Source organism: Rhinatrema bivittatum, unplaced genomic scaffold (assembly GCF_901001135.1).
Source record: "Rhinatrema bivittatum unplaced genomic scaffold, aRhiBiv1.1, whole genome shotgun sequence".
NCBI classification, from domain to species: Eukaryota; Metazoa; Chordata; class Amphibia; order Gymnophiona; family Rhinatrematidae; genus Rhinatrema; species Rhinatrema bivittatum.
In genome coordinates this window covers 11,509-83,597 of record NW_021821296.1, presented here as the reverse complement: position 1 = coordinate 83,597, position 72,089 = coordinate 11,509, and the positions used below count along the sequence as shown (strand labels likewise).

The window sequence follows — 72,089 nt, the reverse complement described above, 5'->3', positions numbered from 1 at the left end:
AGGTCTTAGAATTTGCTAACAGATTGAGTTAGCAAGGGTTACACTACCTAAGCTACTCTGCCTCCTAGGACTTACCAGGGGTACCCGCTTCTCGGGGGCCTCACTCTCTTCTTTATTTTTCAGGTGACAGTCTGGAACTGGTACTCGATCCTCCTCCAGGGATCGCTGTTCCAGTATCTGAGGGACTACAGCCCAGCCAGGCAATCCAGCTCACTACTGCCACCTCTGGTGGTTCAGTATATTGTCTAATAAAAGAACTAGTGTGTGTCTGTCTCCATACTCTGAGCCTGACCGGTGGTCCCTCTCGGGATCTGCCCCCGGGGGCGTGGTCATCTGCCACTGGTCCAAGGATCCACCCACAACTCTCCTAAATACCAACAGATTGCCAACTCCGCAACTCTGAACCTAACAGATTGCTAACTCCCAGCAGTCTGCCAACTCCGAATGTAACAGATTGCTAACTCCCAAGCAGTCTGACTGTAGGGTCCTGGGATATGCAGTGGCACAGTGTGCAGTGTGGGAGTGACTGTAGCATCCTCTCATTAGCACTGGCACAATATTCAGTGTGGGAGTGACCGAGGAATCCTGAGATATGCACTGGTACAATATTCAGTGTGGGAGTGACTGTAGGGTTCTGGGATATGTACTGACACAGTGTGCAGTGTGGGAGTGATTGTACAGTTCTGGGATATGTGCTGGCACAGTGGCAGTATGGGAGTGACTGTAGCATCCTCTCATTAGCACTGGCACAGTGTGCAGTGTGGTAGTGACCGTAGAATCCTGAGGTATGCACTGGTACAATGTTCAGTGTGGGTGTGACTGTAGGGTCCTGGGATATGCAGTGGCACAGTGGCAGTGTGGGAGTGACTATAGCATCCTCTCATTAGCACTGGCACAGTATGCAGTGTGGTAGTGACCGTAGAATCCTGAGATATGCACTGGTACAATATTCAGTGTGGGAGTAACTGTAGGGTTCTGGGATATGTACTGACACAGTGTGCAGTATGGGAGTGATTGTACAGTCCTGGGATATGTGCTGGCACAGTGGCAGTGTGGGAGTGACTGTAGCATCCTCTCATTAGCACTGGCACAGTGTGCAGTGTGGTAGTGACCGTAGAATCCTGAGATATGCACTGGTACAATATTCAGTGTGGGAGTGACTTTAGGGTTCTGGGATATGTACTGACACAGTGTGCAGTGTGGGAGTGATTGTACAGTCCTGGGATATGTGCTGACACAGTGGCAGTGTGGGAGTGACTGTAGCATCCTCTCATTAGCACTGGCACAGTGTGCAGTGTGGTAGTGACTAGAATCCTGAGGTATGCACTGGTACAATATTCAGTGTGGGTGTTACTCTAGGGTCCTGGGATATGCAGTGGAACAGTGTGCAGTGTGGGAGTGACTATCGCATCCTCTCATTAGCACTGGCACAGTATTCAGTGTGGTAGTGACCGAGGAATCCTGAGATATTCACTGGTACAATATTCAGTATGGGAGTGACTGTAGGGTTCTGGGATATATGCTGGCACAGTGGCAGTGTGGGAGTGACTGTAGCATCATCTCATTAGCACTGGCACAGTGTGCAGTGTGGTAGTGACTGTAGAATCCTGAGGTATGCACTGGTACAATGTTCAGTGTGGGTGTGACTGTAGAGTCCTGGGATATGCAGTGGCACAGTGTGCAGTGTGGGAGTGACTGTAGCATCCTCTCATTAGCACTGGTACAATTTTCAGTGTGGGAGTGATCGTATAATCCTGAGATATGCACTGGCATGGGTGTGACTGGAGGGTCCTGGGATATGTGCTGACACAGTGGCAGTGTGGGAGTGGCTATAGCATCCTCTCATTAGCACTGTCACAGTGTGCAGTGTGGCAGTGATCGTAGAATCCTGAGATATGCACTGGTACAATGTTCAGTGTGGGTGTGACTGGAGGGTCCTGGGATATGCACTGGCATTCTGGCACAGTATGCAGCATGGGAAAGACTAGTTTCCTGGGACTTGTGCTGGCACAGTGTGCAGTGTGGGTGTGACTGTAGGATCCAGGGATTTGTACAGGCATGTTGTGTAGTGGAGTTAGTGGGGTCCTCAGATATACTGTGTACGAGCAGTGTTTGTTTTCTGTGTTCTGGCTGCTGCTGAAATACTGTTCTAGCTTTTGGTTTACAGGCACTGGCCACTTTAGGGAGGGCAGCTCAGACTGTACTTGGTTTAAGGAGAGACTAACAGAACGCCCATTGGAGGATATAAATGTTCTATTGAATAAAATGAGTTCTGAATCCCTCATTACTCCGGAGGAGTGTCTAAGACTCGAGGAAGAGGTGGATCTACAGAGGAAAGTCAGGGACATGCTGGTCAGAATGCAGTGCAAAGGAGAAGATGCATGTGAGAGGTTTTTGGAGATTGTTCATATCCTCCTAGTCTCACCTCAGTTCTTCTATGACTTAGGAAGCGGTAAGTAACATTCTGGTGTAACGATGCCCTCTTCTCTGTCAGAGGGATCTCATCTTTTCACATGAGAAACACAGGTGTGACTTTCTAGAGGGACAGTGACATCAGTACAGGATGCCCTGAAACCCAGTCCATACAATTACTGTGAGGTCAGGGATACTCAGCAGCGTTTGCTTAAAGTTTAGAAGACGTTCTCTTATTGGTTTTCTTAGAAGGAGCAGTTCAGACACCAATAATATGATAATGATTGCTTTCAGAATTAAGAAATGTGGTGAAAGCATTCTAGGGATTATTGCCTTCCTCACATTTAAATCAATTTTATAGAACTACATTTTCCATTTGGCCTTAAATTTAGTAAATTTCAAAAACACAGTTATTGAGCAGTTTTGTATTAAAGCCTTTTTTTTCTCTTTGCTCTTTACACAGGTTTGGTGGAGCCTGGCAATGCCCACCTTCCCTCACCTGTTCAGCCAGTCATCCATTTACTCTCTACTGTGCCCTTACCAGCACAGGCTGATACTGACGGAGCAAGTCAGAACAGTGACCCACAGCAAGTGATTTCACTGCCTGTATGTGACACAGATATGCAAGACCCACAACACATCACTCCATAACCTGTGCCTGATATAGACACGTCAAACCAGGAGAGTGACCTGCAGCACATCACTCCACAACCTGTGCCTGATATAGACACGTCAATCCAGGAGAGTGACCCGCAGCACATCACTCCACAACCTGTGCCTGATATAGACACGTCAATCCAGGAGAGTGACCCGCAGCACATCACTCCACAACCTGTGCCTGATATAGACACGTCAATCCAGGAGAGTGACCCGCAGCACATCACTCCACAATCTGTGCATGATATAGACATGTCAATCCAGGAGAGTGACCCGCAGCACATCACTCCACAATCTGTGCATGATATAGACATGTCAATCCAGGAGAGTGACCCGCAGCACATCACTCCACAACCTGTGCATGATATAGACACGTCAAACCAGGAGAGTGACCCAAAGCACATCACTCCACAACCTGTGCATGATATAGACACGTCAAACCAGGAGAGTGACCCGCAACACATCACTCCACAACCTGTGCATGATATAGACACGTCAAACCAGGAGAGTGACCCAAAGCACATCACTCCACAACCTGTGCATGATATAGACACGTCAAACCAGGAGAGTGACCCACAACACATCACTCCACAACCTGTGCATGATATAGACACGTCAAACCAGGAGAGTGACCCAAAGCACATCACTCCACAACCTGTGCATGATATAGACACGTCAAACCAGGAGAGTGACCCACAACACATCACTCCACAACCTGTGCATGATATAGACACGTCAAACCAGGAGAGTGACCCAAAGCACATGACCCTACGGTCTGCTTATAAAGGAGTCAAGAGAAGTGAATATCTGCAGGGTAAGACGCATGCTATTCCTCTTAGGCCATGTGATGTGTCACAGCAGAGTCGAGTTGCATGGACTGCTGATGTGCCGGAGATAAAGTGAATTGGTCACACAATTAGCCATAGAGGGTAGGAACATAAGAACATGCCATACTGGGTCAGACCAAGGGCCCATCAAGCCCAGCATCCTGTTTCCAACAGTGGCCATTCCATGCCATAAAAACCTGGCAAGTTCCCAAAAACTAAGTCATCATATAAGTTACTGCTTCTTAATTTTATAGGACATCTATAAATTCTCACCAGGGCTGGTAATTCTTTTACACAAACTATGTAATCACCTAGGGCTCAACAATTTTGGGATAGGCTTTATTGTGCAAGAGAACACAAGATTGTGCTCCAATGCCTTTATATTCTATTGGGAAATGTGCAGCATCTCAGGCAACCATTAACAGCTCCCTGCTTCCTGCTCTAGCCCTTCCCACCCAAGCAATGTGCAGGGAGCAGAAGGGAATGGTTTGACGCTGGAGTGGACAGAGCAAGGCAAAGAAGAGCTGCTCTGCTCCCTAATCCAGCCCCTCTCTTACTGCTGTTTCCAAATCACCTTTTCTCCCCTCACCTGCCATCAACATGAAGAACGATGATACCTTCTGTTAAGGGTGAAAGCAAATGCCATTCCCTGCAGGCCACCACCATGCCTATATGTAAACAATATGTGTAGCAGAAAACTTTTCTCAATTTTTCATTTCCATTCTCAAACCAGCAGTGTTTGTCCCACACCCTTCTGAATTCCATTGAGAACATAAGAACATAAGAAATTTCCATGCTGGGTCAGACCAAGGGTCCATCAAGCCCAGCATCCTGTTTCCAACAGTGGCCAATCCAGGCCACAAGAACCTGGCAATTACCCAAACACTAAGAAGATCCCATGCTACTGATGCAATTAAATCCCTAAGTAAACTTGATTAATAGCCATTAATGGACTTCTCCTCCAAGAACTTATCCAAACCTTTTTTGAACCCAGCTACACTAACTGCACTAACCACATCCTCTGGCAACAAATTCCAGAGCTTTATTGTGCGTTGAGTGAAAAAGAATTTTCTCTGATTAGTCTTAAATGTGCTACTTGCTAACTTCATGGAATGCCCCCTAGTCCTTCTATTATTCAAAAGTGTAAATAACCGAGTCACATCTACTTGTTCAAGACCTCTCATGATCTTAAAGACCCCCTCAGCCGTCTCTTCTCCAAGCTGAACAGTCCTAACCTCTTCAGCCTTTCCTCATAGGGAGCTTTTCCATCCCCTTTATCATTTTGGTGCCATGGTGTTATGGCTATGGCTGCTGTGCAACTGCCTTACCACCAGGGGTCCCTCAAGAGCATGCTCTCCTGGCTGGTCCAATCCATCCTAGTCAGCTGCTCTATGTCCTGGACTGTCCTTATAATCCTGCCTACCCAAGACTCCTGTGCTTCGGCATCGATCTTGTTTGGGCTCCCTCCTCTAGCCTCCCTTGCCTTCGGGCTTCTGCCTTGCTACCTTGCCTTCAGGCCTCTGCCTTGCTGCCTAGTCTTCGGGCCTCTGCCCTGCTACCTTGCCTTCGGGCTTCTGCCTTGCTACCTTCCCTTCGGGCTTCTGCCATGCTGGATTGGTTTGGGACTGGGCAGCTAAGTTCACCACACTAACGCCAGGGTCAGGGTAGGCGGTAAATTTGCAGGTTAAAGACGCGGCAAAATAGCTGGTTAAAAAGGTGATAATCTGGGCGCACGTTACTGTATCGGACGGAATAGCTAATCCAATCATTAACATATCATATACATGCCGCGGGCAGAAAGGGATACACGTCGATTTCAAGAAGCGGTAAGGATGCGTAAAACCGGATACTGAATCGCGGGTTAGACATACGCGTCCAAATTGTGCGTACAAAGCGGGTTAGAAACGGGGTAACCGCGGCCGCGCTTTAATGTATCGGCCTGTATGTGATTGAATTCAAAACTTTGGCATCCGAACTCCATTGGGACTTGGGATGTTTGCGTGCTATTTTCTTGGAGGGTCTCAACTCTTGACTAAAGGACGAATTGGTGGTTTGTGATTTACCTGATACCCTGGAGTCTCTCATCGAACTGGCTGGAAGAATCGACCGCCGCATTCGAGACCGGTCTCAGGAGGCTAAGAGTGCCAAAAAGCACGTCTCATGAGGTACCCATCCTAAGTCCTTGCACACAGTTCCTATTCCACAGTCATCACCCAGTGAAGAGGATGAGCCCATGCAATTGGGCTGCAGCCATTTAACCTTGAAGGAGAGACGTTTCCGCAAACACATGGGTCTATGCATGTACTGCGGGCACTCCAGCCATGCTGCCCAGACTTGTCCTATATGTCCAGGAAACATGCGGACCTAGGATCCGCGGGAGGACTCTTCCTAAGTCTAACTGCACCTACTCCTCCATTATCACTTCCTGTCTCACTCATCTGCAGAGGCCTGGAGTTTCAGACACTTGCCCTCATAGATTCAGGAGCCAGTGGGAATTTTATTTTAAAATGCCTGGTGGAACATCTGCGAATTCCTACTACGCCCATGGCTACACCATTGCTACTATCGTCTATACATGGAGAACCACTTCTGGGAGAGGTCTCACTTACCATACAGCCCATATGCCTGCACATATGCCTACCACACAGCCCATATGCCTGCACATCAGACTTTACATTCAGAGACCATATCTTTCCTTGTTCTTGAGAAGGCCATTCACTCAGTGGTGCTCGGACTACCCTGGCTTCAGGACCACATGCCTCAGTTCAACTGAGCAACTCTGGAACTGTCACAATGGGGACCTCGCTGTCATGACAGATGTCTTTCAAAGGTTTCTCCTGTGCCCTGTATGCCCACCACACCATTGTTGCCTGGCGAACCACCTCAATATGCATCATTTCAGGATGTGTTCTCCAAACAAGCGGCAGACGTATTACCACCTTACAGGGTTTTCGATTGTGCAATCAATCTGAAGCCCAACTCAGAGCCTCCCAGGGGAAGGATGTACCCCCTCTCATCAGCAGAGACTAAGGTCATGTCAGCTTATATACAAGAGAACGTACAAAAGGGGTTCATTAGACCCTCTAAATCCACGGCTGGCATGGTATTTTTCTTCGTTGGGAATAAAGATGGCTCCCTTCGTCCTTGTATTGATTACAGAGGTCTCAATGAGATCACCATCAAGGATCGTTATCCTCTACCATTGATATCGGAACTATTCAACAGACTTCAGGGAACCAAGATCTTCTCCAAATTAGATCTCAAGGGGGCCTACAGCCTGGTTCGCATCTGTTCCGGAGACAAGTGGAAAACAGCCTTTAACACTCATGACGGACACTTCAAGTGTTGCGCTCGGAGGTGGACTCTTAACCTAGGGGCCCACAGGAGCCAGCTCAAGGGCAGAGCGTAAGAGAGACTAATGCAAGGTTCACCCTGCAAACCCGAGACTTCCCCAAGAGGAGCTCGTAGAGATCTGTGTCGCAGGGACTTAGGTGACTTCACCCTGGAAACCCGAGATCCCCCCCAAGAGGAGCTTGTAGGGATCCAGGACACTGGGTATTAGGTGAGGGATAGTCTCTGGTGATCGAAGATGAAACAGGAAGATCCGTAGACACACCGAGGTCAGGGCTGGTAGCAAGCAAGGGCAGGAGCCAGGAATGAACCGAGGTCAGGGCTGGTAGCAGACAAGAGCAGGAGCCAGGAACAAGCTGAGGTCAGGGCTGGTAGCAGACAGGAGCAGGAGCCAGGAATGAACCGAGGTCAGGGCTGGTAGCAGACAAGAGCAGGAGCCAGGAACAAGCTGAGGGCAGGGCTAGTAGCAGACAAGAGCAGAGTCAAGAACAAGCCAAGGTCAGTACTGGAAGCAGACGAGAGTAGAATCCAAGAACAAGCCGAGGGCAGGACTGGAACAAGCGAGTACTGCTGTCAAGCGAGGAAGGCAACAAACAATGCAGGGAGATTGCTGAAGCGAAGTGGAAGCCTCAGCAACTTCCTTTTATCTGTGCGCCGCTGGGGCGGGTCTTAGAGGGAGATTCCGGCCTGGAACCCATATCCAGAGTGTTTGTCCGTGCGCGCATGCACAGAGGCGTAATCAAAGATGGCGCTTGCCTGGGATTCCGGCGCGGAGCGGGAGGTCTGGTTTCCAGTGTAACCGTGCGCTGAGGGAGTCCAGAGCTAGCAGAAGCAGGTACACAAAGTGGCCGAGAAGGAACAGGTATTTGCGTAGGCCTACCATGGGGCATCCGGTTCCCCGTGAGTGTGGTAGTAGTCATAGCAGGAATCTGAGGTCTGGCAGAGCTTGCGGCATTTGCAGGGGAAGTCATGCTGGAGTCTGGAAGGTGAATGAAGCTGCACGCAGGAAACATAACATCAAGTATCTCGCCATGCCCTTCGGCTTAAGCAATGCACCAGCGGTGTTTCAAAATATGATGAATGACATCTTTCATGACTTTCTGTATCAGTGCGTAGTGGTGTACCTAGATGACATTCTGATTTTCTCTCAGGATTTGCAGACACACCAAGAAGATGTAAAAAAGGTACTAAGGAGGTTACGGGAAAACTGTCTGTATGCTAAACTTGAGAAGTGCGCATTTCACCAGGTATCCGTACCTTTCCTAGGTTATATCGTCTCCAAGGAGAGCTTTCAGATGGATCCCAAAAGATGAAAAGCACTCAAGATTGGCCTCACCCAGGGGCCTGAAGGTGTTACACTGCTTCTTGGGCTTCACCAACTACTACCGTTCATTTATTAAAAATGATTCCTCCTTGACGGTTCCCCTCACGACTATGACCAAGAAAGGAGCCAACCCTTCCAAATGGTTATCCAAGGCTGTGGCGACATTTCAGACCCTCAAGGAAGCCTTCCAAAAAAAGCCCTGTCTGCGCCAACCAGACCCACTTCACCCATTCATTGTCGAGGTCGACGCCTCCGACGTCAGCATGGGTGCAGTCTTAAGTCAGTACAGTGACTCCAAGGTTCTCCATCCATGTTCATGCTTCTCAAGACGTTTTTCTCCTGCTGAAAAAAATTATGGAATTGGAGACAAAGAAATGCTCGCTAATAAACTGGCTTTTGAAGAGTGACGCCCTTGGCTGGAAGGTGCTTAACATCAAATTCCAGTATACACTGATCACAAGAACTTGGAGCATCTTCGGCATGCACAATGGCTTAATCACCGACAGGCCAGATGGTCACTGTTCTTCAACAGATTTGATTTCATCCTCAAGTACCGTCCAGGAGACAAAAATGTCCAAGCGGATGCCCTGTCATGTTCATGCTCTCCGGAAGACGTGCCTGATGAACCTCGTCACATCATTAACCGCGAGAGGGTGGTCCTCGCGGCCACCCATACAGTTCCTCCTGGGAAGACTGTAGTGACTCAGAATCTGAGGAAGAAACTATTGAAATGGGCACACGACTCCCGCTTAGCCGGCTATCCTGGGCAGAGCCATACACTTGCCATGCTCCAACGTGACTACTGGTAGCCTACAATGAAGGAGGACGTTCAAGTCTATGTGTCTTCCTGTGCAACTGTTCTGAATCTGTTATGCTTTGCTCCTGGAGATGGAGGAAAAGCACTTTGTTCAGGTGTGCTACCCTGGTAGGAGGAGTTGTAGCTGGATCCCTGGACTGGTGACAGATGACCACACTCCTGGGGAGGGGCCCTGAGAGGGACCACTGGCTAGGCTGAGGATGTGGAGACAAACACACAATAGTTCTTTTATTAGACAGGATTGGAAGCCACCAGATGTTGCAGTAGTGAGTTGGAATGCCCGGCTGGGCTGTCGTCCCTCATACTGGAACAGCGATCCCTGGAGGCTGAACTGTAGAGAAACTGAAGGTACAGTGAGTAGACAGGGCATGCAGGGCACAAGTACCAAACCTGATGGTAACACTCACACAAGGGTCTCAGGAAGCCCAGGTTCTGGAGAGTATAAGCCCTCAAGGAGTGAGTTCCTGGTTCCAGGAAAAGCTCTGAGAGAGTGAGGGTGAAGACTCACAATGTGGCAGGTAATGAGGCCGAGGTATCCGTAGGTAGCCCAGGAACAGAAGCCCTTGATGAGCGAATACCGGTTCCGAGGGTAACCTGCAAAGGCAAGCAAAAGAGAGAGAGTGAGGCCCCCGAGGAGTGAGTACCTCAGGTAAGTCCGAGGAGGCAGAGTAGCTTAGGTCGGGAAACGTCCCGTAGGTAACCCCTTGCTAACTCACCGGTCTAGCAAATGCTGAGACCTTTTATGTTGGTCGCGGATGATGTCATCTTCAGGGGACGCCTCCGAGGTTCGCGCCTTAGCCGGTATGTCCATCGGGGTTGCACCGCGAGCGCGCCCCTAGGCCTGCAGGAGCCATGGAGGGTCGCAGCATGTAGTAGGTCCAGGGACGCCGGAGGACCTCGGTAAAGGAACACCGCGGCAGCCAGACCTCCCGTGGACGAAGAGGGAGGCGCCAACGAGGTAAGACATGTGGGAGGAGGGCATCGGGAACCAATGGACGCAACAGCAACCTGTGCAAGACAGAAGCCTCCTGTCGGATGTCTCTGGGGCCTCTTACAACTTCTGCTGGTTCCCGAAGAACCTTGGACGCATATAGCGACTAGAGATGTGAATCATGTGATCGATCGTCTTAACGATCGATTTCGGCTGGGAGGGGGAGGGAATCGGATCGTCGCAGTTTGGGTTTTTAAATATCGTGTAAATCGTGTAAATCGAAAACCGGCACACTAAAATATCCCTAAAACCCACCCCGACCCTTTAAAATAAATCCCCCACCCTCCCGAACCCCCCCCCCAAATGCCTTAAATTACCTGGGGTCCAGTGGGGGGGGAGGGGAAGGGGGAGGGCGGGAAAACCGGCACACTAAAACAACCCTACAACCCACCCGACCCTTTAAAATAAATCCCCCACCCTCCCGAACCCCCCCAAAATGCCTTAAATTACCTGGGGTCCAGAGGAAGGGTCCCGGTGTGATCTTTTACTCTCGGACCTCCGGTGCGTTGTAGAAATGGCGCCGGCGCTACCTTTGACCTGTCATATGACAGGGCAAAGGTAGCGCCGGCGCCATTTTGTTTTTTGTCCCCCGACGGCAGGAGCGTAGGAGATCGCTCCCGGACCCCCGCTGGACCCCCAGGGACTTTTGGCCAGCTTGGGGGGGCCTCCTGACCCCACAAGACTTGCCAAAAGTCCAGCGGGGGACCGGGAACGACTTCCTGCACGCAAATCGTTTTTCCGTACGGCGCCATTTTCCGTACGGAAAAACGATTCGCGTGCAGGAAGTCGTTCCCGGACCCCTGCTGGACTTTTGGCAAGTCTTGTGGGGGTCAGGAGGCCCCCCCAAGCTGGCCAAAAGTCCCTGGGGGTCCAGCGGGGGTCCGGGAGCGATCTCCTACGCTCCTGACGTTGGGGGACAAAAAACAAAATGGCGCCGGCGCTACCTTTGACCTGTCATATGACAAGGGAAAGGTAGCGCCAGCGCCATTTCTACAACGCACCGGAGGTCCGAGAGTAAAAGATCACACCGGGACCCTTCCTCTGGACCCCAGGTAATTTAAGGCATTTTGAGGGGGGTTCGGGAGGGTGGGGGATTTATTTTAACGGGTCGGGGTGGGTTTTAGGGTTGTTTTAGTGTGCCGGTTTTCCCGCCCTCCCCCTTCCCCTCCCCCTTCCCCCGATTTACGATTTTTTGACGATAAATCGGGGGAATTGTTATTGTATCGCGGCTCTAACGATTTTTGACGATTTAAAATATATCGGACGATATTTTAAATCGTCAAAAAATAATTCACATCCCTAATAGCGACAGACTTCGTAGTGGACTTGCCACTCTCCGGTGGAAACTATACTATTTGGATCACCATCAATCGCTTCTCTAAAGTGGCACACTTTGTGGCTCTGCCAGGTTTACCATCTGCCGCTGAACTAGCGAAGCTCTTCGTCAATCACATTTTTTCGCCTCCATGGTATGCCCAAACACATCCTGTCCGACAGAGGTGTTCAGTTCACTGCAAAATTCTGGAGAATACTTTGTCAGAAATTTGACATTTCACTGGATTTAACCTCTGCCTATCACCCACAATCCAATGGGCAAACTGAAAGAATGAACAGAATATCTAAACAATTCTTGTGATCTTATGTGAACACAAGACAAAGCGACTGGGCAGAATTGCTACTGTGGGCTGAGTTTGCCATAAATTCACATCCTGCCACGGCTACAGGGTCCTCGCCTTTCCAAGTCGTTTATGGTCGTCAACCTCTACCTCCTCTACTGCTACCCTTATCTGTGGCCTCACTAGCAGCTAAAGCCACAGCAACGGAGTTACAACAGCTCTGGAGACAAACTAAGGAACTACTCCCAAAGCAGGCCAAAGAGTCAAAAAGTGCTACGATGCCCATCATAGGAAGGCACCTCAATTTCAACCTGGAGACAAGGTCTGGTTGAGTACTAAATTTCTACGCCTCAAGCTACCTTTGGCATGCTTTGCACCTCACATTTGGGCCAATACAGTACAATATGCTCCGTCGGAGCGTACTGTTAACCCTCCATTGGACGCGTGTTTTCGACGTGCTAGCATTACCGCTTATTCAGTAAGGGGCCGAAAACACGCGTCCAACCCCCTGAACCTAATAGCGCCCGCAACATGCAAATGCATGTTGATGGCCCTATTAGGTATTCCTGTGCGATTCACAAAGTAAAATGTGCAGCCAAGCCGCACATTTTACTTTTAGAAATTAGCGCCTATAGAGAAACATATATAGAAATGACGGCAGAAGAAGACCAAACGGCCCATCCAGTCTGCCCAGCAAGCTTCACACTTTTTTTTTCTCATACTTATCTGTTTCTCTTGGCTCTTAGTAATCCTTTTTTAAACACAGCTATACTAACTGCACTAACCACATCTTCTGGCAACAAATTCCAGAGTTTAATTGTGCATTGAGTGAAAAAGAATTTTCTCCAATTACTTTTAAATGTGCCACATGCTAATTTCAGGGAGTCCTTCTATTATTCGAAAGTGTAAATAACCGATTCACATCTACTCGTTCAAGACCTCCTATGATCTTAAAGACCTCTATCATATCACCCCTCAGCCGTCTCTTTTCCAAGCTTAACAGCCCTAACCTCTTCAACCTTTCCGCATAGGGGAGCTGTTCCTTCCCCTTTATCATTTTGATTGCCCTTCTCTGTACCTTCTCCATCGAACTATATCTTTTTTGAGATGCAGCAACCAGAATTGTACACAGTATTCAAGGTGTGGTCTCACCATGGAGCAATATAGAGGCATTATGACATTTTCCATTTTATTAACCATTCCCTTCCTAATAATTCCTAACATTATGTTTGCTTTTTTGACTGCTGCAGCACACTGAGCCAACAATTTTAAAGTATAGAAACATAGAAACATAGAAATGACGGCAGAAGAAGACCAAACGGCCCATCCAGTCTGCCCAGCAAACCTCACACATTTTTTCTCTCATACTTATCTGTTTCTCTTAGCTCTTGGTTCTATTTCCCTTCCACCCCCACCATTAATGTAGAGAGCAGTGATGGAGCTGCATCCAAGTGAAATGTCTAGCTTGATTAGTTAGGGGTAGTAGGGGTAGTAACCGCCGCAATAAGCAAGCTACACCCATGCTTATTTGTTTACCCAGACTATGTTATACAGCCCTTATTGGTTGTTTTTCTTTTCCCCTGCCGTTGAAGCAGAGAACTATGCTGGAAATGCGTGATGTATCAGTCTTTCTCCCATGCCGTTGAAGCAGAGAGCCATGCTGGATATGCATCGAAAGTGAAGTATCAGGCACATTTGGTTTGGGGTAGTAACCGCCGTAACAAGCCAGCTACTCCCCGCTTGTGAGTGCGAACCCTTTTTTCTTCTCCCCTGCCGTTGAAGCAGAGAGCTCTGCTGGATGTGTGAAGTATCAGTTTTTCTTCTCCCCTGCCGTTGAAGCAGAGAACTATGCTGGATATGCATTGAAAGTGAAGTATCAGGCTTATTTAGTTTGGGGTAGTAAACCGCCGTAACAAGCCAGCTACTCCCCTCTTTGTGAGTGCAAATCCTTTTTTCCATATTTCCACATTGCTGTTGAAGCTTAGAGTGATGTTGGAGTCACAGTAACCATGTATATGTTTATTGAATAAGGGTATTGTTTCCAGGCAGTAGCCATTAGAGATGTGAATCGTGTCCTCGATCGTCTTAAAGATCGATTTCGGCTGGGAGGGGGAGGGGAATCGTATTGTTGCCGTTTGGGTGTGTAAAGTATCGTGATAATCGTTAAAATTGTGAGCCGGCACACTAAAAACCCCCTAAAAACCCACCCCCGAACCCTTTAAATTAAATCCCCCCCCTCCCGAACCCCCCCCAAATGCCATAAATTACCTGGTGGTCCAGCGGCACACTAACCCTCACTGAACGACCCTCCTGCAGTCGATCTCCTGCCAGCGCCATTTTCCGTACGGAAACGATTCGCGGCAGGAAATCGCTCCTTGACCCCTGCTGGACCCCCAGGAACTTTTGGCCAGCTTGGGGGGCCTCCTTACCCCACAAGACTTGCCAAAAGTCCAGCGGGGGTCCGGAACGACCTCTTGCGTTGAATTGTTTTTGTCTATGGCCGCCGCATTTTGCGGCGGCCATTTTGAAAAAATGGCACCGGCTGAAGACCTCACGATTTAGCGTGCCGGTTTTCCTGCTCTCCCCTTCCCCGATTTAGCCACGGACCGCCGCTACGGAGGACTCCCAGGTAATTTAAGGCATTTGGGGGGGGTTCGGGAGGGTGGGGGATTTAATTTAAAGGGTCGGGGTGGGTTTTAGGGGGTTTTAGTGTGCCGGTTTTCCTGCCCTCCCCCTTCCCCCGATTTACGATTTTTTCTTCATTGGCGGCCTCTTGAATTTATGGATCCACAGTGTTTATCCCACGCCCCTTTGAAGTCCTTCACAGTTCTGGTCTTCACCACTTCCTCCGGAAGGGCATTCCAGGCATCCACCACCCTCTCCGTGAAGAAATACTTCCTGACGTTGGTTCTGAATCTTCCTCCCTGGAGCTTCAAATCGTGACCCCTGGTTCTGCTGATTTTTTTCCTACGGAAAAGGTTTGTCGTCTTTGGATCATTAAAACCTTTCAAGCATCTGAAAGTCTGTATCATATCACCTCTGCTCCTCCTTTCCTCCAGGGTGTACATATTTAGATTCTTCAATCTCTCCTCGTACGTCATCCGATGAAGATCCTCCACCTTCCTGGTCGCCCTTCTCTGTACCGCTTCCATCTTGTCTTTGTCTTTTTGTAGATACGGTCCCAGAACTGAACACAGTACTCCAGGTGAGGCCTCACCAAGGACCTGTACAAGGGAATAATCACTTCCCTTTTCTTACTCGATATTCCTCTCTCTATGCAGCCCAGCATTCTTCTGGCTTTTGCTATCGCCTTGTCGCATTGTTTTGCAGACTTCATATCATTAGACACTATCACCCCAAGGTCCCTCTCCTGCTCCGTGCACATCAGCCTTTCCCCCCCCATCGAATACAGTTCATTCGGATTTCCACTCCCCATATGCATGACTTTGCACTTCTTGGCATTGAATCTCAGCTGCCATATCTTCAACCACTCTTCCAGTTTCCTTAGATCCCATCTCATTCTCTCCACTCCTTCCGGCGTGTCCACTCTGTTGCAGATCTTAGTGTCATCCGCAAAAAGACAAACCTTACCTTCTATCCCGTCCGCAATGTCGCTCACAAAGATATTGAACAGGACCGGTCCCCACCGATCCTTGCGGTACACCACTTAAAACCGCTCTCTCTTCAGAGAAGGTTCCATTTACCATCACACATTGTCTTCTGTCCGTCAACCAATTTGCAATCCAGGTCACCACCTCGGCACTCACTCCTAAGCTTCTCGTTTTATTCACCAGTCTCCTGTGCGGAACCGTATCAAAAGCTTTGCTGAAATCCAAGTATATGATATCAAGCGCTCTTCCTCGATCCAATTCCTTGGTTACCCAGTCAAAAAAGTCAATCATATTTGTCTGACAGGATCTTCCCCTGGTGAATCCATGTTGCCTCTGGTCCATCAATTCTCCGGACTGTAGATAGTTCACTATTCTCTCTTTCAGCAGTGACTCCATTACTTTTCCCACCACCAAAGTGAGGCTAACCGGTCTGTAGTTGCCAGCCTCCTCCCTGTTCCCACTCTTGTGCAGCGGGACCACCACCGCTCTTCTCCAATCACTCGGCACCACTCCCGTTTCTAGGGATCTATTGAACAGGTCACACAGCGGACCCGCCAGAACATCTCTGAGCTCCCTCAATATCCTTGGATGTATCCCATCAGGCCCCATGGCTTTGTCCACTTTCAGGTTCTTTAGCTCTTCCCACACATTTTCTACTGTAAAGGATTTTCATCTATTCCACTTCCCTCCAGTTTTTTGTTGTGTAGAGATTGTCCTTCTCCAGGGTCTTCTTTAGTGAACACAGAGCTGAAGTATTCGTTTAATATTTCTGCCATTTCTTCGTCTCTCTCCACACATTGATCATTAGCACCTTTCAATTTCACTATACCACTTGGACCTTTCTCTTTTCGCTGATGTATCTGAAAAATGTTTTGTCACCATTTTTATCTCCTTGGCAATCCTCTCTTCTGCTTGACTTTTTGCCAACTTGATTAATTTCTTCGTCTCCCTCAGTTGATACAAATATTCTCTTTGTGCTCCTCCCTTTGGGATCCTTTATATTTCTTGAATGCTGTTCTTTTCGCTTTAATTTTGTCAGCCACCTCCTTTGAGAACCAGATAGGTTTCAATTTCTTTTGCTTTTCTTTACATTTCTAACATATAGAGCAGTTGCCTTGGTGATTGCTCCTTTTAGATTGGACCACTGCTGATCCACATCTCTCTCGTCTCCCATCCTTTAAGTTCTTCCTCCAGGGTACTTCCCCATTTCCTCAAAGTCTGTGTTTTTGAACTGTAAAACTCGGGTCTTTGTGGTTCTTTTCCCTATTCTTTAGTGATATTAAACCATACCGTTTGATGATCACTGCTGCTGAGGTGGGCGCCCACCTGAACATCTGAGACATTATCTGCATTAGTGAGCATTAAGTCGAGTATAGCTCCTTCTCTCGTGGGTTCTGTTTTTGGCGGGTATTCGGAAAGCACCTTCAGACAGCTTTATGATCTAAAAGGCAAATTTATTGAACAGACAATACAGATAAGAGGAACAAGGAAAAAGAGGAAGTCGTTGTTTCTCTGGAGATGCAGGTCAGTGGCAATTGGCATTCAGCTTGCTTCTCAAAGTGCAGAGCCCTCGGGCTGGAGTTCTTAAACCTTTTTCATTGTCCAATAGAAATACATTGATGCGCATCCTGGGTGTATTATCTTCTTCTAATATCCAATCATGAACGTTACTTTATAGTCCAATCAGGTATCGTCTCTGGGGTGTTGGCTTCTTCCGGTACTGAGCTTGCCAAAGCACATGGTTGTGAAATATGTTGCCAGCAAAGTCAGGAAATACACAGCTCAGTCTTAAGGCCTATATACATTTCCCCCCTTGAATCGTTCGGGAACGATTCACCAATGAAAGGCTGAGATTGTATTTCCTGGATTGGAATGGTCATAGCATCAATTTAGTATGACCCACCTTTTGGACTGTTAAAAATGGCTTCCATATTCTTTATGGTGTTGAATCATTCTTTTTATACAACTCACATTCACAATCACAATCACAATCGTTCACGCATTCTCATTTTGTACTTTGCTTTATTGTCATCCAATCTCACATTCATCCTTCATTCAGGTATTGTTCTGGCCTTCTTCCAGTTGATCCAAGATTCTGTAGTGTGTTCCTATTAGCAACATACCAGTGACCTATATTTCCAATTATTCCTCTCAATGATTGATTATTGATTGTCAATGAACGATTATAATGGTTGGAGCAATAATCCATCATTCTACTCAGGGTTAATGCCACTGTCTTAGGTTGCCCACGGTACGCAATCCTAATGATTGGCTACCTGGTGCTTACCCGTCATCGTGAAGCATAACAGCCTGAGGAGGTAACATTGCTGCTGGTAAAATAAAAAACCTTCTGTTGTCTTTGCAGATGATGTCTCAGGCCATTAAAATAACAAACTTCATTCATTCTCACAATTAACCATTGCAAACTCACTTAGAAATGTAAGCCACTTTGAACTGTGTTTCCCGTCAATTAAACCAAATTCTATGAAAATACAACCTTATCCTTTAGAAAATCTCACTCATTAGCTTCAGAAGGAGATTCAATCATTCATCATTAGGTGTTGTCGAACTGCGATGACTTGAGAGTAACTTGAGAGTATTTGAGACATAGCAGAAGCAAAACCACGCTTGGGAGTACTATTGCTTATGTCTTAGCCTACCATGCATTGGAATGTTATGAGAATATAAACAAATGCTTTAAACTAAATTAGGAATAGGATATTGAGGGAAACATCCATTATCCTTTAGAATGAATGTCTGTAACTAATGCAATGGGATCTACAAATGCTAACTGTGTGGTGTTTAAGAACTGGGAAATCAAATGAATGTCATAATTCTGTCTTTAACTTGTAACCAAGAATAACTATATAAACATAGAATTACTAGCTATGCATGTTCTCCACAATTTGGGCATAGCTGGTCTGTGCAGCCTATTCACATGAGCTGCCCAAGAACGGTGTGAAGGCTGGACTGACAAACCATGCTGCAGCACACTGCGCCGGTCTGTCACTGACGCGCAGATGTCCAAACAAGTCTGGACTATGAAAGGCAGGTTATAATAACTGGAGATGAATATAACGTGGAAGGCAATCTTATAATAGATGGTAAGTCAAACCAGTTATCTATAGTTAATCATATAATGGATATGAGAGAACTGGGAATAGCAGCAAAACTTTAGTGTTTTTAGGGTAATGTAATGTGTAGCGTGTAGGTGTATGTAGATGTATGTAGATATCCAAATCATGGCATTTGCAGAATGGCATATGGGCTTGGAGTATATGGCAATCAATTATCATTGACATTTGACAAAGCATAGTGTGGTGTATGCATAACAGTTAGCCTTTGTGTAAAGAGATGACAATAATTGGGAATGGATCTAATCTGATCAGGGCAATAAGATTCACACAATCATGAGAACTACTGCATTAATGTAGAGTACAACAACATAAGGCAAAATATAATCAAGCAAGAGTAGTAAAGTTTCAATGATGAGTGGAAGATGAATTCTGTGTTAAGGCCGAGACTTCCGTAGAGGGATGGAAAAGAATGGAGTAAGTCCCATAAATGTTGTTTTCACGCTTTCAGTGAGGTGTATCAACTTTTCATTCAATCACGGCCTAATGGGGATATGTGCTTCTTTAATGGTTTCAGATACCTAATATGGTAAAGTAGCATAAAAGCAAATTAAGCATTTAAAGGAAAGTCATGCTGCGGTAAGTAAACCACAAACAACGAATATTTCAGACATTACATCAAACATAAGTCACACTAGACTGACACACACTCATCCATCCTACAAATATACATTCCTTGTCTTCTTAACATTGGACAGACAACAGACAACATGTGATTTGAGCTCAAAATTCGTATCAAAAATGTATCAAAAGAAAAGTGGATCAAAATCAAAAATCAAAATGTGTATGAAAAATAAAAGTTCCAGAATTCTGTCCAAAAGGTAGAAGAAGGAAAATAAAACTAAAGGTCCTTGAAGTCCTTGAAGACCTGAAAAGTAAATACTAGCATACAATTGAAATATCAAATTAGCAAATATTGTGTATGTAGATTTTCAACCAATAATATTAAATAAATTCAATCAATAATGTTCTGAGCTTATAGTCAATGTGTCATACCAATAATTAGAATAATTAGAACTCAAATATCAAATGATTAATACTTAAATATGCTACATTTTAAACTAGAAACTATTTCCCTTTTTTTTTTTTCTTCCGTTCGCAGCACAGCCAGTGCTGGCAGAACAGATAAGCAGTGCTATGCCTTGCAACACTACTTCCCCTTTTTATTCTCTAAGATACAGATTAACTCTTTAGCTAAATGTCTTTTTTCAAATTCATAATTCTCCTCTCAGAATCATAATTCAGCAGCTCAGATACTAAATTTTAACACTAGTATATGTTCTTGTCAGTACTCCAGTTCAGTATTAAAGGAGTGTGGAATCAATAACGTAATAAAAGATCAGTACGTAAAGTTGAGAGCAAAGGGGATTTATATTGGTGGGAGATGTGTCTCGCTCCCCCCTTGATCCCTCTTTTACCACAAACGTACAGTTCAGATCAGAAAGGAAAGGAATATGTTGTAAGAGGAAGATATCGCATGCGCTTGGTGATCACCTTAATAAAAATACATTCACATTGAAAAGAGGAACTTACACTTAAAACTTAAAACTATACGGTACCGTTAAAGGATTAACTTACTTATACTAAAATGCTTATACTAAAATATACTTGCAAATGATAACACAACTAAATCTTAATAGTTTGAACAATAAGACCAGTAAATACATTAACATGGGAAGCCTAGCAACCTGTTATATCTGTCCACAAGCTTATTACTTTTAGGGCGTTAATCGTCTGTGATGGCATTACAAAAGTTCTGCAATCTGATAAAAACTGACCACATGTATCTGGCTCAGATATACACTGGGCTCAGATGAATGGCTGCTGTCCCTACTACAGGAGACAGGGAGGCACGTAATTAGTCAGGCAAAGTCTGTAGAGACATATCTATTAATTTTCGGTTTTTATATACCGGAGGTTCCTGTATAATATGCGTATCACTCCGGCTTACATGACAGACACCGGGAAGACAGGCAAGGATTTACTAGTCTTATATAAACAAGTCCTATGTAAGCAAATTCCTATCTTAGCTTCTTTGTCCTAAAATGAATACTGCAGTAATGCAAGCAATAGCTATAAAAATAAGGCTCAGGAATAAGGAGGGTTTTCCTAAATGTGGTTCTATTCAAAACTGTATTTCATATTGAGTTCACACTGTGTCCTGTCCAAGCTTCACTAAGGTGGCAATGTAAGGTCCTACATACGCTGATTCTTCTCTGATAGGTGTGAACTCACTGTATCTGGGGACATGCTCTCTAAAAACTCAGGTTTCCTGTAACGGAATACAAGGGCCCATGAAAGGCACTCCTTCCAGGTGTGTTCTGCTTGCCCCATTACTTGGTGTAATCTGGTTTGAAACAGGCCATTATATTGTCTTACCAAATCATTTATTTCACGCCGACACTGTTTCTGTTTATTATGCCAACTGCGATATCAGCAGTGAAGCTACCTGGCCCAAGGTCATGCATCTGGTCATGCATTTGGAGGCATGGTTACGGCTTCCAGCGCTCCGAACAGTGTTCAGTGCAATTGCAGTCAGGGATCCTTCTAGAGGACAGACTCTCTTTTGTGGGCTTAAGGCAAGTGTCCATCCATGAAATGAATCAACCCAAATAGTGACATAAAAAATGAACGATCTAATTAGCAATTTGGCTGCTGGAGGACCAGCGGCAGCTGAAGTTACAGTGACTAGTTCAGTTTCCTCACTACTTTCCGTATTCTCATCGCTACTTACAATCAAATAGGCATAGATCGGAGGCAGGGAGTGGGTGACAGGTCAAAAAGTTCAGGAACTGGTGGCAGTTCAGGAATCTCAGAAGGTGGTGACAATACTGGGGGAGGCGGTGTAGGAGGAGGCGAGGGAGGAGGCAGAGGAAGGGGTGTAGGAGGAGGTAGTGGACGAGGGGGTGATGAATCATCTGGCACAAGAATAGTGCTCGGTGCAGAATCTACTGGCATTCCAGTGTCTGCTGAATTGTGCATATCCACAATTACTGAGCTTTCTACTGGATTTTCTGCAATTACTGGACTTTCTGCTGGATCTACTAGCCACATGCCGTATTCCTCATAATACAGGAACAGCATTTTCAAAAGGTCATCTTCAATCTCAACTGTACTGAGTCGGGGCGTACTTGTGTGAACTGTGGGGGCTCATTTGGGGTTCTCCTTCCCTTTCTGATGGTGCAGCAGATCTGAAATGTAAATTATCCACTGCAGTCACTGTTTCTTCAGGCACTAAACAATCACGAACATATAGTGAATCATATGGGGGTGGTGACACCTCTCTATCACCAGTAATAGCTACTAAATATGTGCCTGTCATAGCGAACCATCTGGACACTTGTATATGGTCCGCTAGCCTCTTATTGTCTTTTGCCCTTGGCTGCTATACCTGTTCTTAAAATAGGCTATTAGCTGTATGAGCGTGGACGGGTCAAAGGAGCCCCCTACTGGCCATTCTAGGGAACTATCCCTTGCTGCCCACGCAACCCACTTAGAGTGGCACTTGCGAATTAACTTCTCATTGGGCTTATGTAAAGCAATGACTCTGTTCAGGGGACATGACGGACAGACCTCTCCTGCTATCTTGGGACCTCTTAATATTGCAGACCAAAACTTCGACATATTAATTTTAAAAATAATTTTCGTGTAAGCCACTCCCTTATGAGAAAGAGTGGTTCAACCTTACCTTAATTGTAGTTTTCACCGTACCGTGAATCCACACTTCCGGTGTGCTGTACTTCTTCAAACGCGAAGGTATTCACAGCGGGGCAGGGAGAGACAGCCTGCAGACAAGGTACTGAAGACCTACCTACTCCTTTCCGTTTGCCCGGGTTACCGGAATCCACAAGCTCCCGGGGCGGCGTCGCCGAAACAACCGGGATAGGGCCAGATGCGGCATCAATCCGACACCTGTTTTCGAACTTATTGGCGCACGAACTGAAAAAAACCTATGACTCACTCGTATAAGACAAGTTTGAGATTACTTACCTTTCCAGACAGCTCCAAGTACGTATTCCGTGGAATGCTTGATCTGAAGGCTTCTTATTTCTTGCGGTACGTCTTCCCGCTTCGGGGTCCACCTGACCAGTTTCCAACTCCGTCCCGGTACGTGTTCCCTAGGGGGTTCCCGGCAAAAGCCCCAGGTGGTATGTCGAAATATTCAGCTTGGACTTACTGATTGGTACTGTACAAAATCTACCAGATAGCAGTGCGCGCTGGGCTGTGGTCTAAGAAAGAATAAAAGTTTCTGAACAGTTTTTTTTTCTTTTCTTTGAGAGTAAGACTTACTTCCTCAAATGCTTTCTTCGTGGTTTCTGAAGTGCCTCAGGTCTCAAAAATCTCAAAGTAGATTCTGGATGCTTCAGGGTAGGGTCCCCACTCCCGATCGAACGGCACCCTCACTTTCTTCGATGCTGGCAATGAGATATTCCTGAAGGTGTGCTGATCCGCGATGCCGCATTAGGTCATCCGAGTCACGGCACCAATATGTTTTTGGCGGGTATTCGGAAAGCACCTTCAGACAGCTTTATGATCTAAAAGGCAATTTATTGAACAGGACAATACAGATAAGAGGAAACAAGGAAAAAGAGGAAGTCGTTGTTTCTCTGGAGATGCAGGTCAGTGGCAATTGGCATTCAGCTTGCTTCTCAAAGTGCAGAGCCCTCGGGGCTGGAGTTCTTAAACCTTTTTTCAATTGTCCAATAGAATACATTGATGCGCATCCTGGGTGTATTATCTTCTTCTAATATCCAATCATGAACGTTACTTTTATAGTCCAATCAGGTATCGTCTCTGGGGTGTTGGCTTCTTCCCGGTACTGAGCTTGCCAAAGCACATGGTTGTGAAATATGTTGCCAGCAAAGTCAGGAAATACACAGCTCAGGCTTAAGGCCTATATACAGTTCCAACACCATTTGTTTGAACAAAGATACTTGCATGGCATCCACTATCGCTCTACTATTTTTAGTTTTCTGCAGATGGGATTTTCCAGTCTACATCTGGCATATTAAAGTCACCCACGATCACCACTTCTCCCTTCTTACCTATCTTATGGATGTCTTCACCAGATCTCTGTCCAGCTCTTCCTTTTGGTTTGGAGGCCTGTAAACCACTCCAATATAAATGGATGCTCCGTCATCTTTTTTTAGGGTCGACCCATAGAGCTTCTTCCTTGCCCCAACTTCCTTGCAGCTCAGATGCTTGGATGTTGTTTCTGACATAAAGAGCCACACCTCCCCCTTTTCTATCCTCTCTGTCCTTCCTTAACAAGTTAAAGCCTGGTATTGTTGTATCCCAATCGTGAGATTTTTGTGAACCATGTCTCTGTGATAGCAACAATGTCCATTCTGCCTCAGTCATTAGGGCCTGCAGCTCTGGGGATTTTATTTCCCAACTATGAGCATTTGTGGTCATAGCCTTCCAGGTACTCTCTTTAAGGTTATTGCTTTCCTGGACTCCTTATGAGACTCTATTTGAGATTTGTTATTCACTTCACTTTTTCCTTTTGCAGTTGTGCCACTGTTGACAGAGTTATCCATCTCAATTAGATTTTTCTTTTGTTTATGGATCTTGAAATTCTGCATGCATTGTGTTTGTTTTCTATTTTCTGGTAACACTTCAATGTTTTTCTCAAGAACTTCTTCAGTTTTTAATATAGAGAAGGCTTTTTGTTCTTTTTGCATTCGGTACATTGTGTGTCTCCTCATCACAGGTCTAATTCTACCAGAGCCCACTGTAATCCTGGATTTTAAATTATTTTTAATGACCTGTTTGAGTGGATTTTAAAACGTTTGGATAAGTTCTTAGAGGAGACGTCTATTAACTGCTATTAATCAAGTTGACTTAAGGAATAGCCACCGCTATTATTGGTATCAGTAGCATGGGATCTCTTAAGGCACTTCCTCATCGCCCTTCCTTTGCCGCCCTCGTTCTGCAATTATACAAAATTGCTCTTTGGTGTCCGATGTAATCAATCTTATGCTAGTTGTAACTACTGTAAATAGTTCCTTCTGTAAATAAGTTCCTTCTATTGCTTATTTTTGACAGTTGTTCCTTACTCTCTCTCACGCTACCTATCTTTCCCTCTCTTCTCCTGTCTCCCTTACCCCCCCTCCTTTTTTCTGGCCTGCTCCCATCCCCTGCCCCCTGTTTATTGTAATTTCCTCCTTTAATTGAGTTACTTGTAAACCGGTGTGATGTGCCATACGAACGTCGGTATATTAAAAGTTGTTAAATAAATAAATAAATAAAATAGTGTTTGGGTACTTGCCAGGCACTTGTAGTCTGGATTGGCCACTGTTGGAAACAGAATGCTGGGCTTGGTTTGATCCAGCATTGCAATGTCTTATGTTCTTCTTACATTCTTATGACAAACAGAGAGACACACATATACACACACACTCTCTCTCTCTATGACACAAAGACAAACACTAGGGATGTGCATTCGTTTTCAATGCATTGGCAATCCGCAACATATACGTCCCTATTTCCTATTGTGTAGCAGATGGACTCAGGACCGATGGGTATAGAGTGCTCCTGATAGCAGTTGGAGACAGAGTCAGATTTCAATCTGACGTCAGCACTACATATACCTGTGCACGAGGCTCTGCTCCTCAGTTTTTTCCATTTCCATAGCAGTTCAGGACTTCTCTCACGCTTGCACAACATTAGAAACCAAACTCCATATTTAAAGAAGAAACCATACCTACAGAGTAGCCCCGCTCTCCTGCGGTGATACATAAGGATCCCTCCCCCAGTCGAGAATTCCTGAGGTGATTTCCGAGATCCCTCAGAGGTAAGCCTCGGTCCTGGCGTGGACTTAGCCCCCTGCAAAGGGAGTGGCTGAGAGGCAGTAGGTGCAGACTGAGTGCGGCGGTGAAGGTATTCCCCTCTCTCCCAGCAACCGGAGGCCGCCCGGCAAGAGACCGGGAAGCGCCGAGACAAGGTAAGGTAGAAAACTTTCTCTAAGTCTACGTTCTCCGATACGTGGACAGCTGCACAGATTGTCCCATCCAACGTCTGTCTAATCGGGTTGAGCAGCCCAGCTGGGCTAGGCCCCGATCCGGCGCGAGGGTCCTACATGTGGAGACCCTTGGGGGGGGGGGGCGTCGCCTTCTTGTTAGCGTGGTCGCCGACGCCATTTTCCCCCCTTGGTCGCCGCTTCGCCCACATTGAGCCATGCGCACAGCGACCAGCCGGATGCACAAAAGTACTTGTGCGCATAGCGGCACGCGCATTTGCGCTGAGCGCACAAATCAGAGCCAGGCGCACAGCTTCATTTTGGAGGTCATGTCGGCTGACCAGCTTCGGAGCCAGAGTTGTTCTTCTGGCTGCCACTATGGACTGAGAGGCTCCTGGCTGAGGTGCGTACCAGGTCTGAGGTCGCATCCGTGAGGTATGATATTGGCCGGGTCTAATGCTTCGATTGCCTCTTCATATGATCCTCAAAGGAGCCGAGTGCACAACTAGGCCCGCATTCACAACTAGGTCCACACGCACAGCCATGCACACATCTTCTGCTCCAACGCGCACACATAGGCGCACCCGGAGAGCATAACAAACCTCCTGGTACGCGCAAGATACACGCGCAAATCATGGAAGCAATGTCCAAGACAGCAAAGGGACAAGCCCTCTGTCCAGCCTGCCACCTGAGAGCGGCGCGGCCACGAGCTGGCTTCCGCCCTGTGTCTGCCATGCTCGGATGCTCGGGGGGAACCGAGACCAGGCTCCCCTCAGCCCGTAGAGGAATCCGGCTCCTCCAGCGAGACTACCCCAGACCTCTCTATTCCCGGCTCAGCCCCCTCCCCATGGGGACACTCGGGGAGCACTGTCGGACCCAATGCGGTCCCAGGTAACTTTACCTGGGCGGGATTCTTCGCTGAGCTACATTTCTATATCCACGCTCAGACAAGGCCACCAGCGCCACAACCACACTCCCCACCAGAGGCCCGGAACCTCCCAGGCCCCTCCTAGCTGCCATCAGATGAGTCTCCCTTGGACAACTGCCTCGCCTTAGGGGACACAGAATCCCTGGAAGAGGGGGAAATCCCTCCAGGAACAGAACCGTATCGATCCAGGCAAAGCAATCGAGGTCAAACCCCTGTAGGAACATAAGGCCTGGATGAACAGGCAAAGCAATCGATGTCAAACACTTGTAAGAACATAATGCCTGGATGGACAGGCACAGCAGTTGTGGACAGAGGTCAATACCATGTAGGGACAAAAGGCCTGGATGAACAGGTTAAAGCAATCGAGGTCAAACACATCTAGGGACATAAGGCCTGGACGAACAGGCAAAGCAGTTGAGGACAGAGGTCAAACCCACGTAGGGACATAATGCCTGGACGGATTGGCACAGCAATTTTTTTTAAAATTTATTTACTTTCTTCTTTTCAAGCTTTTCCAGCACTTCATAGTGGATTACACTCAGGTACTGTAGGTATTTCCCTATCCCCAGAGGGCTTACAATCTAAGTCAAACCCTTGTATGGACATAAGCCCTGGATGGACAGGCACAGCAATCGAGGACAGGCACAACAATCGAGGACAGAGTCAATTCCACGTAGGGACATAAGGAGTGGACGAACAGGCAAAGCAATCGAGGTGAAACACTTGTAGGAACATAAGGCCTGGACAGACAGGCAAAGCAATCGAGGTCAAAGCCTTGTAGGAACATCAGGCCTGGAAGGACAGGCACAGCAGTAGAGGATAGAGGTCAAGCCCATGTAGGGACATAAGGCTTGGACTGACAGGCACAGCAATCGAGGTCAAACACTTGTAGGAACATAAGGCCTGGACAGACAGGCAAAGCAATGGAGGTGAAGCCCACTTAGGGACATAAGGCCTAGACGGACAGGCAAAGCAATCGATGTCAAGCCCATGTAGGGAAATAAGGCCTGGATGGATGGTACAGCAATTTTATTTATTTATTTATTTATATTCCTATTTTAAAACTTTTCCAGCACTTCATAGTCGATTACACTCAGGTACTGTAGGTATTTCCCTATCCCCAGAGGGCTTACAATCTCAGTCAAACCTTTGTAGGAACATAAGGACTGGACGGACAGGCAAAGCAGTTGAGGACGGAGTCAATCCCACGGAGGGACATAAGGCCTGGACAAAAAGGCAAAACAATGGAAGTGAAGCCCTCTTAGGGACATAAGGCCTGGACGGACAGGCAAAGCAATCGACGTCAAACCCTTGTAGGAATATAGGCCTGGACAGAGAGGCACAGCAATCGAGGTCAAACCCTTGCAGGGACATAAGGCCTGGACGAACAGGTACAGCATTCAAGGTCAAACACTTGTAGGAACATAAGGCCTGGACAGACAGGCACAGCAATCGAGGTCAAACCCTTGTAGGGGCATATGGCCTGGATGAACAGGTACAGCAATCAAGGCACATTTGTAATTTCTATCTGAAAAAAAGAGACACTCAGTGTCTCTCTGAGACAAAGATAGACATGCGCGCACACACACACTCACTCTCTCTATCTCTTCTCTGACACAAAGACAGACAAACACACACTCACTCTCTTACTCTGACTAAAAGACAAGCCCACAACATTTCACTCGTTCTCTCTAACCGAAAGGCATCACCTGATGCTGTGACGTTTCAAATCCCTCTTCATCAGGGACCAGAATTAGCACGTGGTGGTGATCCTGAGTGGAATCATGTCTGCTTAAAGTCCACAATAATTTTCAAAAGAGCAGCGCTTGTTGCCACAGCATTTAACAGAAGATCAGAGCTTCCACTCAGGACCACCTCCATGTGCTAATTCAGACCCCTGAGGAAGAGGAATTGAAATGCTGCAGCATTGGGTGATTGACAAGATCATGCTCGGTAAACATCAAAGTGGCTGCACGTGCAGGCAGCCGCGTTTAATGATCTCACAGAAAATTGCATGGCTGCCAGGCATGAGCAGCATAGACTTTTCGTTTCTGAGCTGATCATGGAGCATGCAGAGGCAGCAATGTTTAATAATCCCATAAGAAATGACATCTCCGCTGAGCCTGAGCAGTACAGGCTGACTGACTATAAAAGGAAACCTTGGTGATTTATTCAATAAACTGTTAGGCTTTTTGTTGTAGTAAAATATTTGCTTTTTATATTTCCAGCTACAAATTGAACCTATCTTTTTTTCCTTTCTTTTCTGCTTTCAGACATGCCCCTGCTTCAGAGAAAAAAAAAAGAACTTCAGTATAATTTGTGACAAATAAAACATATAAAAAAATTCAGGAAGACCACAAACTTCTTTTTTCCTGAGAGACACCATGACAGAAATTATTTGGCACAATATATAATTCATCTGATTGTTAACAGTACATGCGTGAAGCCAGTCATTTCCTTCTCCTCAGTTGCATTAATTGACTGACAGTGGAGGCTTGTGTTGGACCTTTGAGTGATTAATTTCATCTTCTGTTCAACCTCACAGCTCAAGAACCGAGTGCATGCAAAACCTCGAACGAACATCCGACCAGTTACAAAAAGCCAAAAGATAAAATCAATCATCAAACAAAAACACCTGAGGAAACCAAAAAACGAAAGAGAAACGATTCTTCAGATACAGGTGAACCATCTTCTCAGTTGCTTTAATTGGTTGTCAGTGGGTTTTGTGTTAAACCTCAAATACGGCTGGGTGAGGAGTTATTTTCTTTCTTTCATGGTCTCTTTAAAGTTGTCTGTATATGAGAGGGGCTTTTGATTACAAGCATTGACAGTAATAGAATTGAACAGGTTTGAAGTATACTAAATGTCTGTAACAAGACAAGTTCTAACAGGCACCCTTCCTTCCCAACCTTTATGAAGCAAGTTCACCGAGGTTGTTATACACCCAACTCTATGCTCACATGTATGTGCACAATATTTATATATTTGTATGATATTCCATTCATATGTTGATGTAGAATGCATTTCTATTTGTATAATCCTCCAAACCCTCACATGAATATATAGAATTGTATATATGTTTGTAAAATGCCATCCCCTTCTGCGTATCAACAGTACCCTTGCCCAAATACCCAGTATTGTAAATAGACCTAGGAAGAGAGCCCCTTTTTTGTCTGCTTGTAAACAGCCCCGCTGACCTAACTACTGTGTACTCATTGACTGTTCTGCAGCCTTAGTAATTGTACCGCACTTTGAGGCCTCTCTGCTGGTTAAGAATGATACAAATACTGATGATGATGATGATATTCCATGCATAAGGTAGAGCAAGGTGCCAACAGAAAATCAGGAGATGGTAGTAGAGAAGAAGGGCACATGTAGGAATAACTTGCCAAATAAACATAGTTCATGAGGAAGATGTGGGGAGAGAGAAGTTAGATGATGAGGAGCTGCAGTGGGGATGCATTTTTAGATGAGTAAGAGATGCTTGAACTTCATGCAGAACTGGATGGGAAGCCAATGTAACATCTTACATGCCTTACTCTCCCCTCAGTATCCTGTCCATGACCCATCCCACCCTCCACTCACTCTCTAAGCCAAAAAACATACTCTTCCATTTACATATATTAATCTTTATTCAGTGGATGAAAACAGACACAGCAGCTTTATTTAATAACAGTGGAAATGCAATATCAAGCAAGTTTGCTTACCGTAAACGGTGCTTTCTGTAGATAGCAGAGGAATTAGCCATGCTGTATGGGTACGTCCTCTTTTTTTTTGCTCAATAAGATAAAAAAGGGGCAGACAGTTCCCATGAAGGCTGGATTTGTGTGGAAGCAGTGCCTAGGGATGCGCAGCCAGAAAGTATTCGTTGCATTCAGGATACGTATTCGTCAGGGGGCATATTCATTGTATTCGTACAATGGCGCCCCGATACATTGATACGTGCATTCGTTTTCCGGTTCCCATTAAAGTCAATGGGGGAAGTATTTGCAGCCTACTTTTGGCTGCAGAATTGGGGTTTTATTATCAATTTTGATGAAACTTCTGGGAAGCAATCATCATAACAACAAAACAGCTCCAAGGTACTTAAACTGTGGCAAAATGGCACCAAAGTGGCATGAATAGCCTAAGGTACTTTAAAGGGGCAAAGGGGTACCAGGAGTGGTAAGAAGAGAGCTTTAACAGAGGCACAAAGCAGCAGCGAGAGTGTAAAAAATACACCACAGCTTCAAAAGAGAGCACCGATAAGAGATGCATGAACCCTCGAAGGCAGCACGATAGGCAAAGCGATAAGACAAGTGGCATCGACATCCTACAGAACAATGAAGGAGGAACATACATAGCAAGCAGAAAGACTAACACCAACACACTGAGGAACCATGATAGTGGCCAGAACACCACAAGGAGTTGAGTGAGTCATCTGGTGTATGGCAACAAAGCACAGAGGCAGAGGGTAGATACAGGCTGGCTACACCCGGGAGAGTTCCCTTTCCTTTGTGTAGGAAAGGGCTCCCTAGAATGGGTTCGCCCCTAGAGTGGGTTGTTTCCGTTAGTGTCTAGTGAGCTCTTGCTGGTCTTTTAAAATCTGGTAGAGTTAGCAGATATACAAAAGAGAATTTTCAAGGCCGAGGCAGAGGAGGTTACCATGTAAACAGCGGTTCAACATGGGTCAGAGGGTAGATACAGGCTGGCTACACCCGGGGAGAATTCCCTTTCTTTTGAGCGGGGAAGGGCTCCTCAGAATGGGTTGGCCCCTAGGGTGGAGCACGAGCCTTCAAAGTGCGCCGACCTGGAGCAGGGTCTCATTGTGAGCATGGTCTCACTGTGTTGTGTTTGCCACAGTCTAAGTACCTTGGAGATCTTTTCTTGCTCAGAACATGGGTCAACAGGTGGTAAGAGATAGGCTGCAATGACGGGGAGAGTTCCCATTCCTTTGAGCAGGAAAGGAATGGGTTGGCCCATAGAGTGTATAATGGTACAAGTTGCTAGGATTTAAGCATTTGCAAACAGATCATGACTTCATTAGCAAGACGGAGGAAGTTCTCTTCTCTGCCCTGAAATTAAAGAAAACTGTATGTTTTATTTAAGGATCCATGCTGTAAAGGATTGCTAGTTTGAATTGCCAGAGACTGAGGTTTTCCTTTGCAGCAAGGGTTCAGCCATTAGGACTGCACATAAGGCCTGGACAAACAGGCACAGCAGTCGAGGACAGAGGTCAAGCCCACGTAGGGACATAAGGCCTGGACAGACAGGCACTGCAGTCGAGGACAGAGGTGAATCCCATCTAGGGACATAAGGTCTGGACGAACAGGCAAAGCAATCAAGGTCAAACCCTTGTAGGGACATAAGGCCTGGACGAACAGGCACAGCAGTCGAGGACAGAGGTCAAGCCCATGTAGGGAAATAATGCCTGGATGGACAGGCACAGCAGTCAAGGACAGAGGTCAATATCTTGTAGGGACATAAGGCCTGGACAAACAGGCACAGCAATCGAGGTCAAACCCTTGTAGGGACTTAATGAACAGGCAAAGCAATCGAGGTCAAACCCTTGTAGAGACATAAGGCCTGGACGGACAGGCACAGCAATCGAGGTCAGACACTTGTAGGGACATGCCTGGATGGACAGGCAGAGCAATCGAGGACAGAGGTGAATCCCATGTAGGGACATAAGTAGTTGCCAGCCCTCCAGCATCTGTCTGAACAGGCAAAGCAATCCATTCATCACCAGGTCTGATTCAAATTAAGTTGTAGGCTCCTAAGAGGTCTAGTTTCATAAAGATCCTTATCCCTTAGAAGTGGTCAAAGAATTCTGAGATTATCAGTAAAGGGTACCGATCCTTCTTGATGATGACATTTAGGTCACAATAGTTGATAGAAGGCCAGAGTGAGCCATCCTTTTTAACCACAAAGAAGAAACCGGCACCCAGTGGGGACATGGATCGTTGAATGAAGCCACAGTATAGATTCTTGTGGTTGTACACTGACATAACCTTGGTCTTGGGGAGAGACAAGGGGTAATCCTCTATCATGTATTTCAGTATATATTTTCCCTTTTTTATTAGATTCACCTTATTTTATAGTATCCATTTTTAGTCCTGTACTTTATTTCCAATGTATTTCAGTACATTTTTTGCCTCCTATTGCAGTATATTTTATGACTTGAACTTTAGTATATTTTTACGTCTTGTAATTCAGTATTGCTTATGTCTTGTATCTCAGTATATTCTACGCCCCATTCTTCAGTATTTTTAATGCCTTGTTATTAGTTATTCCTTTTATCCTGTTCTCCCCCCCATCCCCCCTGTTCTTTGGTTCCACGTTCGTTCCCTGTTTCCCCCACCCTTGTTCTCTGTAATACATTAAGTTACCTGTAAACTGATATGATGTACCCATGAATACCGGTATAGAAAAGTTCTTAAATAAATAAACCATGCTCTGTGGAGCATTGGTATTAGGCAGCAATTCAATTCCACAGTTGTGCTCCCTGTGCTGTGACAGTGTCTCAGCCTTCTTTTTCAAGAACACATCCTCAAAGTTGCTGTTTGAGGGCAATGTCTGGAAGTGTAGCAGCCAGGGATAAGCGAGCAAGGGCTCCATCCGCTCCAGATATGAATCATGGCACTGCATACCCCAGTGTGTGAATTGCAATGTGGCCCAGTCAAACTGTGGAGAATATGACTGGAGCCAGAGAAGCCGCAGAACAATTGGATGGATGGCTCTGTCTATGACATTGAAGACAATACATTCCTTGTGAAGAAGGCAGGTATGCACAGACAAGGGTGCAGTGGCATGAGTGATCCAACTTGGCAAGGGATCCCCATAAATAGAGGAGATGATTAAGAGGGTTTTCCTAGGAAGTGTGAAGTTGTAGATGATCTACCATGGCTTTCATCAAAAGGTTTCTGACAGCACCAGAGTCTACCAAAGCTAGGGTAGAGAGGTCCTGGTCACCCATGGTGACTGTTACCGAAAGGGTTAATTGAGGAGCAGGTGTTTTGAAACCTAGGATCACCTCCCTACCTGATCCTAGGCTTTGAAGTTTCCTAGCTCGACTGGGCATTGAGCAAGCCAGTGCTCTGTGCCAGCACAAAAGAGACATAGGCCTAACTGGCATCAAAGGAGCCTCTCCTTGGGTGTGAGAAGACCCTGTGCAAGCTGCATAGGTTCATCCAAACTGATAAAGGGTGATGGAGTGGGTACTATTGGAGAGAGCAGGTGCTGGAAATAGGGAGCCAGTGTGATGGCCCTGGAAGGAGGGTGGAGTTCACTGGCCCATTGTTGGATGCTGTGGTTAATCCTTCCAGCCAGATCAATGAACCCCTTCAGGGACTCCATGACTTTGCTGGCAGCTGGCTCATCCTTTATCCTGGAGGACAAGTCCTCCAAGAAGATGCTGTGGAGGCAATCCTCCCTTCAGTTGAGCTGGGTGGCCATGGTGTGGAACTCTATGGTGTAGTCCATTAGAGACTCGGTACTCTGGTGCAAATGGAGGAGGTCAGAGACCAAGATGGCCAGCAGATGGGTTCATTGAAGACAGTCAAGAACCATTGCAGATCCTGGAGGATTGGATCAGTGCACTCCCATAATAGAGATACCCGAGCCAGAACCTTACTGTCAAGGAGGGAGAGAATAAAGGTTTTTTTACTGTGTCATTTGGGAAGAGTGCCGCCTGGAGGACAAAATGCATATAGCATTGACTAAATAACCCCCAACACTGTTTCGGGTCCCTGGCAAACCAGGAAGAAGCAGGCAGATGCAGAATGGGGTGACTCGGAGCAGCAAAACTGGGTGAGGCAGCCATAGGCAGAATTGGTGCTGCCAAAGCCATGCTTGCATCTAGACAGGTATTCTGTTGCTCCATGGAAGCCACCAGGAGTTCAAGGAAGTGCTGCTGCTCGGAGTTTATGAGCTAGGCCCAGAATGGCCTAGCAAGTCCATGTCCTAGCAAGTCCATGTCCTCGGCAATCTGTTGCGAGCATCGATACTTGGACCGAGGTGGAGTTGGAGCAATCTGAAGGGAGGAGACCTGGCTAGTGGAGCTGGCTAGTGGAGCTGACTGTGGCAAAGGCCAAACTGAAGCTTCACCTATACCAGCCCTCGTTCCCCTTAGGGTCTGCCCTCGGATGCTAAGGCCAGCAGGTTTTAGGCGCAGGCCTTTGTTGATGAGGTGAAGATCCATCAAGATAGTTTAATCACAGGCCAGGGTCCTGGGCAGGCTGAATATAGGTGGAGTCAGAGTCAGGCAGCAGTCAGGGCAGGCAGAGTTCAATCAGAGATGAGAATCAGACAGTGGTCAGTGGCAGGCGGAGTTCAATCAGAGTCGAAAGTGAAGCCGAAGTTGACACCAGAGATCTGTGTGAGGGAACACAGCATGGAGAGGCAGATAAGAAGGCAAGGAACAGCGCAGGCAGGCAGAAGATGACACTGAAGACTGAAGGCTTGTAAATGAGGAACTGAGGACTATCCAAAAGATGAAGACAAAGAACTGAGGAACAAAGACCAGTGACTGCCAGGACCAGGTACAGGAGCATAGGAGCAAAGACCAGGAACATGCTGAGGCAGCTTGCTCTACCCAAAGGTAGTTGACCTATTGCTGAGATGTGGATTGCAGGAAGCAAGGCCATTTTAAGGGCTGAAGGCCATGACATCATAGGTAAGTACCTCAGGAAATGTCCTGTTGCAGCGCTTTAAATCTATGACCACACGCGCGTGCCTAGGTGCAGTATGAAGCGAGGTCGGCGGTATCCTGTCATGGGCTCCTGTAGGAGCGCGGCAGTCAGTCCCATCATTCAGCGCAGGGGGGGGGGCTATTACGGCATTGGGGCTCTTGTACCCTGTTCTTTGTACTTTTTGAAAGAGTAAATACCTGATTCGTGTTTACCTGTTCCACTCCACTCATTATGTTATAGACTTCTATCATTTCTCCCCTCTGCCGTCTCTTCTCCAAGCTGAAGAGTCCTAACCTCATAGGGAAATTGTTCCATTCTCTTTATCATTTTTGTTTGTCCTTCTCTGTACCTTTTCTAATTCTGCTATATCTTTCTTGAGATGTGGTGACCAGAACTGCACACAATACTCAAGATGAGGTCGCACCATGGAGTGATACAGAGGCATTATGATATTCTCTGTTTTATTCTCCATTCCCTTCCTAAAAGCTGAGATTCAATGCCAAGAAGTGCAAAGTCATGCATATGGGGAGTGGAAACCCGAATGAACTGTATTCGATGGGGGGGGAAAGGCTGATGTGCACGGAGCAGGAGAGGGACCTTGGGGTGATAGTGTCTAATGATATGAAGTCTGCGAAACAATGCGACACCTGGAGTACTGTGTTCAGTTCTGGAGACCGTATCTACAAAAAGACAAAGACAAGATGGAAGCGGTACAGAGAAGGGCGACCAGGAAGGTGGAGGATCTTCATCGGATGACGTACGAGGAGAGATTGAAGAATCTAAATATGTACACCCTGGAGGAAAGGAGGAGCAGAGGCGATATGATACAGACTTTCAGATACTTGAAAGGTTTTAATGATCCAAAGACAACGACAAACCTTTTCCGTAGGAAAAAAATCAGCAGAACCAGGGGTCACGATTTGAAGCTCCAGGGAGGAAGATTCAGAACCAATGTTAGGAAGTATTTCTTCACGGAGAGGGTGGTGGATGCCTGGAATGCCCTTCCGGAGGATGTGGTGAAGACCAGAACTGTGAAGGACTTCAAAGGGGCGTGGGATAAACACTGTGGATCCATAAAGTCAAGAGGCCGCCAATGAAGAGTGGGTGACTCACCAGAATGATGGCTACTGCCTGGAGACAATACCCTTATTCAATAAACGTACACATGCTTACTGTGACTCCAACATCGTTCTAGCTTCAACAGCAAGAGGAAATGTGGAATAAAGGATCTGCACTCACAAAGGGGGGAGTAGCTGGCTTGTTACGGCGGTTACTACCCCAAACCAAATAAGCCTGTTACTTCTATTTCTATGCATATACAGCATAGTTCTCTGCTTCAACGGCAGGGGAGAAGAAAAAACTGATACTTCACGCATATCCAGCATAGCTCCCTGCTTCAACGGCAGGGGAGAAGAAAAAAGGGTTCACACTCACAAAGCGGGGAGTAGCTGGCTTGTTACGGCGGTTACTACCCCAAACCAAATGTGCCTGATACTTCACTTTTGATGCATATCCAGCATGGCTCTCTGCTTCAACAGCATGGGAGAAGAATAAACTGATACCTCAAGCATATCCAGCATAGCTCCCTGCTTCAACGGCAGGGGAGAAGATAAACAACCAATAAGGGCTGTATAACATAGTCTGAGTAAAACAAATAAGCATGGGTGTAGCTTGCTTATTGCGGCGGTTACTACCCCTACTACCCCTAACTTATCAGCTAGATATTCACTTGGATGCAGCTCCATCACTGCTTTCTACATTAATGGTGGGGGTGGAAAGGAAATAGAACCAAGAGCTAAGAGAAACAGATAAGTATGAGAGAAAAAAGTGTGTGAAGCTTGCTGGGCAGACTGGATGGGCCATTTGGTCTTCTTCTGCCGTCATTTCTATGTTTCTATGTTTCTATAATAATCCCCAGCATTCTGTTTGTGTATGATATATGAACACAAGATGAGGATGCACCATGGAGTGATACAGAGGCATTATGATATTCTTTGTTTTATTCTCCATTCCTTTCCTAATAATCCCCAGCATTCTGTTTGTGTATGATATATGAACACAAGATAAGGTCACACCATGGAGTGATACAGAGGCATTATGATATTCTCTGTTTTATTCTCCATTCCTTTCCTGAGAATCCCTAGCATTCTGTTTGTGTATGATATATGAACACAAGACGAGGATGCACCATGGAGTGATACAGAGACATTATGATATTCTCTGTTTTATTCTCCATTCCTTTCCTCATAATCCCCAGCATTCTGTGTGTGTATGATATATGAACACAAGATGAGGATGCACCATGGAGTGATACAGAGGCATTATGATATTCTCTGTTTTATTCTCCATTCCTTTCCTAATAATCCCCAGCATTCTGTTTGTGTATGATATATGAACACAAGATGAGGATGCACCATGGAGTGATACAGAGGCATTATGATATTCTCTGTGTTATTCTCCATTCCTTTCCTAATAATCCCCAGCATTCTGTATGTGTATGATATATGAACACAAGATGAGGATGCACCATGGAGTGATACAGAGGCATTATGATATTCTCTGTGTTATTCTCCATTCCTTTCCTAATAATCCCTAGCATTCTGTTTGTATATGATATATGAACAGAAGATGAGGATGCACCATGGAGTGATACAGAGGCATTATGATATTCTCTGTTTAATTCTCCATTCCTTTCCTAATAATCTTCTTTTGTTATCTCAGTGTTAATCTCTCTTTTGCCTTCTCTTCATTCCAAGTTGCATTTTATCCCTGTTTTATTGTAACTGCTACCTTATTCTTCTATCACATGTTAATGTTTTTAAGTTATTAAGTATTTATTCTGTTGTCACACCTTGTTATTTGTAAACCGGCATGATGCGACTCCCATCGCGAATGCCGGTATATAAGAAATTTAAATAAATAAATAAAATAATAATCCCCAGCATTCTGTATGTGTATGATATATGAACACAAGATGAGGATGCACCATGGAGTGATACAGAGACATTATGATATTCTCTCTTTTATTCTCCATTCCCTTCCTAATAATCCCTAGCATTCTTTTTGTGTTTGATATATGAACACAAGATGAGGATGCACCATGGAGCGATACAGAGGCATTATGATATTCTCTGTTTTATTCTCCATTCCCTTCCTAATAATCCCCAGCATTCTGTTTGTGTATGATATATGAACACAAGATGAGGATGCACCATGGAGTGATACAGAGGCATTATGATATTCTCTGTTTTATTCTCCATTCCTTTCCTCATAATCCCCAGCATTCTGTTTGTGTATGATATATGAACACAAGATGAGGATGCCCCATGGAGTGATACAGAGGCATTATGATATTCTCTGTTTTATTCTCCATTCCTTTCCTCATAATCCCCAGCATTCTGTTTGTGTATGATATATGAACACAAGATGAGGATGCCCCATGGAGTGATACAGAGGCATTATGATATTCTCTGTTTTATTCTCCATTCCTTTCCTAATAATCCCCAGCATTCTGTATGTGTATGATACATGAACACAAGATGAGGATGCACCATGGAGTGCTACAGAGGCATTAAGATATTCTCTGTTTTATTCTCCATTCCTTTCCTAATAATCCCCAGCATTCTGTATGTGTATGATATATGAACACAAGATGAGGATGCACCATGGAGTGATACAGAGACATTATGATATTCTCTCTTTTATTCTCCATTCCATTCCTAATAATCCTTAGCATTCTGTTTGTGTATGATATATGAACACAAGATGAGGATGCACCATGGAGCGATACAGAGGCATTATGATATTCTCTGTTTTATTCTCCATTCCCTTCCTAATAATCCCTAGCATTCTGTTTGTGTATGATATATGAACACAAGATGAGGATGCACCATGGAGTGATACAGAGGCATTCTGATATTCTCTGTTTTATTCTCCATTTCTTTCCTCATAATCCCCAGCATTCTGTGTGTGTATGATATATGAACACAAGATGAGGATGCACCATGGAGTGATACAGAGGCATTATGATATTCTCTGTTTTATTCTCCATTCCTTTCCTCATAATCCCCAGCATTCTGTGTGTGTATGAAATATGAACACAAGATGAGGATGCACCATGGAATGATACAGAGGCATTATGATAGTCTCTGTTTTATTCTCCATTCCTTTCCTAATAATCCCCAGCATTCTGTTTGTGTATGATATATGAACACAAGATGAGGATGCACCATGGAGTGATACAGAGGCATTATGATATTCTCTGTTTTATTCTCCATTCCTTTCCTAATAATCCCCAGCATTCTGTTTGTGTATGATATATGAACACAAGATGAGGATGCACCATGGAGTGATACAGAAGCATTATGATATTCTCTGTTTTATTCTCCATCCCTTTACTAATAATCCCCATCATTCTGTGTGTGTACGATATATGAACACAAGATGAGGTCGCACCATGGAGTGATACAGAGGCATTATGATATTCTCTGTTTTATTCTCCATTCCTTTTTTAATAATCCCCAGCATTCTGTTTGTGTACGATATATGAACACAAAATGAGGATGCACCATGGAGAGATACAGAGGCATTATGATATTCTCTGTTTTATTCTCCATTCCTTTCCTAATAATCCCCAGCATTCTGTTTGCGTATGATATATGAACACAAGATGAGGATGCACCATGGAGTGATACAGAGGCATTATGATATTCTCTGTGTTATTCTCCATTCCTTTCCTAATAATCCCCAGCATTCTGTTTGTGTATGATATATGAACACAAGATGAGGATGCACCATGGAGTGACACAGAGGCATTATGATATTATGTTTTATTCTCCATTCCTTTCCTAATAATCCCCAGCATTCTGTTTGTGTATGATATATGAACACAAGATGAGGATGCACCATGGAGTGATACAGAGGCATTATGATATTCTCTGTTTTATTCTCCATTCCTTTCCTAATAATCCCCAGCATTCTGTTTGTGTATGATATATGAACACAAGATGAGGTCGCACCATGGAGTGATACAGAGGCATTATGATATTCTCTGTTTTATTCTCCATTCCTTTCCTAATAATCCCCAGCATTCTGTTTGTGTATGATATATGAACACAAGATGAGGATGCACCATGGAGTGATACAGAGGCATTTTGATATTCTCTGTTTTATTCTCCATTCCTTTCCTAATAATCCCTAGCATTCTGTTTGTGTATGATATATGAACACAAGATGAGGATGCACCATGGAGTGATACAGAGGCATTATGATATTCTCTGTTTTATTCTCCATTCCTTTCCTAATAATCCCCAGCATTCTGTTTGTGTATGATATATGAACACAAGATGAGGATGCACCATGGAGTGATACAGAGGCATTATGATATTCTCTGTTTTATTCTCCATTCCTTTCCTAATAATCCCCAGCATTCTGTTTGTGTATGATATATGAACACAAGATGAGGATGCACCATGGAGCGATACAGAGGCATTATGATATTCTCTGTTTTATTCTCCATTCCTTTCCTAATAATCCCTAGCTGCTGCTGCTGCACACTGAGGAGAAGATTTCAATGGGAATTTGTTTGACTCTTTGGGGATGGAACCTCGCCAGGCTAGCTTTCACACAATCTCTTATATTCAGGGCCTGGATTCTTGATTGAGTGTGTTTGTGTGAGGGGGGTGGGGAGATTATTCCTAAGGCCCCCAGTGCTAGGCGTGACCCTTCGATATCTTTGTTCTCATTTCTGGGAGAGGGGCATCAGTACATCCCAATGTGTACTGAATATGCCAAATAAAACTACTGGAGCTACTGAGTTAGAGTCAAAAAATAACGTCTTTACTTTTGAAACTTGGTGATGTAAGGCACAACAGTCCACAGCACCAAAGAGTCTTTCACTTTTACAATCTCTTTCCTCAATCTACACAGGAATCTCTGGTGTCAGAAGCAGAGAAACTTCTACCCTCCAGGGATTGGAAAAAGAGAGTCCCAGGTGGGCAGAGTATCCTTTAGATGGTTGGAAACACCTTACAAACTGGTAAAAATGTAAAAATCATTGTCTCTGTACAGAAAGCCCAATCCTCTCTCGCCCCAGGGTGAGGACTCCAGATGGGTGTCCTCTATAATTTTAATTATCACTTTGCTCACAGTTAGTGGGTCTTCTAGTTTTTTCTATTTCTTTAGGGATCCCAGATGGGTGGAATCCAAACTGGAAAAGCAGCTTTACATGTCCTTAGATGGGAAGAAAGATGGCAGCAAAGCCTTCCTCCCAGATTTTCCAAAACACGGTATTGAACCCAAACTGATGCAAACACTGGAAGATCCTGGTGTAGAGGGGCACGTCTTCCCTCTTGTACACAGCCCCCAAAACAGGGACCCCCTTCCTTGAGTCCAGGTGGTGTTCAGAGTCTCTCCAAGCTTCCCACCAAGTAAAATATCTTTAAGCCCAAAATATTCCCAAGAGTACGCTTTTCCCCTCTAGGGAGCAGATAGGAAAAAGCACCTCCCTGGAGCAGGCCCAAAAATCCAAACTTATGCAAAAGCTCCAGACACCTCCTAAATCTCCAAAACACAAGCTACACTGCCCCCTGAGCTATCAATGTGCATGAACAGTGCCTCCTCCTAATTACTAACGTATACTATCTGAAACATGAATTACCCGGGACTCTGGTAATTGAACAGTGTTGCCCATTACACTATAATTTGGGTTACTCTTCCCTAAGTGCATCACTTTGCACTTGTCTACATAAATTTCATTTGCCATTTCCATGCCCAGTCTCCCAGTTTTGCAACTTCTCACAATCCTCTTGTGATTTGACTACTTTGAATCATTTTGTGTGATCTGTAAATTGGATCACCTCACTTGTTGCTCCCATTTCCAGGTCTTTTAGAAATACTTTTAAAAGCAGTGGTCCCAGGGGCTTCTTCCAAGATGTCCACCGAGTGAGAAACGCTGTCTGAGGGCTCCCAATATGCTTGCCTTTTTTCATTTGTTTCCTCATACTAAAATGCCTCATACCAAAAGGAAGGCAAGACTAAGAGGGATTACATCAAGTTCTCCCTCTCTGGAGCCATCCCAGCCTCGTATTTACTCACAGCTAATCCGACAACTATGTCGGGAGTATTGGTCACAACGGGGCCGGTGGGGGAGCGAACACCGACCCCTTTGACCTCTGACATCGTGTTGAGCCCCGGCGCTCCGAGCAAGCCTACCCCACCATACCATGAGAACATGGTCAACCCTCTGACCGCAACGACTTCCCCTGAGATGCAACGGGGAGATACGGGAACAGAATTGCGGGGAGAGGTTACATCGAGGATCCTGGTGATTCAAGTCGCCAATGGGGCTGTGAACAAGGTGCGGGCAGAGTCCTCCTCGGAGCGGCGGGCCCCATGGAAGTTTTTCCACCAACAAAAGGTATGGAGACTGGTGCAGGCACAACTCTGGTGCAGGTGGGGCCCAGCCAAACGCTCTGGATCTTAGAATTAATTTACAGCGTCCTACAGTAATGACACTTGATGGAATAAGGACTGCCTTAAAATATATTGAGTCTTCTATTGTTTCACTATCTCAAATTACTCTTGACACTAAGAATCAGGTATTAGCAAATGCAAAGTTGATGTCTTCTTTTAATCTTAAAGTAGATGTTATGGAGCAGCGTTTATCTGCTACTGAAAAAATACAACAAAACCTGGTTCAGTCTGAGTTAATTAATAATAAAAAACTGGAACATATAGAAAATATTTTGAGATCTCATAATTTAAGAATACTCAATTTTCCAGTAATAAATTTGATTTCCCCACTCAATCTTTTCAAAACATGTTTCCCTTGGTGTTAAAGATACCAGAAACTGCAATGCCAGTGATTACGAAAGTGTACTATCTACCTCAAGCTGCTGAGAGTGGCGAGGACGCATCAAGGCAATTACCTTCGTTGGATGTTTCGGAGATTCTCGAAATGTCTCAAGAAACTGAGATTACAAAAAGAAGAGCGCGTCTGGTCTCTTTCGCTTTTCTGATGAACCGAAATAATATCTTCAGGCTCTTTTTTTCTTTATTTTATGGACATAAGGTATGGATTTAACCAGACCTTACTAAAATTACTCAAACTCGGAGAAAAAATGTTCTATCCATGCATTCAGATGTACTCCAAAGAGGAGCACAGTTTACTCTCTGATATCCATGCAAGTGTTGTGGACGGCACCAAAATGTGAATTATGTCTTTTTTGTGCCTTTGCAACTCAGAGCAGTTTTGGATACGAACACCTAAAGGCACCTTTAGTTGGCTCTGTATAAGGATTTGTGCGTCATGAGTCTCTTTCTGAAATGTTTGTTTCCTGATTGATACTCGCTCTTATTCCCGAGGCCTCCCTTTTTCCTTTAATCTTGCTGCATGTGTACCTTGTGGCAGTATATTGTACTAGATTGCCTTTATCGCATTACCTGTTTGTCGCACTGATATTTATTTACAAGATGTGTTCTGGTGATAATTTGAAAAGTTTTGAAAATAAAAAATAAAAGCAGTGGTCCCAAAGCAGCTCCCTGGGGCTCCCCACTATTCACCTTTCTCCATTAGGAAAATTTACCATTAGGCCCTACTCTCTGTTTTCTGTCTTTTAACCAGTTCTCAATTCACAATAGGACACTGCCCCCTATCCCATGACTTTCTAATTCCCTAAGAAGTCTTTCATGAGGGACTTTGTCAAATGCTTTCTGGAAATCCAGATGCACTATATCAACTGGCTTTTATGCCCCCCAAAAAATGTAGCAAATTTGTGAGGCAAGACTTCCCTTGACTAAATCCATGCTGGCTTTGTCCCATTAAACTCTGCCTATCTATATGTTCAGCTATTTTGTGCTTTATAATAGTTTCTACCATTTTTTCTGGTTCAGATGTCTGACTCACTGGCCTATAGTTTGCTGAATCACCCACTCAGCCCTTTTTAAAAATTAATGTTACATTGGTATCCCTCCAGTCTTTAGGTAGAATAGATTATTTTAATGATTGTGGATTTGCTATTAGTAATTTGTAAACTATTCCATTATTCAGTTCTTTCAGCTCTCTAGGATTTCTACCATCTGGTCCAGGTGAATTGCTACGCTTTAGGTTTGTCAGTTTGCCCTATTACATCTGCCAGGTTCACTGAGATGTGCTTAAGTAGTGCAGAACCATCACCTTTGAATAGCATTCCTGGCATTCGTATATCTCTTATTGGATTTGTATGTTTCTCTTCTTTGTTACAGATGTGAATCCTCCCGTCTCCGAGGATGAATCCATCTCCCTGTCTTCAGATGATGTCACCCATCAGCAGGTAGGCACTGAGGAAGTTGTTGCCCAGATCCCTGCCCTGGAGCTCTCACCTGTCCTAAGAGAGCACAGCATTAGTGTTTCCTCCATAAGCAAAAGAAGGGGCAGTGGGGTGAAAGAGCGCGTGCGGGTGAGGAAGCGCTTACTGAAGGATCTGACTGGGCTGTGCACAAAATAGGCCCAAGCTGTAAATACAATGCAGGGATTCACTGGTTCCCTCTGTGACTGAGGAGAGAAGGCACGAGTGAGACCAGAATGAATGTGTGAGGAAGTCCTGAATGAATGCGTGAGGAAGTCCTGAAATGCTGAATGTGGCCCCCATACAGGTCAGCTCTTGGGCACAGGGAAGACACAGCCCACAGGAGAGCCAGTGACCTCCCAGGGTTCCCACACAGGGGGAGAGAGTCATTTCTCTCTCTGTGGCTCTTCTGCACAACAGTCCAGTCACACAAAAATCATTCCCAGGCTGTTGTTCAAAGTAAAAGTCTTCACTGCAAAACTGAGGCAGAAATAAACAAACTTAAAATAAACACGCCAACAGCACCAACGTCCAAAAATAAGGCACAATACAATCAGGGCCTCCTCTCCACCCTGCTTCCCACAAAAGTAAGCTCTTAGCCCCTCACTCCCAGCCTCTCTCCTTAAATCTTCCAGGGTAGCTCTCATAGGAAACCCCCTCAGTCCCAGCGTCTCTCGTTACGTCTTCCAGGGGAGCCCTCATAAGAAAACCCCTCATTCCCTGCCTTTCTCCTTACGTCTTCCAGGGGAGCACTCATAAGAAAACTCCTCAGTCCCATCCTCTCACCTTACGTCTTGCAGGGGAACTCTCATAAAAAAATCCCCAGTCCCAGCCTCTCTCCTTACATCTTCAAGGGGAGCCCTCATAAGAAAACCCCTCAGTCCCATCCTCTCAGCTTACATCTTCCAGGGGAGCTCTCATGAGGAAACCCCTCTGTCCCAGCCTTCTCCTTACATCTTCAAGGGGAGCCCTCATAAGAAAACCCCTCATTCCCTGCCTTTCTCCTTACGTCTTCCAGGGGAGCACACATAAGAAAACTCCTCAGTCCCAGCCTCTCACCTTACGTCTTGCAGGGGAACTCTCATAAAAAAATCCCCTCAGTCCCAGCCTCTCTCCTTACATCTTCAAGGGGAGCCCTCATAAGAAAACCCCTCAGTCCCAGCGACTCGCCTTACGTCTTCCAGGGGAGCTCTCATAAGAAACCCCTCAGTCCCAGCCTCTCTCCTTACGTCTTCCACGGGAGCTCATAAGAAAACCCCTCAGTCCCAGCTTCCCTCCTTACATATTTCCAGGTGAGCACTCATAAGAAAACCCCTCAGTCCCTGCCTTTCTCCTTACGTCTTCCAGGGGAGCTCTCATAAGAAAACTCCTCAGTCCCATCCTCTCACCTTACATCTTCCAGGGGAGCTCTCATAAGGAAACCCCTCAGTCCCATCCTCTCAGCTTACATCTTCCAGGGGAGCTCTCATGAGGTAACCCCTCAGTCCCAGCCTCTCTCCTAACATCTTCCAGGGGAGCTCTCATAAGGAAACCCCTCAGTCCCAGCCTCTCAGCTTACATCTTCCAGGGGAACTCTCATGAGGAAACCCCTCTGTCCCAGCCTCTCTCCTTACATCTTCCAGGGGAGCTCATAAGAAAACCCCTCAGTCCCAGGTTCCCTCCTTACATCTTTCCAGGTGAGCACTCATAAGAAAACTTCTCAGTCCCTGCCTCTCTCCTTACAACTTCCACGGGAGGTCTCATAAGAAAACCCCTCAGTCCCGGCCTCTCTCCTTACATCTTCCAGGTGAGCACGCATAAGAAAACACCTCACTCACAGCCTCTCTGCTTACATCTTCCAGGGGAGATCTCATAAGAAAACCCCTCAGTCCCAGCCTCTCTCCTTACATCTACCAGGGGAGCTCACATAAGAAAACCCCTCAGTCCCTGCCCTTCTCCTTACATCTTCCAGGGGGGCTCTCATAAGAAAACCCCTCAGTCCCAGCCTCTCTCCTTACATCTTCCAGGGGAGCTCTCATAAGAAATACCCTCAGTCCCAGCCTTTCTTCTTACATCTTCCAGGGGAGCTCTCATAAGAAAACCCTTCAGTCCCAGCCTGTCTCCTTAAATCTTCCAGGTGAGCCCTCATAAGTAAATCCCTCAATCCCAGGATCTCTCCTTACATCTTCCAGGTGAGCTCTCATAAGAAAACACCTCATTCCCTGCTGCTCTCCTTACATCTTCCAGGAGAGCTCTCTTAAGAAAACACCTCATTCCCTGCTGCTCTCCTTACATCTTCCAGGAGAATTCCAACAAGAAAACCCCTCAGTCACAGGCTCTCTCCTCACATCTTACAGGGGAGCTTTCATAAGTAATCCCCTTAGTCCCATCCTTTCTCCTTACATCTTCCAGGGGAGATCTCATAAGGAAACCCCTCAGTCCCATCCTCTCACCTTACTTATTCTAGGGGAGCTCTCATAAGAAAACCCCTCAGTCCCAGCCTCTCTCCTAACATCTTCCAAGGGAGGTCTCATTAAAAACCCCCTCCCTCCCGACCTCTCTCCTTACATCTTCCAGGGGAGCCCTCATAAGAAAACCACTCAGTCCCAGCCTCTATACTTACATCTTTCAGGGGAGCTCTCATAAGAAAACCCCTCTGTCCCAGCCTCTCTCAATACATCTTCCAGAGGAGCTCTCATAAGAATTCCCAGCAGTCCCAGCATCTCTCCTTACATCTTCGAGGGGAAACCTTCTAAGAAAGCCCCTCAGTCTCATCCTCCCTCCTTACATTTTATAGGGAACTATCATAAGAAAATGCCTCAGCCCTAGCTTCTCTCCTTACATCTCGCAGGGAAGATTTTATAAGAAAATCCCTCAGTCCCAGCCTCTCTCCTTACATATCCCAGGGAAGATTTTATAAGAAAATCCCTCAGTCCCAGCCTATCTTCTTACATCTTCCAAGGGAAACCTTCTAAGAAAGCCCCTCAGTCTCATCGTTCTTCCTTTCATTTTCTAGGGAAGTATCATAAGAAAACGCGTCAGTCCTAGCTTTTCTCCTTACATCTCGCAGGGAAGATTTTATAAGAAAATCCCTCAGTCCCAGCCTCTCTCCTTACATCTTCCAGGGGAGCTCCTATACGAAAGCCCCTCAGTCCCAGGATCTCCCGTCATATCTTCCGGGGGAGCCTTCATAAGAAAACCCGTCAGTCCCAGCCTCTCTCCTTATATCTTCCAGGGGAGCTCTCTTAAGAAAAACCCTCAGTCCCAGCGTCTCTCCTTAAATCTTCAGGGGGAGATCTCATAAAAGACCCCTCACTCGCAGCCTCTCTCCTTACTTCTTCCAGGGGAAAACTTTTAAGAAAACCCCAGAGTCGCAGCCTCTCTCTTTACAACTTCCAGGGGACCTCTCATAAGAAAACCCCTCAGTCCCAGCTTCTCTCCTTACATATTTCAGGGGAGCTCTCATAAGAAAATGCCCAGTCCGCACCTCTCTCCTTACAGCTTCCAAGGGAGCTCTCATAAGAAAACCCCTAGTTCCCAGCGTCTCTCGTTACATCTTCTAGGGGAGCTCTCATAAGAAAGCCCCTCAGTCCCAGCCTCTCTCCTTATGTCTTCCAGGGGAGATCTCATAAGGAAACCCTTCAGTCACAGCCCCTCACCGTACATCATCCAGGGGAGTTCTCTTAAGAAAGCCCCTCAGTCCCAGCGACTCGCCTTACGTCTTCCAGGGGAGCTCTCATAAGAAACCCCTCAGTCCCAGCCTCTCTCCTTATGTCTTCCACGGGAGCTCATAAGAAAATCCCACAGTCCCAGCTTCCCTCCTTACATATTTCCAGGTGAGCACTCATAAGAAAACCCCTCAGTCCCTGCCTTTCTCCTTACGTCTTCCAGGGGAGCTCTCATAAGAAAACCCCTCTGTCCCAGCCTCTCTCAATACATCTTCCAGAGGAGCTCTCATAAGAATTCCCAGCAGTCCCAGCATCTCTCCTTACATCTTCGAGGGGAAACCTTCTAAGAAAGCCCCTCAGTCTCATCCTCCCTCCTTACATTTTATAGGAAACTATCATAAGAAAACGCCTCAGCCCTAGCTTCTCTCCTTACATCTCGCAGGGAAGATTTTATAAGAAAATCCCTCAGTCCCAGCCTCTCTCCTTACATCTCCCAGGGAAGATTTTATAAGAAAATCCCTCAGTCCCAGCCTATCTTCTTACATCTTCCAAGGGAAACCTTCTAAGAAAGCCCCTCAGTCTCATCGTTCTTCCTTTCATTTTCTAGGGAAGTATCATAAGAAAACGCGTCAGTCCTAGCTTTTCTCCTTACATCTCGCAGGGAAGATTTTATAAGAAAATCCCTCAGTCCCAGCCTCTCTCCTTACATCTTCCAGGGGAGCTCCTATACGAAAGCCCCTCAGTCCCAGGCTCTCCCGTCATATCTTCCGGGGGAGCCTTCATAAGAAAACCCGTCAGTCCCAGCCTCTCTCCTTATATCTTCCAGGGGAGCTCTCTTAAGAAAAACCCTCAGTCCCAGCGTCTCTCCTTAAATCTTCAGGGGGAGATCTCATAAAAGACCCCTCACTCGCAGCCTCTCTCCTTACTTCTTCCAGGGGAAAACTTTTAAGAAAACCCCAGAGTCGCAGCCTCTCTCTTTACAACTTCCAGGGGACCTCTCATAAGAAAACCCCTCAGTCCCAGCTTCTCTCCTTACATATTTCAGGGGAGCTCTCATAAGAAAATGCTCAGTCCGCACCTCTCTCCTTACAGCTTCCAAGGGAGCTCTCATAAGAAAACCCCTAGTTCCCAGCGTCTCTCGTTACATCTTTTAGGGGAGCTCTCATAAGAAAGCCCCTCAGTCCCAGCCTCTCTCCTTATGTCTTCCAGGGGAGATCTCATAAGGAAACCCTTCAGTCACAGCCCCTCACCGTACATCATCCAGGGGAGTTCTCATAAGAAAGCCCCTCAGTCCCAGCCTCTCTCCTTATGTCTTCCAGGGGAGATCTCATAAGGAAACCCTTCAGTCACAGCCTCTCTCCTTACATCATCCAGGGGAGCTCTCATAAGAAAACCCATCAGTCCAAGCCTCTCTCCTTATACCTTCCCGAAGAGATCTTATACGAAAACCCCTCAGTCCCTGCCTTTCTACTTACGTCTTCCAGGGGAGCTCTCATAAGAAAACCCCTCAGTCCCATCCTCTCACCTTACATCTTCCAGGGGTGCTCATAAGAAAACCCCTCAGTCCCAGCTTCTCTCCTTACATCTTCCAGGGAAGCTCTCATAAGAAAACCCCTCAGTCCCAGCCTCTCTCCTTACATCTTCCAGGGGAGCTCTCATAAGAAAACCCCTCAGTCCCAGCCTCTCTCCTTACGTCTTCCAGGGGAGCTCTCACAAGAAAACCCCTCAATCCCTGCCTCTCTCCTTAGATCTTCCAGGGGAGCTCTCATATGAAAACCCCTCAGTCCCAGCCTCTCTCCTTACAATTTCCAGGGGAGCTTTCATAAGAAAATCCCTCAGTCCCAGCCACTCTCCTTACATCTTCCAGGTGAGCCCTCATAAGAAAATCCCTCAATCCCAGGATCTTTCCTTACATCTTCCAGGTGAGCTCTCATAAGAAAAGACCTCATTCCCTGCTGCTCTCCTTACATCTTCCAGGGGAGCTCTCTTAAGAAAACCCCTCTGTCCCGGCCTCTCTCCTTACATCTTCCAGGGGAGCTCTCATAAGAAAATCCCTCAGTCCCAGCGTCTCTCCTTACATCTTCCCAGGGGGGCTCTCATAAGAAAACCCCTAGGTAGCAGCCCCTCTCCTTACATCTTCCAGAAGAGCTCTCATAAGAATTTCCAGCTGTCCCAGCTTCTTTCCTTAAATCTTCCAGGGTAGCTCTCATAAGAAACCCCCTCAGTCCCAGCCTCTCTCCTTACATCTTCCAGGGGAACCCTCATAAGAAAACCACTCAGTCCCATCCTCTCTCCTTCCATCTTTTAGGGGAGCTCTCATAAGAAAACCCCTAGGTACCAGCCTCTCTCCTTACATCTTCCAGAGGAGCTCTCATAAGAATTACCAGCTGTCCCAGCTTCTCTCCTTACATCTTCCAGGGTAGCTCTCATAAGAAACCCCCTCAGTCCCAGCCTCTCTCCTTACATCTTTCAGGGGAGCTCTCATAAGAAAACCCCTCTGTCCCAGCATCTCTCCTTACATCTTCCAGAGGAGCTCTCAAAAGAAAACCCCTCAATCCCTGCCTCTCTCCTTACATCTTCCAGGAGAGCTCTCATAAGAAAACCCCTCAGTCCTAACTTCTCTCCTTTTATCTCCCAGGGAAGACTTTACAACAAAATCCCTCAGTCCCTGCCTCTCTCCTTACATCTTCCAGGGGAGTTCCTATACGAAAACCCCTCAGTCCCAGACTCTCCCATCATATCCTCCAGGTGAGCGTTCATAAGAAAACCCCTCAGTCCCAGTGTCTCTCCTTACGTCTTCCAGGGGAGCTCTCATAAGAAAACCCCTCAGTCCCTGCCTCTCTCCTTACATCTTAAAGGGGAGCTCTCATAAGAAAACCCCTCAGTCCCAGCCTCCCTCCTTACATCTTCCAGTGGAGCTCTCATAAGAAAACCCCTCAATCCCTGCCTCTCTCCTTACATCTTCCAGGAGAGCTCTCATAAGAAAACCCCTCAGTCCCAGCCTCTCTCCTTATATCTTCCAGAGGAGCTCTCATAAGAATTTCCAGCTGTCCCAGCCTCTCTCCTTACATCTTCCAGGGGAGCCCTCATAAGAAAACCACTCAGTCCCAGCCTCTCTCCTTACATCTTCCAGGGGAGCTCTCATAAGAAACCCCTAGTACCAGCCTCTCTCCTTACATCTTCCAGAGGGAGCTCTCATAAGAATTCCAGCTCAGTCCCCAGCCTTCTCTCCTTACATCTTCCAGGGTAGCTCTCATAAGAAACCCCCTCAGTCCCTGCCTCTCTCCTTACATCTTCCAGGGGAGCTCCTATACGAAAACCCCTCAGTCCCAGGCTCTCCCATCATATCCTCCAGGTGAGCCTTCATAAGAAAACCTCTCAGTCCCAGTGTCTCTCCTTACGTCTTCCAGGGGAGCTCTCATAAGAAAACCCCTCAGTCCCTGCCTCTCTCCTTACATCTTCCAGGAGAGCTCTCATAAGAAAACACCTCAGTCCCAACCTCTCTCCTTAGATCTTCCAGGGGAGCTCTCATAAGAAAACCCCTCAGTCCCAGCCTCTCTCCTTACAATTTCCAGGGGAGCTCGCATAAGAAAATCCCTCAGTCCCAGCCTCTCTCCTTACATCTTCCAGGTGAGCCCTCATAAGAAAATCCCTCAGTCCCAGGATCTCTCCTTACATCTTCCAGGTGAGCTCTCATAAGAAAACACCTCATTCCCTGCTACTCTCCTTACATCATCCAGGGGAGCTCTCTTAAGAAAACCCCTCTGTCCCAGCCTCTCTCCTTACATCTTCCAGGGGAGCTCTCATAAGAAAACCCCTCAGTCCCAGCCTCTCTCCTTACATCTTTCAGGGGAGCTCTCATAAGAAAACCACTAGGTACCAGCCTCTCTCCTTACATCTTCCAGAGGAGCTCTCATAAGAATTTCCAGCTGTCCCAGCCTCTCTCCTTACATCTTCCAGGGGAGCCCTCATAAGAAAACCACTCAGTCCCAGCCTCTCTCCTTACATCTTTCAGGGGAGCTTTCATAAGAAAACCCCTAGGTACCAGCCTCTCTCCTTACATCTTCCAGAGGAGCTCTCATAAGAATTTCCAGCTGTCCCAGCTTCTCTCCTTACATCTTCCAGGGTAGCTCTCATAAGAAACCCCCTCAGTCCCAGCCTCTCTCCTTACATCTTTCAGGGGAGCTCTCATAAGAAAACCCCTCTGTCCCAGCCTCTCTCCTTACATCTTCCAGTGGAGCTCTCATAAGAATTCCCAGCAGTCCCAGCATCTCTCCTTACATCTTCCAGGGGATCTCTCTTAAGAAAACTCCTCAGTCCCAGCCTCCCTCCTTTCATCTTCCAGGGGAGCTCCATAAAAAACCCCCTCAGTCCCAGCGTCTCTCCATACATCTTTCAGAGGAGCTCTCATAAGAATATCCCTCAGTCCCTGCCTCTCTCCTTACAGCTTCCAAGGGAGTTCTCATAAGAAACCCCCTAGGTCCCAGCCTCTCTCCTTTACAACTTCCAGGGGAGCTCTCATAAGAAAACCCCTCAGTACCCAGCCTCTCTCCTTACAGTCTTCCAGGGGAGGATCTCATAAGAAAACCCTCAGTCCCAGCCTCTCTACCTTACATCATCTAGGGGAGTTCTTATAAGAAAACCCCTCGGTCCCAGCCTCTCTCCTTACATCTTCCAGGGAGCTCTCATAAGAAAACCCCTCGAGTCCCAGCCTCTCTCCTTCACATCTTCCAGGGAAGCTCTCATAAGAAACCCCTCAGTCCCAGCCTCTCTCCTCACATCTTCCAGTGGGGCTCTCATAACAAAACCCCTCAATCAGAGCCTCTCACCTTACATCATCCAATAGAGCTCTCATAAGAAAACCCCTGAATCACAGCATCTCTCCTTACATCTTCCAGGAGAGCTCATAAGAAAACTCCTGAGTCCCAGCTTCTCTCCTTACATCTTCCAGGGAAGCTCTCATAAGAAAACTCCTCAGTCCCAGCCTCTCTCCTTACGTCTTCCAGGAGAGCTCATAAGAAAACTCCTGAGTCCCAGCTTCTCTCCTTACATCTTCCAGGGAAGCTCTCATAAAAAACCCCTCAGTCCCAGCCTCTCTCCTTACATCTTCCAGGAGAGCTCTCATAAGAAAACCCCTCAGTCCCAACCTCTCTCCTTAGATCTTCCAGGGGAGTTCTCATAAGAAAACCACTCAGTCCCAGCCTCTCTCCTTACATCTTTCAGGGGAGCTCTCATAAGAAAACCCCTCAGTCCCAGCCTCTCTCCTTACATCTTCCAGGGGAGCTCTCATAAGAAAACCCCTCAGTCCCAGCCTCTCTCCTTACATCTTCCAGGTGAGCTCTCATAAGAAAACCCATCAGTCCCAGGCTCTCTCCTTACATCTTCCAGGTGAGCTCTCATAAGTAAACCCCTCAGTCCCAGCCTTCTCCTTACAGTCTTCCAGGGGAGCTCTCATAGAAAAACCCCTCAGTCCCATGCCTCTCTCTTACATCTTCCAGGGGAGCTCTCATAAGAAAAACCCCTCAGTCCCAGCCTCTCATCCTTACATCTTCCAGGAGGAGCTCTCATAAGGAAACCCCTCAGTCCCAGCTTCTCTCCTTACATCTTCCAGGGGAGCTCTCATAAAAAAACCCCTCAGGTCCCTCAGCCTCTCTCCTTACATCTTCCAGGGGAGGTCTCATAAGAAAAACCACTCAGTCCCAGCCTCTCTCCTTACATCTTCCAGGGGAGGTCTCATAAGAAAACCCCTCAGTCCCAGCCTCCCTCCTTTCATCTTCCAGGGGAGCTCCCATAAAAAACTCCCCTCAGTCCCAGCGTCTCTCCATACATCTTTCAAGGGAGCTCTCATAAGAAAATCCCTCAGTTTCTGCCTCTCTCCTTACAGCTTCCAAGGGAGTTCTCATAAGAAAACCCCTAGGTCCCTGCATCTCTTTTTACAACTTCCAGGGGAGCTCTCATAAGAAAACCCCTCAGACCCAGCCTCTCTCCTTACATGTTCCATAGGAGCTCTCATAAGAAAACCCTTGAGTCCCAGCCTCTCTCCTCACATCTTCCAGGGAAGCTCTCATAAGAAAACCCCTCAGTCCCAGCCTCTCTCCTCACATCTTCCAGTGGGGTTCTCATAACAAAACCCCTCAATCAGAGCCTCTCACCTTACATCATCCAATAGAGCTCTCATAAGAAAACCCCTGAATCACAGCATCTCTCCTTACATCTTCCAGGGGAACTCTCATAAGAAAACTCCTCAGTCCCAGCCTCTCTTCTTACGTCTTCCAGGAGAGCTCATAAGAAAACTCCTCAGTCCCAGCTTCTCTCCATACATCTTCCAGGGAAGCTCTCATAAGAAAACCCCTCAGTCCCAGCCTCTCTCCTTACATCTTCTAATAGAGCTCATAAGAAAACCCCTCAATCCTATCCTCTCTCCTTACATCTTTCAGGGGAGCTCTCATAAGAAAACCCCTCAGTCCCTGCCTCGCTCCTTACATCTTCAAGTGCAGCTCTCATAAGAAAACCCCTCAATCCCTGCCTCTCTCCTTACATCTTCCAGGAGAGCTCTCATAAGAAAACCCCTCAGTCCCAAGCTCTCTCCTTAGATCTTCCAGGGGAGCTCTCTTAAGAAAGCCACTCAGTCCCAGCCTCTCTCCTTACATCTTTCAGGGGAGCTCTCATAAGAAAACCCCTCAGTCCCAGCCTCTCTCCTTACAAGGCGAGCCCTCATAAGAAAATCCCTCAATCCCAGGATCTCTCCTTACATCTTCCAGGTGAGCTCTGATAAGAAAAAACTCATTCCCTGCTGCTCTCCTTACATCTTCCAGGGGAGCTCTCATAAGAAAATCCCGCAGTCCCAGCCTCTCTCCTTACATCTTCCCAGGGGTGCTCTCATAAGAAAACCCCTAGGTACCAGCCTCTCTCCTTACATCTTCCAGAAGAGCTCTCATAAGAATTTCCATCTGTCCCAGCTTCTTTCCTTAAATCTTCCAGGGTAGCTCTCATAAGAAACCCCCTCAGTCCCAGCCTCTCTCCTTACATCTTCCAGGTGAGCCCTCGTAAGAAAACCACTCAGTCCCAGCCTCTCTCCTTACATCTTTCAGGGGAGCTCTCATAAGAAAACCCCTAGGTACCAGCCTCTCTCCTTACATCTTCCAGAGGAGCTCTCATAAGAATTTCCAGCTGTCCCAGCTTCACTCCTTACATCTTCCAGGGTAGCTCTCATAAGAAACCCCCTCAGTCCCAGCCTCTCGCCTTACATCTTCCATGGGAGCTCCCATAAAAAACCCACTCAGTCCCAGCGTCTCTCCTTACATATTTCAGGAGAGCTCTCATAAGAAAATCCCTCAGTTCCAGCCTCTCTCCTTACATCTTTCAGGGTAGCTCACATATGAAAACCCCTCAGTCCCAGTCTCTCTCCTTACATCTTCCAGGTGAGCTCTCATAAGAAAACCCCTCAGTCCCAACCTCTCTCCTTAGATCTTGCAGGGGAGCTCTCTTAAGAAAGCCACTCAGTCCCAAACTCTCTCCTTAGATCTTCCAGGGGAGCTCTCATAAGAAAACCACTCAGTCCCAGCCTCTCTCCTTACATCTTTCAGGGGAGCTCTCATAAGAAAACCCCTCAGTCCCAGCCTCTCTCCTTACAATTTCCAGGGGAGCTCTCATAAGAAAATCCTTCAGTCCCAGCCTCTCTCCTTACATCTTCCAGGTGAGCCCTCATAAGAAAATCCCTCAATCCCAGGATCTCTCCTTACATCTTCCAGGTGAGCTCTCATAAAAAAAACCCCTCAGTCCCAGCCTCTCTCCTTACATCTTCCAGCGGAGCTCTCATAAGAAAACCCCTCAGTCCCTGCCTCTCTCCTCCTCACATCTTTCCCAGGTGGGAGCTCTCATAAAGGAAAACCCCTCAAGGTTACCATGGCCTCTCTCCTTACATCTTCCAGGAGAGCTCTCATAAGAATTCCCATCATGCCCCAGCCTTCTTTCCTTATATCTTCCAGAGGAGCTCTCATATAGAATCCCCGCTCAGTCCCCCAGCCTCTCTCACTCTACATCTTTCCAGGTTGAGCCCTCATCAGAAAACCACTCAGTCCCAGCCTCTCTCCTCTACTATCTTTCAGGGGAGCTCCTCATAAGAAAACCCCTAGGTACCAGCACTCTCGTCCTTTACATCTTCCAGAGGAGCTGCTCATAAGCATTTCCAGCTGTTCCCAAGCTTTCTCTCCTTACAATCTTCCAGGGTAGCTCTCATAAGAAACCCCCTCAGTCCCATGGCCTCTCTGCCTTACATCTTCCAGGGGAGCTCCTATAAAAAACCCACTCAGTCCCAGCGTCTCTCCTTACATATTTCAGGGAGAGCTCTCATAAGAAAATCCCTCAGTTCCAGCCTCTCTCCTTACATCTTTCAGGGTAGCTCACATATGAAAACCCCTCAGTCCCAGTCTCTCTCCTTACATCTTCCAGGTGAGCTCTCATAAGAAAACCCCTCAGTCCCAACCTCTCTCCTTAGATCTTGCAGGGGAGCTCTCTTAAGAAAGCCACTCAGTCCCAAACTCTCTCCTTAGATCTTCCAGGGGAGCTCTCATAAGAAAACCACTCAGTCCCAGCCTCTCTCCTTACATCTTTCAGGGGAGCTCTCATAAGAAAACCCCTCAGTCCCAGCCTCTCTCCTTACAATTTCCAGGGGAGCTCTCATAAGAAAATCCTTCAGTCCCAGCCTCTCTCCTTACATCTTCCAGGCGAGCCCTCATAAGAAAATCCCTCAATCCCAGGATCTCTCCTTACATCTTCCAGGTGAGCTCTCATAAGAAAAAACTAATTCCCTGCTGCTCTCCTTACATCTTCCAGGGGAGCTCTCATAAGAAAATCCCGCAGTCCCAGCCTCTCTCCTCACATCTTCCCAGGGGGGCTCTCATAAGAAAACCCCTAGGTACCAGCCTCTCTCCTTACATCTTCCAGAAGAGCTCTCATAAGAATTTCCATCTGCCCCAGCTTCTTTCCTTAAATCTTCCAGGGTAGCTCTCATAAGAAACCCCCTCAGTCCCAGCCTCTCTCCTTACATCTTCCAGGTGAGCCCTCGTAAGAAAACCACTCAGTCCCAGCCTCTCTCCTTACATCTTTCATGGGAGCTCTCATAAGAAAACCCCTAGGTACCAGCCTCTCTCCTTACATCTTCCAGAGGAGCTCTCATAAGAATTTCCAGCTGTCCCAGCTTCACTCCTTACATCTTCCAGGGTAGCTCTCATAAGAAACCCCCTCAGTCCCAGCCTCTCGCCTTACATCTTCCATGGGAGCTCCCATAAAAAACCCACTCAGTCCCAGCGTCTCTCCTTACATATTTCAGGGGAGCTCTCATAAGAAAATCCCTCAGTTCCAGCCTCTCTCCTTACATCTTTCAGGGGAGCTCTCATAAGAAAACCCATCTGTCCCAGCCTCTCTCCTTACATCTTCCAGAGGTGCTCTCATAAGAATTCCCAGCAGTCCCAGAATCTCTCCTTACATCTTCCAGGGGAAACCTTCTAAGAAAGCCCCTCAGTCTCATCCTCCCTCCTTACATTTTATAGGGAACTCTCATAAGCAAACGCCTCAGTCCTAACTTCTCTCCTTACATTTCCCAGGGAAGACTTTACAAGAAAATCCCTCAGTCCCTGCCTCTCTCCTTACATCTTCCAGGGGAGCTCCTGTACGAAAACCCCTCAGTCCCAGGCTCTCCCATCATATCCTCCAGGTGAGCCTTCATAAGAAAACCCCTCAGTCCCAGCCTCCCTCCTTTCATCTTCCAGGGGAGCTCCCATAAAAACCCCCCTCAGTCCCAGCGTCTCTCCATACATCTTTCAGCGGAGCTCTCATAAGAAAACCCCTCAGTCCCAGCATCTCTCCTCACATCTTCCAGTGGGGCTCTCATAACGAAACCCCTGAATCAGAGCCTCTCACCTTACATCATCCAATAGAGCTCTCATAAGAAAACCCCTGAATCACAGCATCTCTCCTTACATCTTCCAGGGGAACTCTCATAAGAAAACGCCTCAGTCCTATCTTCTCTCCTTACATCTCCCAGGGAAGACTTTAGAAGAAAATCCCTCAGTCCCTGCCTCTCTCCTTACATCTTCCAGAGGAGCTCCTATACGAAAACCACTCAGTCCCAGGCTCTCCCATCTTATCCTCCAGGTGAGCCTTCATAAGAAAACCCGTCAGTCCCAGCCTCTCTCCTTACATCTTCCAGGGGAGCTCTCTTAAGAAAATTCCTCAGTCCCAGCCTCCCTCCTTTCATCTTCCAGGGGAGCTCCCATAAAAAACCCCCTCAGTCCCAGCGTCTCTCCTTACATCTTTCAGGGGAGCTCTCATAATAAAATCCCTCAGTCCCTGCCTCCCTCCTTACAGCTTCCAAGGGAGTTCTCATAAGAAAACCCCTATGTCCCTGCATCTCTCTTTACAACTTCCAGGGGAGCTCTCATAAGAAAACCCCTCAGACCCAGCCTCTCTCCTTACGTCTTCCAGGGGAGATCTCATAAGGAAACCCCTCAGTCACAGCCTCTCACCTTACATCATCCAGGGGAGTTCTTATAAGAATACCCCTCAGTCCCAGCCTCTCTCCTTACATCTTCCATAGGAGCTCTCATAAAAAAACCCTTGAGATCCAGCCTCTCTCCTTACATCTTCCAGGGAAGCTCTCATAAGAAAACCCCTCAGTCCCAGCCTCTCTCCTCACATCCTCCAGTGGGGCTCTCATAACGAAACCCCTCAATCAGAGCCTCTCACCTTACATCATCCAATAGAGCTCTCATAAGAAAACCCCTGAATGACAGCATCTCTCCTTACATCTTTCAGGGGAACTCTCATAAGAAAACTCCTCAGTCCCAGCCTCTCTCCTTACATCTTCCAGGAGAAACCTTCTAAGAAAGCCCCTCAGTCTCATCATCCCTCCTTACATTTTCTAGGGAACTCTCACAAGAAAATGCCTCAGTCCTAACTTCTCTTCTTACATCTCCCAGGGAAGACTTTACAAGAAAATCCCTCAGTCCCTGCCTCTCTCCTTACATCTTCCAGGGGAGCTCCTATACGAAAACCCCTCAGTCCCAGGCTCTCCCTTCATATCATCCAGGTGAGCCTTCATAAGAAAACCCGTCAGTCCCAGCCTCTCTCCTTACATCTTCCAGGGGAGCTCTCTTTAGAAAACTCCTCAGTCCCGAAGGAGGAACCAAGATGGCCGTGGGAGCGGACGCATATTGAGTAGCTCCGTGCCCTCGTTCCCTAAAAATTTCCTGCAAGTCTTTTCTTCTTTTGAAGTTTTATAATGCCACACAAGAGAAAAGGGAAAATCCAGATATTTCCTCCCTTACCTGATAATTTGGAAGGGCAGCAGCTGATCTACCAATATGCAACCCCGACATCAGAAACGAGGACGTCTACCCCCATTGGAGAGGCAGGGAAAGGAGCCCAGTACTCACCCGGGGAACTATCGCTGAGGCCTCCGGACCCCAAAACGCTGGTTCAGGCAGCTCTACTGCTCGACTCTGTGCCTGCTGAGACGCCGTTGGAAAGTTCCTTCGGGCATGCTCAGTTGGGAGGCAAGCCCAGGGACGAAGCAGAGGGGGGGGGGGGGGGCAACCAGTGCTCGTGTCTCCGCTGAGGCTGTAAGAGTGGAGGGGTACGAAGCCAGTGGAGAAGGAACAGCTGAGCTGGTTTCTCCATTTTCCCCACAGAGATTAACAAAACCAGCGATTGTAACGCTCGATGCCCTTTGGGATCTGGTTGCGGGGAATGCTGTGAAGCTCGACAGACAGGCTTGCAAACTGGAGGAAGTTTCCATGAGAATGAATAAGATTGAAGCTGACCACACGAATCTGGAAAAGGCCTTAACAAAGGTAACCGACGATGTGAAAAAATTGCAAGATTTAAGTGCAGTTTCTGTTAATGAGAGACTATCGTCTTTGAGAAGATTGGAGTCTGTAGAGAATTACCTAAGACTTTTGAATTTCCCCAAAGTTATGGGAGAGTTGCCTTTGCAGACCTTTAAGAAATTTACTATTGAAATTTTAAAGATACCACCTGAGAATGTCCCGCCAGTTAAAAAAATATTCTTCTTAAGACAAGGAGGTACTTTAACACCGCCTGGTATGGGGATAGATATGGAAAATCTAACCAATTTTCTAGAAACATCAGCAGAGGAAATTATAGAAAGGTCTGCCTTGTTCGTGACTCTATATTCAGAAAATGATGTTGGCATGATTATGAAGAATTATTTCAAAAATTTAAATGTTTCTTTTATGGGTGGCCAAGTTCGTATCTTCCCAGATTTGGCAAAACCAACGCAGATGCGAAGGAAAAAGTTTATTTCATTACGCCCAAAAGTTCTTGCATTAGGGGGAACCTATGTTTTAAGGTATCCCTGTAGGTGCATAGTAAGGCTTTTGGGGAATACTTATGTGTTCTTCAGTCCGGAACAATTTCAAGCCTTCATAGAGGCACGAGAGCAGAACCCGCAGCCTATAGAGCAGGATCCAGTAAATGAACCTGATGGTTAAACCCAGCCTTACTTCTAAATTGTTACTTATGTTCTCCTTTGTATTCTCTTCCTCCTAAGTTGCCTACGAAGTGTAGAGATTGTAAGATTTTGTCATGTTTCAAATAGATTTAATTTCATGTAAGAAAATTATGGAGAAGGTGGTCAACACCCAACTCACAGAATTCCTAGAAGAAAACAATATTTTACACCCCGCCCAATATGGCTTCCGCCAAGACCGAAGCACCGAAAAACTCCTACTCGCCATAACAGATACCATCCTTAAGGGCATGGACCACAGCCAATCCTACATCCTTGCCCTCCTAGATATCTCAGCCGCATTTGATACTGTGAACCATCAAATCCTAGTATCACGCTTATCCGAGATAGGCATATCAAACACAGCCCTATCGTGGTTCTCCTCATACCTAGATCATAGAATGTACTTAGTCAAACTCGATGACTTCGAATCCGCTCACATTCCCCTCACGCAGGGCGTCCCACAAGGCTCCTCCCTATCATCCACCCTCTTCAATATTTACTTACTCCCACTCTGCCACTTACTCTCTAAACTAGGACTGAAATTTTTCCTATACGCAGATGACGTACAAATTTTGATTCCCATTCGAAAATCCCTCAACGAAACCCTGCAGTACTGGGAAACTTGTCTGACCTCCATCAACTCACTCCTCTCCAATCTCCACCTTGCACTCAACACCTCCAAAACTGAAATCCTTATCCTCACAAATCAATCTTCCGACTCGATCCACCATATGATCCAAAACGCCTCACAAGCTCAATCACTACCACATAGCGTCAGAGACTTAGGAGTTTACCTAGACAACCAACTAAACTTGAAATCCCACATTAAATCACTGCTAAAAGGAGGCTTCTTTAAACTCCAAACCCTCAAAAAACTGAAGCCCCTCCTTCACGCCCATGATTTCCGCACCGTCATGCAAACCACCATGTTATCCAAACTCGATTATTGCAACGCCCTTTTCCTAGGCCTCCCAGCCTCTACTACTAAACCTCTTCAAATCCTCCAAAATGCCATGGCACGTATCCTAACAAACACAAGAAAATCCGATCATATCACTCCCATACTACAAAATCTCCACTGGCTCCCCATTGCATTCCGTTCCCAATACAAAACACTTACCATCCTACATAACACCCTATACAAAAACAGCTCCCCCTGGCTTGAAGATATGCCTCAATTCCGGCAATCGAACCGCCCCACCAGAAACGCCCTCGCCGGCACCCTCCAAACCCCCTCACTCAAAATTGGGCACCTCACCGCCACCAGGGAAAGAGCCTTCTCTATCGCGGGCCCCTCCCTCTGGAACTCCCTCCCGGCCAAACTCCGACTAGAACCATCCCTGAGCCACTTCAAAAAAGGAATAAAAACATGGCTGTTTAAACAGGCCTACCCCAACTCCTCTCAACCCTAGGCCTCCCACGCATGCAGGAACCTGCATTCTCCATACAGCCCTTCCCACCTTTCCCACCCTGGTAACCCTTCCAGCACACCCCATGCTCCCCCTCACTCCCCCCCTCCACTCCCCCCCCCCCCCGCCTTTTAGCCTCTTCAGCCTCCCCCCCCCCGCCTTCTTTACCATATCAATCCCTCCCTTACCTTTACCTCCCCTTTCGCATATATTCTCCCCCCCCTTTCCCTCTCCCCTCACCCCTCCCCCCAACGTTGTAAATAAGTTCACATATGTAATATGTAATTTTAAACCCATATCTTTCCAATTAAGTTATCCATGCTTGCTTTCTCTTTTCTCTCGTACTTCGCTTTTTACCTTGTTCTTTTTATCCAATTATTATCCAATTTCGCCCAGTTAAACCCCCTTGTTCAATGTAATTTCCTTTCTCAGTTAATTGTGAACCGACATGATGTGTCCTACGAATGCCGGTATATAAAAATGTTAAATAAATAAATAAATAAATAAATAAATGTAAAGAACAATTTCTTAAATCTCTTGTGACTCTATGCAAAATTACTTTGTATTTTGTTTTGAAAACGCTGATAAATAAAGAAAAAAAAAAAAAAAGAAAACTCCTCAGTCCCAGCCTCCCTCCTTTCATCTTCCAGGGGAGCTCCCATAAAAAACTCCCTCAGTCTCAGCGTCTCTCCTTACATAGAAACATAGAAACATAGAAATGACGGCAGAAGAAGACCAAACGGCCCATCCAGTCTGCCCAGCAAGCTTCACACATTTTTTCTCTCATACTTATCTGTTTCTCTTAGCTCTTGGTTCTATTTCCCTTCCACCCCCACCATTAATGTAGAGAGCAGTGATGGAGCTGCATCCAAGTGAAAAATCTAGCTTGATTAGTTAGGGGTAGTAGGGGTAGTAACCGCCGCAATAAGCAAGCTACACCCATCCTTATTTGTTTTACCCAGACTATGTTATACAGCCCTTATTGGTTGTTTTTCTTCTCCCCTGCCGTTGAAGCAGGGAGCTGTGCTGGATATGCATGAAGTATCAGTTTTTCTTCTCTCCTGCCGTTGAAGCAGAGAGCTATGCTGGATATGCGTGAAGTATCAGTTTTTCTTCTCCCCTACCGTTGAAGCAGAGAGCTATGCTGGATATGCGTGAAGTATCAGTTTTTCTTCTCTCCTGCCGTTGAAGCAGAGAGCTATGCTGGATATGCGTGAAGTATCAGTTTTTCTTCTCCCCTGCCATTGAAGCAGAGACCTATGCTGGATATGCGTGAAGTATCAGTTTTTCTTCTCCCCTGCCGTTGAAGCAGAGAGCTATGCTGGAAATGCGTGATGTATCAGTCTTTCTCCCATGCCATTGAAGCAGAGAGCCATGCTGGATATGCATCGAAAGTGAAGTATCAGGCACATTTGGTTTGGGGTAGTAACCGCCGTAACAAGCCAGCTACTCCCCTCTTTGTGACTGCAAATCCTTTTTTCCACATTTCCTCTTGCTGTTGAAGCTTAGAGCGATGTTGGAGTCACAGAAACCATGTGTATGTTTATTGAATAAGGGTATTGTCTCCAGGCAGTAGACATCATTCTGGTGAGTCACCCCACTCTTCATTGGCGGGATCTTGACTTTATGGATCAACAGTGTTTATCCCACGCCCCTTTGAAGTCCTTCACAGTTCTGGTCTTCACCACTTCCTCCGGAAGGGCATTCCAGGCATCCACCACCCTCTCCGTGAAGAAATACTTCCTGACATTGGTTCTGAATCTTCCTCCCTAGAGCTTCAAATCGTGACCCCTGGTTCTCATAAGAAAATCTCTCAGTCCCTGCCTCTCTCCTTACAGCTTCCAAGGGAGTTCTCATAAGAAAACCCCTAAGTCCCTGCATCTCTATTTACAACTTCCAGGGGAGCTCTCATAAGAAAACCCCTCAGACCCAGCCTCTCTCCTTATGTCTTCCAGGGGAGATGTCATAAGAAAACGCCTCAGTACTAGCTTCTCTCCTTACATCTTCCAGGAGAGCTCCTATACGAAAACCCCTCAGTCCCAGGCTCTCCAGTCATATCTTCCGGGGGAGCCTTCATAAGAAAACCCGTCAGTCCCAGCCTCTCTCCTTACATCTTCCAGGGGAGCTCTCTTAAGAAAACCCCTCAGTCCCAGACTCACTCCTTACATCTTCCAGGGGAGCTCTCTTAAGAAAAACCCTCAGTCCCAGCGTCTCTCCTTAAATCTTCAGGGAGAGATCTCATAAAAGACCCCTCACTCCCAGCCTCTCTCCTTACATCTTCCAGGGGATCACTCATAAAACCCCTCAGTCCAGGCTTCTCTCCTTACATATTTCAGGGGAGCTCTCATAAGAAAATGCTCAGTCCGCACCTCTCTCCTTACAGCTTCCAAGGGAGCTCTCATAACAAAACCCCTAGGTCACAGGGTCTCTCTTTACATCTTCCAGGGGAGCTCTCATAAGAAAGCCCCTCAGTCCCAGCCTCACTCCTTATGTCTTCCGGAGGAGATCTCATAAGGAAACCCCTCAGCCACAGCCTCTCACCGTACATCATCCAGGGGAGTTCTCATAAGAAAACCCCTCAGTACCTGTCTCTCTCCTTATACCTTCCCGGAGAGATCTGATACGAAAACCCCTCAGTCCCTGCCTTTCTTCTTACGTCTTCCAGGGGAGCTCTCATAAGAAAACCCCTCAGTCCCATCCTCTCACCTTACATCTTCCAGGGGAGCTCTCATGAGGAAACCCCTCAGGCCCAGCCTCTCTCCTTGCATCTTCCAGGGGAGCCCTCATAAGAAAACCCCTCAGTCCCAGGGTCTCTCCTTACATCTTCCAGGGAAGCACATAAGAAAACCCCTCAGTCCCAGCTTCTCTCCTTACATCTTCCAGGGAAGCTCTCATAAGAAAACTCCTCAGTCCCAGCCTCTCTCCTTACATCTTCCAGGGAAGCTCTCATAAGAAAACTCCTCAGTCCCAGCCTCTCTCCTTACGTCTTCCAGGGGAGCTCTCATAAGAAAACTCCTCAGTCCCAGCCTCTCTCCTTACGTCTTCCAGGGGAGCTCTCATAAGAAAACCCCTCAGTCCCTGCCTCTCTCCTTACATCTTCCAGGGGGGCTCTCATAAGAAAACCCCTCAGTTCCAGCCTCTCTCCTTACATCTTCCAATGGAGCTCTCGTAAGAAAACACCTCAATCCCTGCCTCTCTCCTTACATCTTCCAGGAGAGCTCTCATAAGAAAACCCCTCAGTCCCAACCCTCTCTACTTAGATCTTCCAGGGGAGATCTCAATAGAAAACCACTCAGTCCCAGCCTCTCTCCTTACATCTTTCAGGGGAGCTCTCATAAGAAAACTGCTCAGTCCCAGCCTCTCTCCTTACAATTTACAGGGGAGCTCTCATAAGAAAACCACTAGCTCCCAGTGTCTCTCTTTACATCTTCCAGGGGAGCTCTCATAAGAAAGCCCCTCAGTCCCAGCCTCTCTCCTTATGTCTTCCAGGGGAGATCTCATAAGGAAACCCCTCAGTCACAGCCTCTCACCGTACATCATCCAGGGGAGTTCTCATAAGAAAACCCCTCAGTACCTGTCTCTCTCCTTATACCTTCCCGGAGATATCTGATACGAAAACCCCTCAGTCCCTGCCTTTCTTCTTACGTCTTCCAGGGGAGCTCTCATAAGAAAACCCCTCAGTCCCATCCTCTCACCTTACATCTTCCAGGGGAGCTCTCATGAGGAAACCCCTCAGGCCAAGCCTCTCTCCTTGCATCTTCCAGGGGAGCCCTCATAAGAAAACCCCTCAGTCCCAGGGTCTCTCCTTACATCTTCCAGGGGAGCTCATAACAAAACCCCTCAGTCCCAGCTTCTCTCCTTACATCTTCCAGGGAAGCTCTCATAAGAAAACCCCTCAGTCCCAGACTCTCTCCTTACGTCTTCCAGGGGAGCTCTCATAAGAAAACCCCTCAGTCCCAGCCTCTCTCCTTACATCTTCCAAGGGAGCTCTCATAAGAAAACCCCTCAGTCCCAGCCTCTCTCCTTACATCTTCCAATGGAGCTCTCATAAGTAAACCCCTCAATCCCTGCCTCTCTCCTTACATCTTCCAGGAGAGCTCTCATAAGAAAACCCCTCAGTCCCAACCTCTCTCCTTAGATCTTCCAGGGGAGTTCTCATAAGAAAACCACTCAGTCCCAGCCTCTCTCCTTACATCTTTCAGGGGAGCTCTCATAAGAAAACCCCTCAGTCCCAGCCTCTCTCCTTACAATTTCCAGGGGAGCTCGCATAAGAAAATCCCTCAGTCCCAGCCTCTCTCCTTACATCTTCCTGGTGAGCCCTCATAAGAAAATCCCTCAATCCCAGGATCTATCCTTACATCTTCCAGGTGAGCTCTCATAAAAAAACACCTCATTCCCTGCTGCTCTCCTCACATCTTCCAGGGGAGCTCTCTTAAGAAAACCCCTCTGTCCCGGCCTCTCTCCTTACATCTTCCAGGGGAGCTCTCATAAGAAAACCCCTCAGTCCCAGCCTCTCTCCTTACATCTTCCCAGGGTGGCTTTCATAAGAAAACCCCTAGGTACCAGCCTCTCTCCTTATATCTTCCAGAGGAGCTCTCATAAGAATTTCCAGCTGTCCCAGCTTCTTTCCGTAAATCTTTCAGGGTAGCTCTCATAAGAAAACACCTCAGTCCAACCCTCTCTCCTTACATCTTTCAGGGGAGCTCTCAGAAGAAAACCCCTCTGTACCAGCTTCTCTCCTTACATCTTCCAGAGGAGCTCTCATAAGAATTCCCAGCAGTCCCAGAATCTCTCCTTACATCTTCCAGGGGAAACCTTCTAAGAAAGCCCCTCAGTCTCATCCTCCCTCCTTACATTTTCCAGGGAACTCTCATTAGAAAACGCATCAGTCCTAACTTCTCTCCTTATATCTCCCAGGGAAGACTTTACAAGAAAATCCCTCAGTCCCTGCCTCTCTCCTTACATCCTCCAGGTGAGCCTTCATAAGAAAACCCCTCAGTCCCAGCCTCTCTCCTTACGTCTTCCAGGGGAGCTCTCATAAGAAAACCCCTCAGTCCCAGCCTCTCTCCTTACGTCTTCCAGGGGAGCTCTCATAAGAAAACCCCTCAGTCCCTGCCTCTCTCCTTACATCTTTCAGGGGAGCTCTCATAAGAAAACTCCTCTGTCCCACCCTTTCTCCTTACGTCTTCCAGAGGAGCTCTCATAAGAATTCCCAGCAGTCCCAGGATCTCTCCTTACATCTTCCAGGTGAGCTCTCATAAGAAAACACCTCATTCCCTGCTGCTTTCCTTACATCTTCCAGGAAAGCTCTCTTAAGAAAACCCCTCTGTCCCGGCCTCTCTCCTTACATCTTCCAGGGGAGCTCTCATAAGAAAACCCCTCAGTCCCAGCCTCTCTCCTTACATCTTCCCAGGGGGGATCTCATAAGAAAACCCCTCAATCCCTCTCTCTCTCCTTACATCTTCCAGGAGAGCTCTCATTAGAAAACCCCTCAGTCCCAACCTCTCTCCTTAAATCTTCCAGAGGTGCTCTCATAAGAATTCCCAGAAGTCCAGAATCTCTCCTTACATCTTCCAGGGGAAACCTTCTAAGAAAGCCCCTGAGTCCCATCCTCCCTCCTTACATTTTCTACGGAACTCTCATAAGAAAACGCCTCAGTCCTAACTTCTCTCCTTACATCTCCCAGGGAAGACTTTACAAGAAAATCCCTCAGTCCCTGCCTCTCTCCTTACATCTTCCAGGGGAGCTCCTATACGAAAACCCCTCAGTCCCAGCGTCTCTCCATACATCTTTCAGCGGAGCTCTCATAAGAAAATCCCTCAGTCCCTGCCTCTCTCCTTACAGCTTCCAAGGGAGTTCTCATAAGAAAACCCCTGAATCACGGCATCTCTCCTTACATCTTCCAAGGGAACTCTCATAAGAAAACGCCTCAGTCCTAACTTCTCTCCTTACATCTCCCAGGGAAGACTTTACAAGAAAATCCCTCAGTCCCTGCCTCTCTCCTTACATCTTTCAGGGGAGCTCTCATAAGAAAACCCCTCAGTCCCAGCCTCTCTCCTTACATCTTCCAGAGGTGCTCTCATAAGAATTCCCAGCAGACCCAGAATCTCTCCTTACATCTTCCAGGGGAAACCTTCTAAGAAAGCCCCTCACTCTCATCCTCCCTCCTTACATTTTCCAGGGAACTCTCATATGAAAACACCTCAGTCCTAACTTCTCTCTTTATATCTCCCAGGGAAGACTTTACAAGAAAATCTCTCAGTCCCTGCTTCTCTCCTTACATCTTCCAGGGGAGCTCCAATACGAAAACCCCTCAGACCCAGCCTCTCTCCTTACATCTTTCAGGGGAGCTCTCATAAGAAAACCCCTCAGTCCCAGCCTCTCTCCTTACATCTTCCAGAGGTGCTCTCATAAGAATTCCCAGCAGACCCAGAATCTCTCCTTACATCTTCCAGGGGAAACCTTCTAAGAAAGCCCCTCACTCTCATCCTCCCTCCTTACATTTTCCAGGGAACTCTCATATGAAAACACCTCAGTCCTAACTTCTCTCTTTATATCTCCCAGGGAAGACTTTACAAGAAAATCTCTCAGTCCCTGCTTCTCTCCTTACATCTTCCAGGGGAGCTCCTATACGAAATCCCCTCAGTCCCAGGCTCTCCCATCATATCCTCCAGGTGAGCCTTCATAAGAAAACCCCTCAGTCCCAGCCTCTCTCCTTACGTCTTCCAGGGGAGCTCTCATAAGAAAACCCCTCAGTCCCAGCCTCTCTCCTTACATCTTCCAGTGGAGCTCTCATAAGAAAACCCCTCAATCCCTGCCTCTCTCCTTACATCTTCCAGGAGAGCTCTCTTAAGAAAACCCCTCAGTCCCAACCTCTCTCCTTAGATCTTCCAGGGGAGCTCTCATAAGAAAGCCACTCAGTCCCAGCCTCTCTCCTTACATCTTCCAGGGGAGCTCTCATAAGAAAGCCACTCAGTCCCAGCCTCTCTCCTTACATCTTTCAGGGGAGCTCTCATAAGAAAATCCCTCAGTCCCAGCCTCTCTCCTTACAATTTCCAGGGCAGCTCGCATAAGAAAATCCCTCAGTCCCAGCCTCTCTCCTTACGTCTTCCAGGGGAGCTCTCATAAGAAAACCCCTCAGTCCCTGCCTCTCTCCTTATATCTTCCCACGGGGACTCTCATAAGAAAACCCCTAGGTACCAGCCACTCTCCTTACATCTTCCAGAGGAGCTCTCATAAGAATTTACAGCTGTCCCAGCTTCTTTCCTTAAATCTTCCAGGGTAGCTCTCATAAGAAACCCCCTCAGTCCCAGCCTCTCTCCTTACATCTTGCAGGGGAGCCCTCCTAAGAAAAACACTCAGTCCCAGCCTCTCTCCTTACATCTTCAGGGGAGCTCTCATAAGAAAACCCCTAGGTACCAGCCTCTCTCCTTACATCTTCCAGAGGAGCTCTCATAAGAATTCCCAGCAGTCCCAGGATCTCTCCTTACATCTTCCAGGTGAGCTCTCATAAGAAAACACCTCATTCCCTGCTGCTCTCCTTACATCTTCCAGGGAAGCTCTCTTAAGAAAACCCCTCTGTCCCGGCCTCTCTCCTTACATCTTCCAGGGGAGCTCTCATAAGAAAACCCCTCAGTCCCAGCCTCTCTCCTTACATCTTCCCAGGGGGGATCTCATAAGAAAACCCCTCAGTCCCAACCTCTCTCCTTAAATCTTCCAGAGGTGCTCTCATAAGAATTCCCAGAAGTCCCAGAATTTCTCCTTACATCTTCCAGGGGAAACCTTCTAAGAAAGCCCCTCAGTCCCATCCTCCCTCCTTACATTTTCTAGGAAACTCTCATAAGAAAACGCCTCAGTCCTAACTTCTCTCCTTACATCTCCCAGGGAAGACTTTACAAGAAAATCCCTCAGTCCCTGCCTCTCTCCTTACATCTTCCAGGGGAGCTCCTATACGAAAACCCCTCAGTCCCAGCGTCTCTCCATACATCTTTCAGCAGAGCTCTCATAAGAAAATCCCTCAGTCCCTGCCTCTCTCCTTACAGCTTCCAAGGGAGTTCTCATAAGAAAACCCCTGAATCACGGCATCTCTCCTTACATCTTCCAGGGGAACTCTCATAAGAAAACGCCTCAGTCCTAACTTCTCTCCTTACATCTCCCAGGGAAGACTTTACAAGAAAATCCCTCAGTCCCTGCCTCTCTCCTTACATCTTCCAGGGGAGCTCCAATACGAAAACCCCTCAGACCCAGCCTCTCTCCTTACATCTTTCAGGGTAGCTCTCATAAGAAAACCCCTCAGTCCCAGCCTCTCTCCTTACATCTTCCAGAGGTGCTCTCATAAGAATTCCCAGCAGACCCAGAATCTCTCCTTACATCTTCCAGGGTAAACCTTCTAAGAAAGCCCCTCACTCTCATCCTCCCTCCTTACATTTTCCAGGGAACTCTCATATGAAAACACCTCAGTCCTAACTTCTCTCTTTATATCTCCCAGGGAAGACTTTACAAGAAAATCTCTCAGTCCCTGCTTCTCTCCTTACATCTTCCAGGGGAGCTCCTATACGAAATCCCCTCAGTCCCAGGCTCTCCCATCATATCCTCCAGGTGAGCCTTCATAAGAAAAACCCTCAGTCCCAGCCTCTCTCCTTACGTCTTCCAGGGGAGCTCTCATAAGAAAACCCCTCAGTCCCAGCCTCTCTCCTTACATCTTCCAGTGGAGCTCTCATAAGAAAGCCACTCAGTCCCAACCTCTCTCCTTAGATCTTCCAGGGGAGCTCTCATAAGAAAGCCACTCAGTCCCAGCCTCTCTCCTTACATCTTCCAGGGGAGCTCTCATAAGAAAGCCACTCAGTCCCAGCCTCTCTCCTTACAATTTCCAGGGGAGCTCTCATAAGAAAGCCACTCAGTCCCAGCCTCTCTCCTTACATCTTTCAGGGGAGCTCTCATAAGAAAATCCCTCAGTCCCAGCCTCTCTCCTTACAATTTCCAGGGGAGCTCGCATAAGAAAATCCCTCAGTCCCAGCCTCTCTCCTTACGTCTTCCAGGGGAGCTCTCATAAGAAAACCCCTCAGTCCCTGCCTCTCTCCTTACATCTTCCCAGGGGGACTCTCATAAGAAAACCCCTAGGTACCAGCCACTCTCCTTACATCTTCCAGAGGAGCTCTCATAAGAATTTACAGCTGTCCCAGCTTCTTTCCTTAAATCTTCCAGGGTAGCTCTCATAAGAAACCCCCTCAATCCCAGCCTCTCTCCTTACATTTTGCAGGGGAGCCCTTATAAGAAAAACACTCAGTCCCAGCCTCTCTCCTTACATCTTTCAGGGGAGCTCTCATAAGAAAACCCCTAGGTACCAGCCTCTCTCCTTACATCTTCCAGAGGAGCTCTCATAAGAATTTCCAGCTGTCCCAGCTTCTCTCCTTACATCTTCCAGGGTAGCTCTCATAAGAAACCCCCTCAGTCCCAGCCTCTCTCCTTACATCTTTCAGGGGAGCTCTCATAAGAAAACCCCTCTGTCCCAGCCTCTCTCCTTACATCTTCCAGAGGAGCTCTCATAAGAATTACCAGCAGTACCAGCAGCTCTCCTTATATTTTCCAGGGGATCTCTCTTAAGAAACCTCCTCAGTCCCAGCTTCCCTCCTTTCATCTTCCATAGGAACTCTCATAAGAAAACCCTTGAGTCCCAGCTCTCTCCTCACAGCTTCCAGGGAAGCTCTCATAAGAAAACCCCTCAGTCCCAGCCTCTCTCCTCACATCTTCCAGTGCGGCTCTCATAATGAAATCCCCCAATCAGAGCCTCTCTCCTTACATCTTCCAGGGGAACTCTCATAAGAAAACTCCTCAGTCCCTGCCTCTCTCCTTACGTCTTCCAGGAGAGCTGATAAGA

General features: G+C 46.7%; 1 long non-coding RNA gene across 1 annotated transcript; it reads left to right on the top strand.

The window, feature by feature from the left end:
• The first annotated feature begins 29,173 nt into the window (after nt 1–29,173).
• On the top strand, nt 29,174–60,057 carry LOC115082579. The gene is made up of 3 exons (XR_003854200.1): nt 29,174–29,309; nt 44,542–44,609; nt 59,962–60,057. It is a non-coding gene; the product is annotated as an uncharacterized LOC115082579 (long non-coding RNA).
• Nucleotides 60,058–72,089: the final 12,032 nt, after the last annotated feature.